Source organism: Miniopterus natalensis, chromosome 11 (genome assembly GCF_054644295.1).
Source record: "Miniopterus natalensis isolate mMinNat1 chromosome 11, mMinNat1.hap1, whole genome shotgun sequence".
Taxonomy (NCBI): domain Eukaryota; kingdom Metazoa; phylum Chordata; class Mammalia; order Chiroptera; family Miniopteridae; genus Miniopterus; species Miniopterus natalensis.
In genome coordinates this window covers 30,380,106-30,452,194 of record NC_142091.1, presented here as the reverse complement: position 1 = coordinate 30,452,194, position 72,089 = coordinate 30,380,106, and the positions used below count along the sequence as shown (strand labels likewise).

General features: G+C 41.7%; 1 protein-coding gene and 1 pseudogene across 1 annotated transcript; both read left to right on the top strand.

The window, feature by feature from the left end:
* The first annotated feature begins 24,197 nt into the window (after positions 1 to 24,197).
* CCDC83 (coiled-coil domain containing 83) lies at positions 24,198 to 67,080 on the top strand. The gene is made up of 10 exons (XM_016206733.2): positions 24,198 to 24,292; positions 29,632 to 29,716; positions 37,763 to 37,925; positions 41,238 to 41,405; positions 48,440 to 48,531; positions 51,137 to 51,205; positions 59,306 to 59,427; positions 63,145 to 63,212; positions 63,730 to 63,929; positions 66,919 to 67,080. The coding sequence occupies exons 1-10, from the start codon at positions 24,198 to 24,200 to the stop codon at positions 67,078 to 67,080; spliced, it is 1,224 nt and encodes a 407-aa protein (XP_016062219.2).
* On the top strand, positions 53,379 to 56,044 carry LOC107532337 (bromodomain testis-specific protein-like; annotated as a pseudogene).
* Positions 67,081 to 72,089: the final 5,009 nt, after the last annotated feature.

Sequence of the window (72,089 nt, the reverse complement as noted above, 5' to 3'; positions counted from 1 at the left end):
TGTCCTGGAGTAAGTGGAACAGATTACATCGAGTAACAGAAAACATTACAACTGTCAGAACTGGCAATGATACACTTCAATTCCTAATTCTTGTAAAACTCTGCCATTCTAATGAAATAAATTCTTTTCTTTAATTTAAAGTAGTTGAGGCAGTAGCAAATATTCCCCTGCCCTTCGCTGGGTAATTCAATGGGAATAGGTGGGCCAATAGGAAGCCAGCTCCTTGCTTACTAGGGAAATATGCTCTGCTGAGAGGGGCGAGGTGGGGAGGACTGTGAGACGTCAGAGCCAAGACCACAGGCCAGGGCTCCTGGGGTCTATGTACAGATGACTCGCCCAGACTCCATCCCACTCCCTCTGCTCTCCCAGAGCCTCGGCAGAAGCAGGATTTGCGACAAGTCACGTCATGAGCTCTACTCGCTGCTATATCCATCCTCAGGGAAAGGATGCCTGGACCATTAGGTATACTGTCCTGCGTTAAGAGGTCAGAGAATGAAGTCTGTATAAATTAGAGTCACTTCCTTCTTTGGTTACGATCCTATTACATAGCTTACTGTAGTTACTTTCTGAAGTGCTTGATGCTGAGCATGTAATGCCACAGAACCATGCAAGTAAATTGTCAAGGAAAGGGAAAGGGAATATTCCTCTTGCTGGCTCTTAGAAGCTCTTTTGCAATATGGAGCAATGCTTTGTGTTTTCAGGCAATTGAGTCTCTATAGCTAGTTTGGGGGATGGATGGGGAAGGAGAGAAGAGCTGGGCGCGTGATCTCTAGCCAGATTGTCTGGGATTTGGAGCAGGGCTCAAAGACTGACACTAAAATGTTTGGCTAGGAAACTGGGCAACACAAGAAGATTAAGGGAAAGGTGCTGAGATATCCTAGAAAGCCTGAAGGCTCAGAGCCAGAGAGCTGAGAACTGGAATTCAGGCTGTCACTTCCCATCAGTGTAACCTTTTCCAAGTGTCTTAACTTCTCTAAGGCTCCATTTCCTCATGTATAAAATGGAGATAATAATAATCTTATATGGATGTTGTGAGAATTAAGTTATATAAAGCATATAGGCTCAAAATAAACACTTTTATTCTACTAGACTGTGGATGAATCTTAGCAACACAGCAATGGCCACTGAGAAAAATGATTAACGAATTAAAAAAAAAAGACAATCTATTCCAACCTAGCCCCAGGTGAGGCGAGGTTGCTAGTCTATACATTCTCATTCTTACTCCTCAAAGTGAAGTTCATGAACCATTGACATCACTCGGGAACTTCTTGGAAACAAGGATGTCGGATCCCACCCCAGACCTAATGGATCAGAATATCCATTTTGGCCTGATCCCCAGAGGGTTTGTTTGCACATTAAACTGTGAGAAGCACTGCTTACTCAAGATTGACTGGAGGAATGAGTTTGGCATCTCATGGCTCCAGCTGGGAGGGGTTGGGGAAGGCAGGAGCTGTCAGGTAGGGTCCAGACTGATTCCTGAAATTGTGGCCGCTGTGTGCTGGGGCTTGGGCAGATGGCCAGGCTGCTCTGCATCAGAGGACGCAGAACCTCGCCAGGCTGGGCAGGGGCAGTCTGTAGATTGCATGGATGTGTGAGCAAAAGTTGAGTTTCAGAGCCTCACTCTGAACTCGAAGGCAGTGTCCCGAGATCAAGGAGGCCAGAAGTCAAGCCCAGGGTACCCAGGTAAGAGAGAAGCTAAAACAGGTTATGCTGGTATAGAGGGCCAGAGTCTAGAGAACAGGAGGGTGGAAGAAACAGAAAGCAGATGAATCTACCAATACTTATGGAGATGCTTATGGGTAAGACAGAGTGTGAGTTCTCATTTTAGGAGAGGTTGTTCCTTACACTGGGTCTCACTCCCTTCAGCATATAGGTGGATGTGTCTTTAGAGTGTGTCTGTGGTCAGAGGGGAACTCAGCATCACTACATGCTTGCTCCTTCTGAAGGCAGGTGTGAGGCTTGCTGGAAGGTTCCTCTGTCCTGCTGACATAAGGAGACAACTGTCAAGGTGGAAAGGTGAAAATTTCAGGGACTATTTTTGAAACTTCTGTGAACAAATATGAACAGGAAGTCCCAGGACACTTGTTCACACCGTACCCCTGTGTGTGTTAAGAGACTAAAGGGTTGCTCCCCAGGAGACCATGAGCCGATCCCCCAGTAACTCAGACGGCATTGTCTTGGGGGAACAGCGCAGAATCCTATTATCTGCGGATGTCAGCGCTGGAGAGGATCTGGTGGTCTTCAATCATTTTTTTAAATCCATGGAGCCCTGTCTTCCAACACTCTTACACAGATCCCCAACATTTGACATGGATATTAGCAAAGCTGTTCTTAGTGAAGTAGAAGTTGGAGCCCTGAGGCATTCTCCTCCACCCCTACTCCCCAGCACCCTCTGAGGCCCCTTGGTGGAGCCCCCTGGGTTCCATGGACCAGTTTGAGGAACAGTGCTTGGCATCAGTCCTATCATTGTACAAATGAGGGGCAGGAGGCCCATGCTGACAGGGTCATCCATGACCTGGCACTGGCTCACCTCACTACCCACGTGACTCCCTATACTTTGGCCATGTGGACTTTTTTCACGCGATGCCCCGGAACATGCCATGTCCTCGCTGCTGGGCCTTTCTATGTGCTATTCTTTCTATCCGAAATGTCCCCTGCTCCCCCCCCTACCTCCTTGTCTTCCCACCCCACTCCTGCCTGCCTGATTCCTGAGTAACCTGTGGATCTCAGCAGAGGCCCGTCCTGTTCACCGTCCCAGCAGTGCCTGGTCAATGGTAAGTGCCGTGTCTCTCTTTTCTGAATGAATGAACGAGCACTTTACAGGAGCCTTGCTCCAGGGCTGCCTAGCCAGCTCTGAGGTTCAGGAATGCAGGCAGCTTTCCACCAAATACGGGGTGGTCATGGGCAAAACCTTATCCAGCTTGTGTCGACTCCTTCCCAAGAGTTCTCGTCGGTGCAATTAGTCTTAGGTTGAAGATCCAGGGAATGGGCAAAATGTGCTTAGGAAATGCAAAGTGAGACAGGCTTAGAAAACGTTGGTAGGTCCGTCTGACAGCTGCCTTCACAGTGGCCACAGAGAGTTATTGGCACATATGCGTTTCCTATGAGGACAGATTTCAGATATCACTCTGACCTTCTGCCACCCTTAAATCTCACTATCTTCTAACACCAGTAACTATATTTGACATTCCCAGAAGATAATCTTCCAAAAGTTCCGCAAGGAATTATTCATGACTTCCCTAATGACAAAATACAGCCATAAAAATAGTGTGTGTTATTTTTCAGGCATCTCTGTAGTGGATAAATGAATCTCTTCAAGAACACCCATCTGACAGAGAAGAAGAGCTAAGTAAATATGAATTAATGTTGCACTAAAATTTTTCTGAGTATGCTGCAGCTACAAATGCTAAATCAACATATTCCAAAATTGTTTCTCCCTATTAACATGTGGGCAGCAAATTGTTAGGAAAACCTAATTATCTCTTTAGATAGTATTACCCCAAACATTATTTTTACAACCTTTGTACAATGACTCAACAGGTTAACTCAAGTCTCTGCTTAAGCATCATTTTATTTAAAGCGACACTTCCTGGTAAACAGGTTTTTAATTAAAAAGGAAAATGATATTTACATCCCTCGAAGATGAAGGAGAAACTACAGACTATTTTAACTATCAGTGTTCTCTGTCTATTTCTGCTTATCTTTGGCACGAGTTACAAAGCAAACGTACCTGAAAGGATAATTCCTCCCACAATCATCTCTTCCAATTACACAGGACTTAGCAATTTATAGAGTATGTTCACAAACAGGGTTTCACCTGACCCTCTTCACAGCCCTGTAAGGCAGGTACAACAAGAATTAGAGTCAACTTCATTTCATAAATGAGATGCTGAGGCCACGGAAACTACATGACTTGCTCACGGTCACCCTGCTAGGTGGGACTCAGCCAAACCTCTAGTCCAAGGTTTGTGATCCCAGGTCTGTCTCAGAGTTATCATCAGCAGGTAAATTATGGTCTTAGATCATATTGCAGAGGTACCTTGAAAGTTTTCTAATGTAGTGGTTCTCAAACTACACTTCACAGAACCCTCAGGCTCCATAGTGGTGCTTAGGAAGCCACTGCAGGAAAGGTGAGAGGACAGGGTGCTGGGCTCTGTTTTTTGTCTCATATACTGGTGTTTTAAGTAAAATTTCTCTGGAAGAAAGTATTCCATGGCTTAAAAAAATGTTTTAGCCCTGGCCTATGTGGCTCAGTTGGTTGAACATGGTCCCATGCACTAAGAAGTCACTGGTTTGATCCCAGGTTGCAGGCTCATTCCCCAGTAAGGGGGCGTGCAGTAGGCAGCTGATTGATGCTTCTCTCTCTCTCTCCTGCTCCCTTCCTCTCTCTCTAAAATCAATAAAAACACAGTTTTTTTAAAAGTTTGAAACTCCAGTATACTAGTTCAAACTTCTCATTTTACACATTAGAAAAGACCCCTAAAGATCCCATAATTTGTCCAAGTTCACATCCAACTAAGACTAGAAACCAGGCAGGTCTCTCCATTCCCAGTCCATTAACTTGTGATTGGGATAAAAGTTGAGTCTCTCCGTGCCCTGTTTTGTCTATATCCACAGTTCTCAAACGTTAGTGTACAGCAGGATCACCTGGAGGGCTTATTACAGACTTCTGGGTCCCACCTCCTGAGGTTCCGATTCAATAGGGCTGGAGTCGAGCTGAGAAATTTCCAGGTGACGCTGAGGCTGCTGAACTACTCGTCTACAGGAAGCAAAACAACTGACAAGTCAACTGAATTGACCAACTAATTGTGCATTTCATGAATTTTATTTCATTCTGGGAAAACGGTAAAGAGAAATTCCTCCTTCAGAATTTATAAGCCCATTACTTTAATTGTGCCACTACACATGCCTCGACACCTAACACTGATATCCTATCACATCCAAGATCCTGAACTCTTATGTAGCAGATGACAGTGATGTCCCCTCATCCAACCTCTGAGTTTACCTGCACCTGCTGTGGGCAGTTTCCATGCACACTGCCAGCTCATGACTCTTTGGTGTCTCTGTCTGAGGACATTAACCAGCAAGACCTTGCTCAGTCCACAAGTGGAGTGTGTGTGTGTGTGTGTGTGTGTGTGTGTGTGTGTGTGTGTGTAATTAATGCCCCCACTTTGCAGGGCATCCTTTAAACAATGAGGACATGAACCTGTGGATAAATACTCCAGCATCCCTATTCCTCAGTGGGATAAATTTGAAGCTTTTGCAATGACTCCTCAGAGGAGCCCTAGTGAGACTGTCCCTGGTTTCCCACAGCAGCAAGTCACTCCTGAATGCACCCTTTATTGGCAGCTCTCCCTTTCCTGTCCCCTTCCTCTACTTCCACACCTGAGCTTCCTGGGGTCATTTACTACATAAACTACCTGCATCCCAAGTTCTTGTCTCAGGGTCTGCTTTTTGGGGAACACAAACTAAGACACTCTCAAAGTTCTTCACCAAATTCATAGGAGCATCACCTTCCAGCTCCTGTTCACCTTTCAGTTCTTGCCCTGGGTTTTGTTCACAGATCCTTGGGCTGGCTAACCCAAGTTAGAGTGTACTTGATGGGTGTTGATAAATAAATAGTACAATTGATTGTTGATGTGTTAACAGTAGCAGAAATATAGGCTGTTGAATCATAGGCAGATACCCATGACTCATTAGTTGTATACTTAAGTGGTCACTCTTCAGAAAGAGGCCCAAGTTCAGATCTGTGAAGGATGCCAGCTTTAAAAAGCCTGTCATTATGCATATTTTTAGGGCATCACTATAAAAAGCATTTGTCAATTATGACATAGAGATACGTTTCCTTTTGTCCTGTTAAAGTAAGATTAACCTTCAGCAAATGTTTACATTTGAGGAGTGGAGTTTCAGCATCGATGGCATCAACATTTGTCAAACTGCAAATTGCAATATGAAAAGGAAAAACTATGTGAGAAACAATTAAACTGGTCTCAAATTGAAGCCAAATAATAGAGATAGATCCTTTTGGTTAAAAAGTAATTAAATCAATCAAGCTTCATCCTAAATTATAGAGCGATTTTATGTATTTCATTCCACTTATTGTATGTGGATTAATTTTTGTCTTTATTTAAACAAACAGTTTTATTGGGGGATAACTGACATATAATACACTGCACATATTTAAAGAGCACAACTTAATAAGTTTTGACATATGAACACACCCATGAAACCATAGTGATGGCATACTTTTAAAAGTAATATTATTGAGTTTTCAGTCTATATCAATTTAATATCCAATTTCAGGAATGATCCATTAATTATCATATTTATGCTATAATTCATTATTCACTAAAATCTCTTTACAGTGCTATTTGAAATGGCTATATGAGTATGCTCAAAATAATTGGTTGGCACAATTCCTCAGCACTTATGAGACATGTCTGGCAAATAATAATAAAATCTACCACTTGTTGCGTATCTTACATAGCCAAGATCCAATTTGTAGTTCTTTAGCTATGTCATTTGTAACACTCACAACAATAGTATGAGGTAGGTATTGTTATTCCTATTTTACAAGTGAGCAACTGAGACTCAGAGACTTTAGACAACGTAGAGATATTTACAAGGCTAGAACATGACACAGCTGGTAACTAGATTCATTCCATTATGGTAATGTTTCCCAAACTGTTAATTTATTCATTTTTATTTATTCAACAAATATACACCAGGCCCAGATTGGATGCTGGAGATACAGCAGTGAAGGTGATTGACGTGGTTCCAAGATCATTAAGTTTACAACCATCATTAAGTGTACAATTACACAAATAATTGATTTTAATTGTTATGAATGCTTTCAGGAGAAGTACAAGGTATTGGAAGAGCAGGCATTTGGGGGCCTAATCTAGATTCAGGGCCAGCAGCTGGAGACAGCATCCATGAGGAAGAAATGGTTAAGGTGAGACCTGACATATAAGTGGGTCAATAGTTTTTAAGTAGGGGAAGTGACAAAATCAGGTTTGCAAGACTGATTATGGGAAAATCACTTACATAGTAGGGGAGAGTGAAGGAGGGGGGGAAAGTGTTCCCTGAACCCTGACCAGCATGGCTCAGTGGTTAGAGCATTGGCCTGGGGATGGAAGGGTTTGATTCTGGTCAAGGGCATGTACCTGGGTTGTGGGTTTGTTCCCTGTCCCCTGGTTGGGGTGTGTGCGGGAGGCAACCAATCGATGTGTGTCTCTCTCACATCGATGTTTCTCTCTCTCCCCCTCCCTCCCTTCCACTCTCTCTAAAAGAAAAAAAAAAAGCAATGGAAAAAATATCCTTGGGTGAGGATTTAACTGTAAAGTGCTTCGTGAGAATTGCAAACTACCAGCTCAACCCTGATTTGTGGTGGTTCTTGTCACTCTTAAATTTTTTGCTCTTTCAAGATCAAATGCATCCATCAGCTTTCGGTGGCAAATACACAATGCAATATACAAATGATGTATCATAGAAGTATACACTTGAGAACTTTATAATTTTATTAACCAATGTCATCCCAATATATTTAATTTTTAAAAATCTGTCCATCATTTGCATTTATGGCTTTGGCAGTTTGTATCTTGCTTAGGAAGGCTTTCTCATTCCAAGGTTATTTTAAGAACCTTCATTTTAATACTTATTAATTCATTTAAATCTGGATTTTATATTAAGATAGGAGTGTAATGTTATTTTTAATAGATTGTATTTGGAAATTTCAACACAGTGTACTAAGTAGACCTTTCTTTCTCAATAATTCCAAATATCACTATTAATATAAACAAATTTCTTGTTATAGTAGATGAGAATTTAGTTCTCTTACAACTTATAACCTCGCTTACTCCCTGCTTTCTCGTTCCAATTTTTGGTTAAATCATTAGTCTCTATTTATATAAAGAAAAAACATGCAAGTATTATACATTGTTGAGGCAGGTAGCTACTATATTGTATTCCCTTTCCAGGAGTTAATAATTACTGTGTTATTTTCAGTTGCCCAGTTTCCTATGAATCTATTCAGATGCTTGATTGGACTCGTAAAACACCTATTATTATTATTTTCCAAATGCTAAAATATATCAATTAACCTTTCTGCTCCATTTTTCCCCGGCAGTGTCCCTCTCAGAACTCTAGTTCTCCTGCTCCAGTCGGGGCTGATTGCTCTCCAGGCCTACTGCACAGCAGCCACACTGGAATTTTCTTTCCTGCTTTCTTGCGCTGGATCCTTCAAATGTCAGTATGTGGGGAGTTTTCTCTTGAGAGAAGAAGCCTCCCTTATCGTGCCGGGGAGGCATGTACCTGACGCTGTTTGGAAGTACCGCCTTTCTGGGAGTAGACCTAGTGACTCACTGTGGAAAGCGTCTCAGCCCTAAAGTTTCTGCCTGCCGTGTTGGCTCAGGCCTCCTCTCCCCTCTTGCCTCCTAGCCTCCAGTCTCTCCCCATTCCATTCCAGCCTAAAATTCACTGTTCCCTTAATCTTTCTGAAGTCTTGCTTTGGGCGTGCTGGGAGGCCTTCCACCACTTCCAGTGCTCGCAGGATAAAGTCTGAGCCCCGTATCGCCACCTCCACCCTTGGGTGCTCCGCCTGTTTGTGTTCATGCTGACGGGCCGCCGGGAGCCATCTCAAGGCAGTCCTGGGCCTGAGCCTGCGGTTACTGTGCAGGGTGGGCTGTGTGTGTCTTGTCTTCCCTGTCCCTAACGCAGCGTGTGCAGTGGCCTGGTTCTAGAAAACAGGTGTTAGGGTTGCACTTGTTGCAAAGGGACAAAAATTTACACCCTAAGTTTTATGTAGAAAGCCTAGTAAGGCCCTTAACTGGTTAGCAAAGAAACAGCAGTGATTTGTATGAGTGTGGGGATTCGGATGTCGCAATAACCTAGAGGTTTTATGCTGCATGTGTTATTTATTTGTCAAATGCACAGCATAATTTGCTTGGGTTACTTTCTGAAAAGAATCACCATTTATTCATTTATCCAAACATTTACTAAATACCTGTTGAGCATCTATTACTGGTCAGGCTCTGTGCTAGGTACTGGGGGTGTATTGGCGAAGCAGAGAGAACTGTCTACACCCTTACAGAGCTAACAGATTAGCTGAGTGAGTCATTACAAGGGCAAAGAGAGCTGTAAATGGGAGGTGAAGCACATTCTGGCAGTCATGGTGACACTACCACCCTGCCCGTATCCCGTCTGCGCCCAGCAGGGAAGCCAAAGGCTCTTTGTGCAAAAGACTCTGCTGAGTGGGGACTTTGCTGGCCCGTAGAGAGCAGGAGCACGCTCAGCCCTGCACAGTGCAGGCCATAATGGCCAGAAAAATCAGTGCCCTAAGGAGTTGTCCTCAACCAATGGCAATGGGAATGGGGAACGAACTACCCAGCTTCCTCACCCTCTGGCTGGGACAGCTCTGAGGGCGCTGCCTGCTGCTTTGGCCTGGGCTGCCATAGCAACATGCCACACACGGGGAGGCTTAGCCAACAGAAATGTATTTGCTCACAGTTCTGAAGGCTGGGCGGCTGAGACCAGGCGGCCAGCATTGTCTGCTTCTGGTGGCGTCTCTCTGCCTGGTTTGTGGGCAGCAGCCACACTGTGTGCTCACATGACTTCTTCTTTATGTGTTCTCTCAAAAAGAGAGAAAGAGGAAAGCCAAGTGAGCTCTCAGGAGTCTCTTCTTACAAAGACACTAATCCTATCGTATGAAGCCCAGCCCTAAGATCTCATTATAGGCCCTCCTTAATTGTTAATTATCTCCTTGTAGGCCCTATCTCCAAATACAGTCACATTGAGGATTAGGGCTTCTACACATGAATTTTGGGGGGAGACAGTTCAGTCCATAGCATATACTGTCTCCCAGAGTTCCCCAGTGAGACTGAGCTCTGGGTGTCCATCTCCCAGTGTCCTGTTCATTAATGCAAACTGAACTGGCTCCTTCACCTTCCCTCCTCGCTCCCCCATCTTCTTACCAGAGCTTCCTGAGACTACTTCCCAAATAAACTACTTGCTCTCAAATCCCAGTCTCAGGGTGTGCTTCTAGGGGAACCCAACCAGTGACTGCAGCTCATAGCAGGGGACCTGACCTAGACCTGATGGATCTGAGTTTTAAACAACCTTACCAGCTAGGTCTTGAATAATTTCCTAAGGGCTCTGTGGGAAGCCATTGAAGGTCTTAAACAAAGGAACAAATCGGTAGAATGTGGAGAAAGAATTAGAGGAGGTAAAAAGTAGATATAGGGCAACTAGTTGGGAAGCTATTTCTTCAGTAAAATTGGGAGAAAACTGACCAGTACTAGGGAGGAGGCAGTGACGGTGGAGCCTGACATGGTGTCCAGCCTATAGTAGCTGCTCAACAAATATTTTTGGATGAATATTAATGGATGGGTTCAATCTACCCAATCTCTAGGTAGACTGACAACTTGAAGATTGATTAGATCTAGGGTTTGAGGCAAAGGAAAGAGTCTAGAATAACTCCCAGTCTTTGGACTTGAACAGCTAAGTAGATGCTGGTGCTATTTACTGAACGTGGAACACAGCCTGGGGGGTGAGTGAGGGGGTATGGGGGATAGTGAGTCTGGGCCATGATGTGCCTGGAAGACACCTCATTGATGCTGAGTGGGCAGCTGGGTGTGCAGGTTTGGAGCTGGGTCAAAGATGCACATTTGGGTCCCACCAGATATAGGTGAACAGAGTGCTCCAGCCACACGGGAAATGTGACCCAGAAGAGCTCCACATGTTCCTACTTTCAGGCATCCTCTCTAAAATGATATTTTAGAAGGAGTCCAGGGAAAACTAATATTTATTGAGAACCTACTGTGTGCCAGGAATTGTACCAGGTGTTTATTTCACCTTCAGAACCCCCCGGAGAGGTATGCAATGTGATCTCCACTTACAAAGGAGGAAATCGAGGGCTGGGAAGGTGAAGTTCCTTATGCAAGGCCACACCGCTGGTGAGCAGCTTCAGAGGAGCTCTGGACTTTCTCCAAATGTCATGTTCTTAAAGAAAACAAGCACCAACAAAGCACGATCCTGTATCTCCTATGTCTCTCAGCCTCACCAGGTTCTACGATGAGCAATTCCCAAAGTTGGGTACATTCCCTAGGAGGATCTCTCTATTTCAGGGTCCGAAACTATTCTCTCTGAAGCCCTGCTCAGCTCCTCATTCCTCATTTGGACAGCGCTCTCTGCAAGTCCCCCTGCTGGTGACCCTGGCATGTGAAGCCCTAACTAAAGTCTCTCAATTTCTGTCTGTAGATTTGCTTTTTCTGGACATATCACTTAAATGGAATCACAAAATGTGTTTTTTTGCAACAATTTTCTTAGCTAGTGTGCTGTATAAAAGATAACATACTTAGTATTCCCTCAGCACCATAGGGAGTACAGGGAACAACCCCAAACCTCGTTATTTCTTTTTATTTAACACATAGCACACTACCTTGGGTTTGCTGATATTGATATACTCCTGAGAATGCTCCAATTATTGTCCCTTCTCCAAACACATACTGTATACTTTAAACTTATACATGTATTTTGAAAGAACTGACATTGACATTATTCAGTGTTATTTATTTTCTATTCAGGTACATAGTATTTCCTTTCCAACCCAGTCTGTTGAATCAAAAGTTTTGAGAACTGAAAAAACGAAATTTAGGTTTTGAACATATAACATTAGTATTGTAATTAAACTCTTTCTTCTTTTTGTAATATTTTTATATGGCACATTTCCCCATAGCCTGTTCTAAATCATTGCCTCTGATTTACAGGAAAGCTACTGAATTGTGTATAACGATCTTGGAAAACAATATGGAGGTCCTTCAAAAAGTTAAAAATAGAGCTACCACATGAACCAGCAACCCCATTACCCAAAAGAACTGAAATCAGAGATATCTGCACCCCCACGTCCACTGCAGCATTATGCATAACCAAAATATGGAAACAACCTAAATGCCCATTGATGGATGGATGAGTGAAGAAAACATGGTTTTTTCATGCCCTGGAATATTATTTAGCCTAACAAAAAAAAGGAAATCCTGCCATTTGGGACAACATGGATGAACCTAGAGGACATTATGCTAAATGAAGTAAGCCAGTCACGAGGGCAAATACTGCATGACTCCCCTTACATGCGGCATCTCAAACAGTCAAACCCCTAGAAGCGGAGAGCAGAGTGGTGGTTGCCAGGGGCCCATGGAGGGGGAAAGGGGAGTTGCTGTTCAACAGACAGAAAGTTTCAGTTAGGCTAGCAGTATGAATTTTAGAGATTTGCTGTTAAATACAGTGCCTAGCCCAGCCAGTGTGGCTCAGTTGGTTGAGTGTTGTCCCATGCACCAGGTGGTTGCTGGTTTGATTCCTGGTCAAGGCACATGTGCGGGTGGTGGGCTCGATCCCCAGTAGGAAGCAGATGATCGATGCTTCTCTCTCATGGATGTTTCTGTCTCTTTCTCGCAGCCTCTCTCTGAAATCGATAAAAACATATTTTTTAAAATAGTGCCTGTAGTTAGCTATATTGTACTGTACACTTAAAATTTTGTTAAGAGGGTAGAGCTCATATCATGTCTTTACCACAGTAAAAAACAACAACACAATAAAATAAAAACAAAAACAAAAACACCAAAAACTGGAAAGCAATTGCACAAATACAGTTCTTAAAAGATGGAAGTTAGAATTTATAGTGTCTCATTCTCCAGATGTGAGGTAATGTTATTCCATATGTTCTAATTCTTTTAATATGTTTGTTAGAAGCAGAGTTTCGTAGACTGCTTCCTGGTGTGGGAGTGAGCATCTTATCTGAATCGTAGAAGGCTCCAGAGATAGGGCAAGCTGATAACTTGAGCCAGGGAGATGAGGTCATCCTTTCTGCCAGTGATTGCAGTCTTGCAAAAGGCAGAGACTGAGACATGTTTCTTGGACCAAAAACTGGACCAAAGTGAGAGCCCTTAGGCAGAAGAAAGACTGGAACGGTGGTCAGTGGAGTTCGTCCTGAAACCTGTCCCCATCTTGGCCTCTCCTCTCCCACCCTCCTCCACACTCTAGCCGGAGTGAACTTTTGTCATCATCAAAGAGCATGGTTCAGGGGACCCATCAGGACCTGTCCCTGCTTGCTTCTCCAGCCTCCTGTCTCACTCCTCTCCTCTCCTGAGACCCTATTGTCTAACCACTACTAAATTTCTTTCAGCTCCATGAGAAAGTCATTTTTGTTTTTACTTCTAGGCCTTTGTACATGCCCGTCCCTCTGTCCCAGCCCCTCTCATACCCAGCCCTCCAAACTGTCTAATTCCTGCTCATTGCCAACCCTCAAATGAGACCTCACTTCCTCTAGGGATCTTTCCCTGACCCTCAGGACTGGGTTAGGTTTTCCCTTAACACTCTGCTTTTACCTCAGTTCCAGGGGTTATCCAACTGTGTTGCAATTGCTTATTAACTTATCTGCCCCTCCCTCCCCTTGGACTGAAAGTGCCCTCAGGCAGAGATAGAATCTGCCTGATATCTGACCTCATGAGCTACTCCATTAGAACTGCCCAACCAGCTTGCTCCCGAATTCCCGAGCCATAGAAACTGAGAGATAACAAGTGATTACTGTTGTCTTGCATCACTAAGTCGTGGATAATTTGTTATATAGGGAATAGATAACTAATACACTATCAAAACTGAGTGGCTTAGCCTTGGCCCATGTGGCGCAGTGGTCAGAGCATCGTCCCATGCACCGAAGGGTGGCAGGCTCGATTCCCGGTCAGGGCACATACCCGGTCAGGGGTTTAATCCCGAGTCAGGGCACTTGCATGAAGCAGCCAATCGATGTTCCTCTCTCTCTCCCTCTCCCTCCTTTCTCTCTAGCTTCAATGAAAAACATATCCTTGGGTGACAAAAATATATATATATATAAAAAAACAAAACCAACTTAGAGGCTTAAAATAACCACCATATCTCAGATACTATAGGTTAGTCATTGGTGATCCCTTGCTCCTTGTGGCACTGACTGAGATTAACTCCGCAATATTCAGCTGATGGATGAAGTGGTTGGGAGGGCCCAAGACAGCTTCACTCGTACGTCTGGCACTGTGGGCGAGAAGGCAGTGCTCAGCTGGAGCGTTTGGCCATAGAGCTACACTTGGCCTCTTAACTCTAGAAGTTTTATACTTTATAGCTTTATGTTTAGATCTATGATTCATTTTGAGTTACTTTTTTTGTATGGTGTATGGTCAGATCAAGGCTCATCCTTTTTTCAAAACAGACAGCAGATATGCAATAGTTACAGTAGCATTTGTTGAAAATACTATCCTTTCCTCATTTAATGACCTTGGCACTTCTGTCTGAAGCAATCAGCTATATATATATATTTATGTATCTGTGTCTACTTCTGGATTTTTTTTTTTTTGGCATGTGCTACTGATTTGTATACATATCCTATGTGGTCATATTTTAAAACTGCCAAAAGCATGTAGCAATTCACTGTAGCTGAACTGTTCTCATGACATCACACGCTAGAGTCCTCAGGCACAATCCATATCACTTGGCTCAGGCTCCTGAGACAGGATTCTGGCTGTAGCTTACCATCCTGGGCTCTTCTCCCTCAGAGAGAACAAAGAACTCATAAAAGTAATTTCAAAAAATGAGTTCAGCAGAGGAGATAGGTGGGGGAAAATAAATGTAATCTCTTTTTTGCCAGAGTTACAGCTGTTCACGTTAAACTTGGTTTGAAGAGCTAAAGAGGATGGATGGCAGGGCTATGCCTCCGGCCTAAAGGAAGCTCCTGCGACACATAAATAAAGCAGGAAACAATCCCATTTTATAATATTGCAACATGCCAATGGGCGTTGCATCAGTTTGTATGAGTTTGTTACCAGGCCTCCTTAAAGGGAGCATAAACTTTTCCTCTCAAGAGAATATTTTACTTCATGACTTTTCTTTTGCAAAACACCAATTTAATTGTTTCAAATTTGTCAGGAAAAAATGTTTTTGGGCAAGAAGTTACAGCAGGGCTTTTCTATTTCTCAAAAGCAACTTTGTTGTCAGTAAACTTTTTTATTTACGAGAAGTTTGAACTGGTTTGCAAAGTTGATGGGTTAATCACTAGGCTCAGGTCTCTAAAATTATTGTGAGATTTACCATTAACACATTTGGTTGATTGCCTTAGGGTCTGTTTGCAGAGGTAGTGACCCTCAATGAAAACACATACAAAATGTAGAAGTATAAAATATTTAGCAATTGTGCATACCAAACAGGTTCTTTGTGTTTTTCCACAAGCCAGACAACAAACGTGGCTTTTTCTACCATAGAAACTCTCCTACCTCTATTCCTACACCACCCAACGAGGTAAGGCTAACAGAAAATCGAGGTCAAATGAGGAAACTTGGCAAATGGTTTCTATCTGGCCTCAGTGTTTGACCACCAACTGGCAAACACCGTAAGAAAAACTGCGCAGGAGATAAATGATAGGGTAAGAGTACATTTTTGACTATAGGCCCAGGCTCTTGTAAAAGAAGCGGGCCCAAGATTTATAGGAAATATTTGGGAATGAATTCAACGTGCTGAAGAATCACAAAATTGTTTTTCCCTTGAACCACCACCAAAAATCCGCATGCTTTAAAATTTGGGGGCGGTAGCTTTTTTCCCTCCTGCCTCCTTACTCTGTTGACTCATTTCCCCCCTAATCCCACCTGTTGCTGTTATTCTAGGGAAGATCCTGAAAAACCTTCCCAGGTATGTGAGTCACAGCAGATCCTGGCACTGAGCAAACATGTAACCCTGATAGGGTGCGGGGAGGTTCAGGTGAGGGGCCCACGGAATGTATCTCAAACTGCTTAACTCCTGGGTGACTTTTTACTCATGAGACAAGCTCCCTTAACTAAAATCTAATGAACACTTTATTAACTGCTTCAGTCCCCTTCCTTGAAGGAGTTCTTAGTGCGTGACTGATACAACACCGCATCAAGCATAAAACGCATGATAACCTATTTTTAAAAATGAAATTCAAGTATGTCAACCAGGCGATTTAGGAAGAGGGCGGAGGCCCCGGGGGGCGGCTCACTTCTGTCTCCCCCGGCCGGGTGGATACAGCGCGACGCGGGGTGTCCCTCGTGGGAGTGGGGGCGCCCAGGACGGAGAAGCTGCCTTCAGGCGGAGGGTGAGAAAGGCTGCGGGCAAAGAAAGGGGGAGCGGGGAAGGCTGTGGGTGCGATGTTCCCCCCCTCGAATTACGGGAAAGCTGCAAAAAGCGGGCACGGGGAAAGATGGAATCTACATTGTTGTTGTTGTTTGGGGGGGCGGTGTCTAGGAGGAAATAAAGCAAAGCAAGAAGGCAGACAGGCGGTCGGGATGTTTAGGGCCGGGAGTTACACCAGCGCGCGGTCCAGGGCTCGGCCCCTCCGCTTGGCGCTGAGCCCAGGGCTCTCACGCGAAACGAGAGCCCGCGGAAGACCCGCCGCGGCGGCTGCGGGCGGAGCGGGCGGAGGCGGGCGCACAACCCCTCCCCCAGCCCGCGGGTCGGTCCCGAGAGCTCGTTTCACAAGCGAAGAAACAGAGACGGAAAGCGACCAGCTCAGGGTCCCAGCGCGGGGCCCGGGCGTCGCGTCTCCGCGCAGCTCGTCCCTGCCCCGGCCGCCGCTAGAGGGCGGCGAGGAGGGGCCCGAGCGTGTCGCGGGGCCGGCGGGCTGAGCCGCGGCGGGGACACGCCCGTGGGGGGCAGACCCAGGGCGCCCCCGCTGCAGAGAAGGGGCGGTGCGGCCCCGACTCCTCCTCGTGCGTCCAGCAGGTGGCGCGCCCGGCCCGCGGCTGGCTCGGGGCTGCGCTGGGCGGTGGAACCTGGAGGCCTCGCGGGGCCGGTCGCCTTGGAAACGGAGGGCGCCCCGGCGACCGCAGGCCTGGCCCTGGCCCCCCCAGCGCTACCTGCGGCCCCCTGCGGTGTATCCACAGCTGGAGGCCCTGAGAAGGTGGGGAGGCCCGCAGGTCCCGTCTCCTTCCCGTCTGTTAAGACATCTCCGCCCAACCCTCGCTGCCGGGAGCTGGCTCTGCCCTAAAGTGGGCCTGGTGGGGGCCTCCTGGGTCCCCCGCTGGGAGCTGACCTGGGCCTTTAGGGGCCCCGGGGTGGGGGGCAGGGGTTCTTAGAAGCACAGGGCGCCTCCTCACCCAGGAAATAGGGAGGGAGATGTTTTGCTCTGACCAGAAAATTCACCCCTCTCTCTGTCTTGCAGCAGGTTGCTTATTTGCTCTTCTAGATGTTTCTCGCCGGGAGCACAGGATCCGAATTTCATTCAGGTGTGTCACCTTCCCGAGCTCTCACAGTGTCTAGCACACGGCAGATGCTCAGTAAACTAATAACGTCTTCATTTGTAGGGGGCTTTAGCATCTGGTAACATAAGAAACAGTCAAACCTGGGAAGAATTTTTGTGAGTTTATTTGAGCCAAACGGTTGACACCATGCCCAGAAGCAGAATCTCAACGCGCTGAGATAATGTGCCGGAGAATGGCAGTTTGGCACTTTGTTTTATACGTTAAATCAAAAGAGGAGATGTAAATGGGTTACATGAAATCCACTGGCGATAGATTAGGGAGATGGGAGAAAGCAACGCGGGGAAACCTTTGGGACTGGATGTAAAGTGAAATGATAGACGCACACTTCTTTTACTAGGTGGGTGCAGGATGGTTAACAGCCAACAACTCAGTAGCAGTGAGGGGATCTGTGGTCTGTGCAGAGTGGTGCCTGCGCTTTGAGGGGTCTGGGAAAAGGGAAATTACTTTGATATTCCAACGCTATGTTAACGTAGATGCAACAAGACAATAGACAGGCTCCGTTAAGGTAAAGATTGACCTTTGTCGGGAAACATACCGGCGTAGGACATGACTACCCACCATAAACTGCTTTTCAGTTGAAAAGTTTTAATTTCAGACCATCCTTTGTGGTCACTTTAGGCCTCGGAGTTTGCAAGGCTGCCCACAGGCCTTCCCTGAGCTAGTCAGGTCAGCATGTGGCCCCTTTTCGTCCACACACTTGACTGTTTTCCCAAAGCATTTGAGCTTCATTAATGACTCTGGGTGGAGGTAGGAAAGATGGAAGAGAAATGGAGGGTCAGAGAGGCTCAGAGACTTGCCCACTAGTGGAGGAGCTAGGACTAGCCCCAAGTCTTGCTTTTCTGAATGCTCTTCTCACCGAGTTCCCAGTGTGGCGAGTGCCTTTTGCGCGAGGACCTCACTCATCCTAGCATCCTGCTCAACATCAGCACAGAGCCCCTCCCACTGTGAGTGTGTTGCTGATGGCCTTTCACCCTCACCCTCCCAATCCATAGGTTTTGCTTTCTTTTAAAAAATTATTAACTTGTTAAAAGTGTATGGTACCTTATTTGTTTCCCCATAATTCTCTGTTTGGCAAAGAGAGATGAAATGGTTGGGAGGTTGGAGATGTCCCATGTAAGGTGGGGGAAAGATTTTTGTGAAGGCAGAGAAGGAAAATAATGACTGGATATTTATTAGTGTGTGTGCTAATTGCTCATGGATTTCCTTTCTGTCACCCAAAGACCCAACTTTAATAGATCCTTTTACGTTATCACTGCTCTTTGAAGATAGAAATCTTTGTGTTCTCCATCAGATTTTTAAAGTACTGCTTCTGTTTCCACTATCCTCACAATAATCTCTTCATGGTTATGTTTTGTTTCTTTTTTGATATTTCTAAAACTGAAGGAGAATAGGAGTTGGGCTGGGGTAGTTCAGATTGCTAGAAAAGTTAGTGTAACATACTTCATTTCAAACCATTTGTTACTAGCAATTCAGGAACAAAAGATAGACCAATTTTTAAGCTAAGAATCCAATATAATTTGGGAACTGTAATTTAAAAAATGTGCAACTGAGAGCATACAATGGGGTGAAGACAGTCTCTTCAATAAATGGTGCTGGGAAAATTGGACAGCTACATGCAAAAAAATGAAACTAGACCACTAACTTACACCATATACAAAAATAAAATGGATAAAAGACTTAAATGTAAGTCGTGAAACCATGAAAATCCTGGAAGAAAACGTAGGCAATAAAGTCACAGACATCTCACATAGTGGAATTTTCACTGATACATCTCCTAGGGCAAGAGAAACAAAAGAAAAAATAAACAAATGGGACTACATCAAACTAAAAAGCTTTTGCACAGCAAAAGAAAACAGCCTCAAACTACAAAGGAACCCCACGATGTGGGAGAACATATTTGCCAAGGATGAATCTGATAAGGGGCTAATTTCCAAACTGTACAAAGAACTCATACAAGTCAACAAGAGGAAGACAAACAATACAATTAAAAAATGGGCAAAGGACCTGAATAGACACTTCTCCAAAAAGGACATACAGGTGGCCAACAGACATATGAAAAAATGCTCAACGTCACTAATCATCAGAGAGATGCAAATACAAACCACAGTGAGGCATCACCTCACACCTGTCAGGATCGCACCATCAACACATCAACAAACGACATGTGCTGGCGAGGGTGTGGAGAAAGGGGAACACTGTACACTGCTGGTGGGAATGCAGACTGAGGCAGCCACTATGGAAACAGTATGGAGTTTCCTCAAAAGATTAAAAATGGAGCTGCCTTTTGACCCCGTGATCCCACTCCTAGGAATATATCCTAAGAATCCTGAAACACTAATCAGAAAGAATATATGCACCCCTATGTTCATAGCAGCACAATTTACAATAGCTAAGATCTGGAAACAGCCCAAGTGCCCCTCAGTAGATGAGTAGATAAAAAGCTGTGGGATACTACACAGCTGTGAAGAAGAAGGACCTCATACCCTTTGGGACAGTATGGATGGACCTGGAGAGTATTATACTAAGCAAAATAAGCCAGGCAAAGAAAGACAAACATCACATGAGCTCACTTATATGTGGAATCTAAAGAATTTAATAAACTGATGAACAGAATAGATTCAATGACATGGAAGCATGGATCAGACTGACAAGTCTCAGAGAGAAGGAGGGGAGTGGGGGAGGCAAGATTAACCAAAGAATTTTTATGCATATATGCACAACCCAAGGACACAGACAATGGTGTGGTGAGGGACTGGGGAGGGTGGGGGGGATGGAAGGGGTCAATGGGGAGAAAAAGGGACATCTGTAATATTTTGGGGGGGGGGGGGAAGTGCAACTGACCAAAGATTTGTATTGCTAAAGAAAATACATGCCGATGTAATGCATATCACAATCATGATAGTGAAAGTTGAAAATGTTATTCAGCCAGATATTTTTTAATAACTTGGTTTGAATATATGGTTATTTAGCATATCTTTAAGCTGGCTGTATTTTACATTTTAAAGCTGTTTTGGGCTACATATACATAATATATACAAATGAGGTCTGATATTTTTAAGCTAAATTTTAGGTAACATTATCACTACTGAGAGGCTTTAAATGAATTCAGGTTTTTCTAAAGCATTTAAAAGTTGCATTAAAAATGTGTTCTAGCATAAGTGAGAATTTGAGTGTCAAAGTGATTTTGCTTTCCAAATTTAGGGCGTATACAACATTAGGAGCACGTAAATAGGGCCATTAGTAAAGAAAGTGAGCACTCATTATTTACAAGTCAATCATTCAAATCAAACATTTATTGAACATCTAGTTTGTGCCCATGCCTATGTGCCAATATCTGTTTTGAATTCCCAAAGATAAGGGTTTGTTGAAGTAGTTAGTTGCTGTTCAGTGTTGAAGAAGTCATATTTTGTTGAAGATGAGGTTCCATGAATATTTTTTAAAATACAGTGCAATTAACACTGTAGTGAGATAAGAGCCTTTAAAGTTAGACTGCTCTTGAATGAAGACCTTTGGAAGTACCACATTATGGGTAGTAGTAGTAGTAGTAGTAATCTTATTAGACCTCACGCAAGTTTATAGCTAATCAATGCCAAAGCCAGGATTAGACTTCAAGACTCTAACACCCATACAGAGCTCTTCTAACTAAATCCTGCTCAACCACTAATGGAATCGTATTCAGACTTCTGTCATTACTAATGCTATGAATAAATACCTTTCATTTTAATCTACATTTATATAAGACATTGCTAACAAACGTCAGGATCCATTCTAAATTTCCAGAAAGGTATTCGGGCAGAGCTTCCATCCCTCCCAGCCTCCACGAAATTATGACACGAATCATTGGGAGGCTTCTGGATATTTATGGCCTCCACAAAGTCATGAAAAAAGTCTTTAGGAGCTTTCTGGATATTAAGCCAGGATCCTGAGACTGCACAGGAAAGAACATACTGGTTGTTTTTTTGGGCGATTTTGCGGTCAAGTAAAGCATTATGGAATAATAGTGCATTGAAGAAAATGGCTATCATATGTCCATTTTTACTAAACAAATGTCTTACTTTTCACTGAGAAGCAGTTAGGGAATATTTTATGAAACATTTTCTTATAGAAAGGAGTCATGGAATAGACTCTGAAAAGACTGGAGACCTGAGTCTTTCAAACCCAGCCTCCTCCCCTGCCCTCCCCTGGCCTGTTGTGGGATGCCCCAACAGAGGAAGCCCAGATGGCCCCAAAAGGTCACACTGTGAGCGAAGATCTCCATATCACTCATTACCTGCACAATTCTACTAGAGTCTTTTAAAGCTGTTCCTTATTTTTAAAAAGTTCTATGGGGGTGCACTTCTTTCTTCCTATCAGTCTGAGTAGAGATCTTGCCTCTTCTCTACTTTGTAACCAAAGGCGAGCCAGGTAAAGTGGCATGAACAGAGCGGGCACTGAACAAATGTTCACAGTTACTGACAAACAGATGAGGTGTCCATTTGTGAGGAAATATTCTAAGTGAAATCTTCCTGGAAGATAATTATGTTACTTGGTGAATGTTTTTCTAGGATTCTCACCCTTCACTGAGATGGAAATCATCTGGTGGTCAGGAACTGTAAACCCTTGTAAATATTTATAAAAATCCTCATTGTTTGTAGAACATTATCAAATACAAAAGTCCATGTTGAGATAATGTCATTAACTCACTTCAATAAAGCAACTATTAAGCAGACAATCCAATCAGGTTACTAATTTTCTGGAAAGGGTGTGAAACAATGAGTCTTAGTATAGTTTATGCATAAATCATTGGAACTTAATGGATCCACATTCTCACTCATATTTTATTAAAATCCTTTGCCACGAGCTGCAGTTAGGTAACTAATTATACATTAGTCAGAGAGTCAAAAACATTAGAGCCAGGTAACTGAGGTAATTTTGCAAGATGAGGTCATTTTTTCCTCTAGTACCAGATGGGTACTGCAGGTGGGAACCATAATACTTCGATCTCTTCCATATGACTCGGGAAGAAAATTGGAGGTTAATGCTGACACTTGTTTTAACTTTTAAACGAAATATTTTATAGTAAAAATCATTGTTAAATAGTAAGTTACTGTGAGATGAAACACTTGTCAGCATGCTCTCTTTTTGTGCAACTGTCAAGTTAAAACTTCTAATTCTAAATAGAAAATAACATAAACATTCAACTCTGCATCTGAAACAAAAGAAAGCAATTTTTTTCTTAGCTGGCAAGTTTCTGTGAGCTGTGATGGTATAACAACACACTTTGGTTTGTAGCTTATGGAATTATTCTCAGTACTTTCATATCGGAGAAGATGGCAGTTAATACATTGCCTTGTCTTCATGTATTAAATCTTTTCGTTATGACTCCCGCGTGATTTTCAGTTGGAAAGCATTGTAGTGCATTTGCATTCACTTGTACTCAAGTCGGTCAGAGTGTAGAGATGACCACACCTGGTCAGGAAAGCCCGGGCACAGACGGAGCCCTCGCTGGAGGCCTGGGTGCGGGCGCGGCCTGGAACGGGGAAGGCGCGTTCTCGCTTCAGAGAGTCTCCCCACTGTGGATATGAATAGTTTCTGTAGATTGCCAATTCAGCGATCCAAATCGATGATGACTGCCGACGGTAGCAAACCAGATAGATGAGCCTTTCCGCGCATCGTCACACTTGGCAGCAGGCAGGCATCGCTGCCTTACCTCTGAAGAAGCACGACCTGGAGATGTAGCTAAAGGGGGCATAATATTTACTCAGTTCTTTCTCTATGTCGGACACTATGCTAGGTGCCTTAGAAATATCAGCCTATTTAATCCTTACAACAGCTTTCAGAATAAGATTGTTGTTCTCACTTTACAGATAATGAAACTGAAGCTAAAAAACAATAAGTAACCTACTCAAAGTTACATAGGCACTGGGTAGTGGCTCTGGAACTGAAACACGCCCGCCCGTGTCATTCATCCTTCTTATTTATTTCTTCATTTGACGGGGATTTACTGTGCACGGGAATTACATCACCCCCAGTCTCACAGAGTTCCCAGCCATTTTAACAAATTATAAAGGTTATGTTCTTTCTACCCAACTACTAATACACTGACGGAAGGTTAGGCAGTAATTTTTTTTAGAGATTAATGGAAATTGAAAGATAAAAAAAATCCGTTAAAGACAATAATCTGAAAGGAAGTACTTTAGTACCCATATAAAATCCCTGAAGTTTACTATAAAACTATCTGAACAGTGGACCTGATTTTCCCTTTTAAAAAATATCATTTTTGATAATTTTTTATTATGAGATGCAAAAGCAATTAATAGCTGATGAACAGTTACTGTTAATAATAATACCCTATCATTACCTTGTATTTATAAACCTCTTAACATTTAAAAAATACTTTAATGTGTGCTCTTAGTAGCTCTTTATGACAACCCTGGCCAAACCTACTTCTTTTGGATCCAGATTTCTTGGCGCTCATAGAAAGCTGTGCTTTTGCTTTGTCTTAATTTTTCAAAATTAACAGACATTTACTGAGCTGTTGCTATGTGTAGTTTATTCTGCCAACCACCGTGGAGAAATAAAATGGTTGAAAAAGTTCAGTCTTTGCTCTTAAAGAAGTTTGAGGGGCAACAGACATAGATGGTAACATAAGGGAGTGAGTCTCACACAGTTTGGGTTGGGGCGACGCTGTACCTGGGCGACACACAGAATTCACCAGACTCAAGAATGCAGTTGGTTTATGACGCCCCAGAGCTGTGGTGGACGTTAGACGGAAAAGCAGTCTGCTTGGAAAAGCCGGCTTTAAATTATGTTTCAGCTGTGCCTTACCTCGAGAAAGCACCAGTAGAGGGGCAAAGACTAGAGTTTATTTACTTCTCTTATATCTCTTTTCGAAATAGGTATATTTCTTACTAGCTAAGCACCGCAATGGAAAGCACAGCGAAAGCAAATAAAAAGGATGCTCAAGATGCGCCGCCGAAAGACGCGAAGCTGCCTACCAGTGAAGCTCTTCTAGACTATCAGTAAGCTTGGACTGTTCAAAGGTTCCCGTGTGCAAATGGCACACACTGTTAAGACTCCTGTCGCTCCAAAGGGAAGGCGATGCCCTCAGAAGCTATAGGGGAGCTGGGGTGGGAGGGAGTGGAGGCATGCTTGCACTCTTGTGCTAAGTGCATCTTTTAAAAAGTTTTGAACTTTGACTATAACATAGTCCAGGCAGCAGCTATGAAACAGCATTCATCTATGTGCTTTTAGCTCCCTCCCTCCCTCCACTGTGTTATTCGTCACTCTCCTGTATACACACAACACCTTGCTGGCCTACCTTCTAAAGTACCACATAGAATAGTTAGCGTGCCTTCAGAGAAGAGTAAATGAGGAAATCTTTTTCATTTCCATACATTCCAATTTGCATTCTCTCCAAATAGCTACAGATCAAATACAAATGATTTAGAGTTATTTTTAGTAAGGATAACATCTCTTAATGTTTCATTCCCAGGAACTGGAAACAAAACTAGAGGTCATACCTATTCTCTGTTCATGTTTTATCCAACCAATGGAAACTGAGCCCCTTGAGAGCTTTTGAATCCCAGCTTTTGGCACAGGGTGGGTGTAATTCTTAGGGAGTGAATGGTCATATGTCAGTCTTGTTCCAAATAAGAATATACTTCATTCATGCATTTGTTGAACGAATGCTTGAATGTTTGCCAAGAATGAGGCCAGTGCTGGGTACTGGGGGCCAACAGCCAGCAGGACCACATGGTCCCTGCCCTGATGAAGCATGAGAGACACACGTCAGACAACTAACTCAAGTTCTTTTAAAAAAATTTTCGTAGCTATAATTAAGGTGCTGTGCAAAGGGGTCAGGAAAAGCTTACTTTAGGAAGCAATGTTTGAGCCGATTTCTGGAAGAGGAACAGGTGTATGGAGACATTGAGTGGGAGAGAGAAAGGTTTATGGAAGACCCTGGGTGAGGCAGTGCTTGTTACAGCCCAGGAAAGGAGAGGAGGCAGGGTGAGGGCCAGAGGGCGGGCGCAGGCTGCCGGCTTCAGCAGGGGCGGGCGAGCAGAGCCCTGCCGGGGCGGGAATGGCAAGCCATTTACTGGAGGGGACAGGCAGAAAGCAGGGAACCCATGATACTGATGACTAGGTTTCTGTTTAAGAGAATTATTTTTACCATTCAGGGAGAACTCATCTCCTTCTTGAGAGACTCTTCATGTTTTCTTTAGAAGGCAGTGAGTGAAATGGTCAGAACACTAAGAGAGACAGATCCGTGGAAAGGAAGTTTTAACAAAGTTCCCTTTTATTTTCTGCTTGAGATAACATTAAGTGATAACCACATACTACCTGCACTCATTTCTCAACCTAACTGAAAAGTTTCCTCATCGCATCCTGGGAGAGATGCACAAAGAGTCAGCCTCGGTGAATACAACCTGGTCTCCAACTCGCTGTCCCTGTTTACGGTGACAACATCCAGTTACAACTGTTTCTCTCTCTCCTGGGTCAGCCAGAGGCCAGTCTTTCCCCTATTTAACAGAGGTTTACGAAGAGGCAAACATTTAAAAATTCTCATGATCTAGTGCAAGATATAAATCAAACATCCCATGCTTTTGTTCCCTTTCCTTTGTAAAAACTGAATAAATAATCTCATGGCCTGGAACAGCCAAGGCCTTGCTGCTAGGGACACTTCACTCATTCCATGTGTTCCTAGGTGACAGAAAATTTGTCACATGGCAAATGAGGATATCCCCTCATTGTCTGAGGAAGGATTCTTCAAGGGCCCCTCAGCAGCAACTAATGTTTCCCTTATACGGTCTCAGCTCCTACAAAGAACTGAGAGCACATAGTAGGTAGTCAGTCAACAATTTCTGAACTTTTTAAAAAATATATCCCAAGAAAAAAAGGCATGAACTTCCATGCTTGCTTGTAAAGAGCTGAGACTGCCAATATTAAACCTATAAGGTGATCATCTCTGAGAAATGATGGTTTTCATTTTCTCCCTGTATTTGTCCCGTCCTTCTCCCCCCCCCCCCCCCCCAGTTTTCTACAAGGAGTATGGATATAGATATAGAAATAGGTGTGGACTGATTATGGGTTTAAAAAAAAAGGTAAAAGTATAGAATTTTTCGGAATCCAAATATATTTTCCTTAGAATCCTCAATGAAATTGCATGGAGGGAGAAAGATGACACTTCATTGACATTTTTTTTTCTTTTCTTTCAATTTATCTTTATTGTTGAAAGTATTACAGATGTCCCCCTTTTTTCCCATTGACCACCTCCACCTGCACCACCCCACTGTCCTCCCCTGTCCTTCACCAGACTATTATCTGTGTCCCTGGTTTATGCATACATGCAAATAATTATGTTCTTTAAGGTGGGAAGAGATTAACCAGAGCGACTTTCATGCATCTTGATTGCTCCATGAGTATATATATCATTAAGAACTCATCAAGTTGTGCTCTTTAAGTATATTGTACATAAATCATACCTCATTGAAGGTCATTCAAAATTTAGTTTTCCTTCATACTTTCTAGTAGACAGTTCCTGTCGTCTGTATGTTCCACTTTTCTCATACTTTTACCCAGTCTTGGAACTATAAAAACAAAATAAATTATACATAGAACATTCTCGCATTTGGCCTCAAATTATATACTAGCACAAGGTAGAAATTTGAATGTATCTTAGTCAAGTTATTTTCTCTCAAAACTTCTATTATGCTAAGAAATTCATTTCTGCAGCTTTCGATATGTGACACTAAGTTTAGCTTCCCCACTTTCTGGGGGAGAGGAGGGAGCAATATGCTAGTGATGGATGTTCATCGCCTACCTGTGGCTGCCCTTCAGAGGCGGGAGGGAAGAGGAAAGGTGATATATTGCATCACTAACGATTTCACATCATTGTGCTTTAGGATAGTGCTGTATCTTTTTCAAGCCTCCTTAATATGTCTTGCCTCTTGGTTTTTATCCCACTTGCTTCAGCATTTAGTGTGACATGTGGGTTACTAGGGCACTGAGCCGACAAGGGAGATATGAAAAGGAAAAAGCACAGAGAACAGTGAAGCCTGAATCCCCGCGATGGTTAATAGTGTGGAGCTGAGGTGAGGCTGCGTGAGGAGAGAAATCCATCTCCCCATGAGGCCTGAGGCTACGGGAGTGAATTCCCAGGACAGTCTGTGCTAAATCAGAACTGCAACTAACATGCTCCCGAAGGGGGGCGATGAAGCTGCCAAACCCTTTAGGGTATCTCAGAAGTATACCCCCCCCCCCCCAAGGCCACGCAGATCTTTCTAACTGCTCACTGCAGAAGGAACTCAAGACAAGGCCCTGGGTTGTCTGTCTGCTCCTCTCTTCTCTGAGGGGAGAGATGGTAGGTTTAAGTGTAGGCCAGATACAGCAAATGAAAATACAGATGCCCAATTTAATTCAAATTTCAGATAAACAGCAATTTTTTAGTACAAGTGTGTCCCGTGCGATATCTGGGATCAGGCTGTGTAACCTCCAGTCTGATCTTTGCCTGCTCAGTCATCATCAAGGTGGGCTCTCAGTCTCACACCAGTGGAGACCACATACTTGAGATTCATTTGCCTGCTCCACCCATGCAGAGAATTAAGATTACCCTTTTTATAATTGCAGAAATTTATAATTGCAGAAATTATGTGAGTAATTAGCACAGGCTCTTTTCAGAGCATTTTCATTTATAAACATTTTTAGTTTTCTCCTTAAAAATTGGAGGTGGAAAGGGAACTCTTTCAAAATTTTTGTGCCTCTAAGCTTTAGGTAAGAAGTGAAATATGGTTTATACTTGCTTATATAGCTTTATTTCTAAGTATTGTGTGGAGACCACCCTATCTATCTATAGGAGCTTTTCCAATTACTATTGTTCTCATATCCTGTTATTTCCCCCATAGCATTGATCCCAATGGGTGAATAATATGCTTGTGTGTTTACTACTTTATTGTCAAGCACAATGTAAGCTCTTTGAGGGGGAGGATCATAAAGACATTGTTTGTCAGTATCTGTATACAGCCTAAAACAATGCTGGGCACATGGAGGCTGCTCATTAAATTTCCATTGTATGCATGACTGCAGGAAAGAGAACACTGATAAATTTAAGTTGTAGAAGTTTGGAACTGAAAAGGAACGATGGAGCTTATCTCCTTCAATTCTCCTGTTCATGGAAGAACAAGCCAAGGCCTTACTGGCTAAGAGGCGGTTAGTGGAGAGCCAAGCTTAAAGTCCGAGTTTCGTAGTATCTAATCTGAGCTTTGGTGCCACTAAAAGAATTGCTTGTTTTGTTTTCATGTCCCATTTTTATCATTATCCGGAAAGAAGGAGACTTCTTTTCCTCTCTGCTAGGTCTACAGTGTCACCAACACAAATGATCATTCAGAGGAAGCACTGAGGAAGTAGGATTCAAATTCAACTGAAATTTACTAAGTACTTTATATCAGAAACATTCACATATGATTTCTTATTTTAATCCTTATAAAAATATGTAGAGCTGGGTATTGTTGTTTCCATTGGAAGTTGAGTCTCAGAGAACTGACTTGCCTGAGGTCAGATAGGTAAGAAGTGGTAGGGAGAAGATTGAAAACCAGAGTTCCTCATTCACTAACCACTCTCTCCTCTGTTCACTACACCACAGAACTGCTATATTTTTGTGCGTTTTTTAAATCGAGGTCAAGGGGGCTATACAGAGCTATTTCTGTGGCCTTATTTTGGTCTCAGATTTATTTGGTCTCAGATTTACTAGGTAGCAGAGATATTGAGATATACTTAACACTTCAAATAGCCATCAAATGGCCTATGCCAGTCTTTCTGCACTTTTCTGTCTCTCTTCCATACCTAGCAGATGCTCAGCAAATACTTGTGGGTGTTAAAGAAATGTATGTGTGTCAGGAAGGAAGCTTTTATTATTTATAGAAGAGATGACATACTAACGAACTTGAACCAATAGGTATGCCTAGTTCACCTTATTTTTTCAAGAAGATGGGCATACTTTATAAAGTCTTTGTTTTGTCATTTTTGTCTGAACATTTTTAGAATTCTAAAAATCACATTTTCAGCGTGCCCTTTCCTAGGTTTTCTTAAAGCTAAATTATTTATAGATCATTAGAAAGCATCAAAATTACTACTGTGAAATACAAATGGTTATTGATTTTAAAAAACTGAAGTTAGCTCTATATTTTACTGAGTAAAAGTATACCCAGAAACACAAAATACTTAAGAAAGGTTCTTATCCCTAAATGGGTTTTTATAATATATTTAATACTTTATTTCGACTCAAATAATTGAATTTTTAAATTTTGTCTCACTCATTTTTTCTAAGATAAATAATTGTAACAAATGTTATCCTTATTAACAGCTGTCAAATAAAGGAAAATACAGTAGAACGTCTCATGGTTCAGATAAAGAGTCTTAGAGAAAAGAACCAAAAGTATCATGAAAGAGTAAGTACAAGATTTAATGCCTATTTCAAGTCATTAAACATTTACACAAATGCTTTAAAAAATTGTGAATTATGATGAAATGTACCCTAGGAAATTATCTTATTTAGTAATTGTAATTGATTAATTTACAATCTATTTAAGTTTTTTTTGTACATGTAAGGCAAGAGGACACTGCTTTTCCTATTATATTAATTGCAATGTCAAAGGAAATCCGTTTGAATCATGAGGATGCTTGAGTCTTATGTTCAAAATTTTAAAGCTCTGAAACCACATTTAGATTTTAATTTCTTATTTAGCCAAACTATAAAACATTGGTTCTTTATTTTTAATTTCTGCATCTGTTTTCTTTTAGATTTTCGGAGTGTGACTATGTAAATATTATTTGAAAAATACAATCTTAGTTGCTAAAGTGACTAATTTAATGTTTAGGATGATGTGTTGTTTTTATAAAATCAGATTAAAATGAATATCCAAGGGGTGCTATATACGACTATGAGAAATAAAGACCAACAGAAATAAATGTTGAAAGCAGTTAATGATCATTAAACTTATCCCGTAAAGCATCTCATGAATGAGAAAATACTGAGGGTGTCCCCTATCAAAACATTAACTTTATATGGACCCTGAAACTTCCACACTTAAATGTTATTTGGGGAGAGGAGCTTTGTCTAAAGAGACTATCTATAAATTTTAACGAAAATCTAAGATCGGAGGCCTGAGTTTGCATCCTGACTGTACAACTTACTGCCGATGTCATTTTGGCCCAAACTGGGATGATCCCTGTTTCCCTCTTATAAAAAGGGGCTTCCTAGTCTTCCTCACAGGGCTAGTTTGTTCATTCAGCAGATATTTATTGGGCAAGACAGGCCCTGGTGGTGATATGACTGTGACCCTGACATTGTCATGATTCTCAAGGAACAGTCACTTGTAATACGGACAAAAACAGAAACTTGGGTCTGCGGATGAGCATGGGAAGCGGCAGTTTGGCCTACGTGCTCGGAGTGAGCTGCCATCAAGGGACCAGTGCACATCCTCCAGCGGTCAGCTTTGGGACTTCCATTTGGCTGTGGAAAGGACAACAGATCAGGGCCAAGGAGTCACTTTCCCATAGCCCATCAGATGGAGCCAGAAACAAAGTTCTTGTTTCCATGAGGATTAGCGCAAGAGTGGGAGAGGCCTAGCTCTGCTCCAGGGGTCACTAGTGGACCCAGCAGTGTGAAGCAATCTATTTTTTTCCATTTATGCTACTACTGCTCCAGGTTAAGCCACCGTCATCTCTTACCCATCCTTCTCTAGCCAGTACATTTTCCACAGTGCAACCAGATTGCCCTTTGAATACTGTAAACCTTTCAGTGCTTAAAACCCTGCAGTGGCTTCCTATTGCACAGAAAATAAAATCCATAGTCCTTCCTAAAGCTTTCAAGCCCTGCAAAATCTGACCTGCGCACACCTCTCCCACCTTGTCTCCAGCTGCTCCACCCTTTGCTTACCATTGCTTCTTTTAAATCTTGGGAAACCCAGGCTCTTTCTTGTGATTGCACCTTTACAATAAAGAGGCTGTTTTCTCTTCCCGGAACTCTCTTCTCTTGGCTGGATCCTTTTAATTCCCTCTGTCTAAACTGGAACATCGAGGTCACATGCATTTAAGTTGCTAAATTACATGTGACTCATTAGCAAGATATACTTTTCTCTTCAGTTGTCAAAATCAGGAATGGCCCTCTTCCTTCCTACCCGTCATCCCTTCCCATGTGTGTTTAGGCTGACACCTCATTTATAACCTTTCTCTCTCTCTGCAGTCATTGTTCCACTGAACCTCGTTAGCTTTTTCATGGTTCACGGTGTCCACTTCCTGACCTCCCGATTCATTCTTTCACTTCCGCTATTCCACCACTTGCGCTCTAGCAACAGTTATTAATCACCACTTAGCCAGGTCCCATGGACTCTCTTTAATCCTTACTTTACCCCACATCCCTTCGGCAGTCACTACTGTCATCTCGAAGCTCTTTACCCTTTGGGTTCCAGGACATCATTCTTCCTTAATTTTCCTCCTACAGTACTTCTCTGACCACTTCTTCACGTTTTTCATTCATTGTTTTTTTCCTGGACCTACACCTTAATTAGGGTATTTACCAGTGTTCTGATCTCAACCTTTTCTTTCCGTCTAACCTCTCTCGGGGAGATCTTATTTAACACCACAGCTTCAAATGCCATCTATGTGGTGATCATTCTTACATATGTGTGTGACAAATTTCATAATTCCACACATTTAAAAAAATTAGCACACGTGAAAACTGGTGAAATCCAAATAACATCTCTAGTTTAGTTAGAAACAGTGTACCAGTGCCAGCTCCCTGGTTTTGATAATGTGCTATGTAGGATGTTGTCATTGGCCCAGCCCAAGCGGCTCAGCTGGCTGAGGGTCGTCCATGCACTGAAAGGCTGCCGGTTTGAGTCCCAGTCAGGGCACATACCTGGGTTTTGGGTTTGACCCCCAGTGGGGGAGAGTACAGAAGGCAACCAATCCATGTTTCTCTCTCTTTTCTCTGCCTTCCTCTCTCTAAGCATGTCCTCGGGTAAGGATTTAAAAAAAAAGTTATCATTGGGGAAAACTGGGTGAATAGATGGGAACTCTGTGTGCTATTTTGGCAAATTCTGTTCTTGTTCTTATGAGTCATAAAAAGTTAAAAGGGTAAAAGCCCATGTAATGGCCTTATAACAAAACAAAATTAATCCCCTTTTTGTAGCTTATTTACTGAAGCTCCTTTCTTCTACTTTAAAATGTCATAATTATTTTTACCTCAAAGAACAATTATTTACTTCACTTTGCAAGATAAACATATTTTTAGCATATTGCTGGATATATCTAAATTTTATTTCAGTATGTAGCTCAAAATAATTTTTCAGACGCAGTGAATTTTGTAATATGTTGTCAGAAACATTTCCCTTCCATTTGAAATTTATATATGGGATTTGGTAAGTTTAATATAGATGTTATTAAACTTACATATCATGGGAAATATGATATAGTAATGTTTCTACAACATTAAATTATAGGACATGAGATGCTGTTTTAATTTACAAATAAAAATATCACATGTTTGAAAAGAATAGCTATTGTGTTAAAAATTTGATGTAACAGAATTGGATTCACTTTGAGAAGTATTGTGCTATGTATGGAAAGTAAAAGAAAATTTTCTTTATATATTACATATTTTTATTAGTTGTATGTAATGACTTTTAAATTAACAATATCTTTGTAAATGTTTTGCCTATATATCATGGTAAGTATTTTTTATCTGAAATTTAATTTAGAGGTCATTGTTGCTTTACTAAAATTAAGTAGCATAAGGAAAATCAGATAGAGATTTATTTAGTATTGAGGACATACTTGATAAAGGAATTTTCCACTTCTACAAAAATAAGTAGAAAAGCCCATATTTGGTAAAAGGATTAGCAGTTCAATAGTTTAGCAAGGGATATTTTCATTGGTATGATTCAAGTTTCTACAAATATTTCATTTTAAAATACCATGTAAAACCAAAGTAATTCAATTTATTTATAAGAAAACAAAACATGAATCTATTTAATGGAATATTTGAGAATTCCTTGAAGAGTAGCAAATGGTTTGTTTTTCAGTTTCTAATATTTATTGTCCTTCATTTTTAAATTTAACTTTTTATTTTGAGATAACTATAGATTATACAGAGAGATCCTGAGTACCCATTACCTTGTTTCCTATAACAGATTACAAAACTATTGTACAATACATATCACAAGTAGGATATTAATACTGACATTGATACAGTCAAAATACAGAACATTTCCATCAATACAAGCATCCCTCAAGTTGTCCCTTTAGAACCACTTACTCCCCTCCCAATTCTATCCATTCCTTAACCCCTGGAAACCATTAATCTGTTCTCCATTTTTGTAATTTTGTCATTTCAGGAATTTTTTATAAATGGAATCATACAGTAAGTAACCTTTGGGGACTGGCTCTTTTCATTCTGCATAGCTCCCTGGAGATTCATCAAGGTTGTGGTGTATATCATTAGTTGGTTCCTTTTTATTGCTGAGTAGTATTTCATGATGTGGAACTACCACATTTTATTTAAACATTCACCTATTGAAAGACATGTGAGTTACTTTCAGTACTTGGCTATGACAAATAAAGCTTTTATAAGCATTTGTGTATAAGTTTTCATAAGAATATAAGCTTTCACTTCTCTGAGATAAATTCCCAACAATGCAGTTGCTGGGTTGTATGGGAAGCAAATATTTAGTATCGTAAGAAATCGACATCCTTTTAACGGGTAGCTGTACCATTTTACAATCCCACCAGCAATATATAAGTGATCCAGTTTATCCGCATATCTGCCAGCATCTGGTAACATCACTATTTTATTTTAGACATTCTGATAGGTGGGTAGTGATATCTCATTGTATTTTTAAGTTACATTTCCCTTATGGCTAATGACATTGAACATGTTTTCATATGCTTATTTGCCATTTATATATTCTCTTTGGTGACATTTATTTTAGTGTCTTTTGCCTATTTTCTTTTTCTGTTGAGTTTTGAGAATTTTAAAAAGTTGTAGGTAGGTAGGTAGGAAGGTAGGTAGATAAATGGTCTTCTAGATATTAGTTCTTTGTTGAATATGTTACTTGCAAATATTTTCTTTTGGTCTGTACCATATCTTTGCATCTTCCTAACAGGCTCTTCCACAGAGTAGCTTTTAATTTTAATGAAGTTCAGTTTATCAACTTTTCCCTTATGGATCATGCTTTGGTGTCATATGTAAAAGCTCTTTGCCTAGCCCTAGATCACAAAGGTTTTATTCTAAGTTTTATTCTAAAATGTTTATAGTTTCACCTTTTCAACTTAAATCATGGTCCATTTTAATTTTTGTTTAAGATATAAGACTTAGATCAAGGTCTTTTTTTACATCATCCCCTCAAGCGGTGGAATGAGAGAGGGCTCTGATCTTGTCCTCCTCTCATAAAGGCAATAATCTCATCATGGGGTCTCTATCATGACGCCCTCATCTAAACCCCGGGCATGTGCCCTGACAGGGAATCGAACCTCTTTCTCCTGGATCCTACATCAATGCTCAACCGCTGAGCCACGCCCAGCTGGGCCCTATATTCTTTAGGCATGAATTCCTTCAACTCTTTGAATACATTTTAGATAGCTGATTTTAAATCTTTGTCTAGAAAGTCCAATGTCTAGGCTTCTTCAAGGACAGTTTCTATTGACTGGCCCTTTTTCCCTGTGTATAGTAAAAATCCCAGTAAGAATGTGGATGGACCATAGTTTCTTGGTTTGTTTTTTGCATTCCTCTTAATTTTTTGTTGAAAACCAGACATTTTGAATATTATAATGTGACAACTCTGGAGATTAGATTCTCTTTTCTCCCCAGAATTTTTCATTGCTGCTTATTGTAGTAGTTGTTTGCTTGCTTAGTGACTTTTCTGAATCAATTATGTGAAACCTATGTTTTTTGTTGGGTGGCCACTAAAGTCTTTGTTTGCTTAGCTTAGAGGTCAGCTAATGATTGGACAGAGATTTCTTTAAATGTCTCTAACCAATAAATGTGCCAGCCTTTGATGAGGGGCTCTATGTCCTTGCTGGAACATGACTTCTACACTCAGCCAGGAAATTTACAACTTCACCTTCACCTTTACTTCTTGCTTCTACGGAGCTTCAAGGTCAGCCAGAGGTGAGTGCTTAGGGGCTTCTTAGGTCTTTCCTGAGCATGCTCACAGCCTTATACATGCATGTGGCCTTTTAGATTCTTGTGACTATGTCAGAGCTTTTTTAATCTCCTATGGACATCCTATCTCCAGCTTTCTTTTAGAGTTTGTTTTTTTGTGGGATTTTTTTTTTTTTTTTTGGTCAGTTTGTTGTTTACCCCAGCTGTTATTACCACCTCAGGGAGCTTTAATGTTTCACAATTGCCTCTGATTGTTTTTGACAAACATCAATCTGGAAAAAAGCTGTTCACACACTGGGTGAGTTCTGAGTCAAGTTAAATAAAGACAGGTTTGCTGGTGGGATTTTCCAGGGAACTATCAGATATGTCAAGTAATGACCATTGTTTAGGGATTGTGTTTTGGAAGAGTTCTGCTCCCCTCTTCTCTTTTCTCCCTGACCCCATCCCCAAGCTGCTAGGCTGGTGTTTTTTATCATGATTGTGGGGCTATTGGCTTTTCAGGCAAGGTAAAATGCCACAAAGCTCACTGCCCTTACTCAGATTCAACTATTTTTCTTGAATAAACACTTCCTGGAAGTAATTGCAAGCCTTTCATTTCCAGACTTCTGAAAAGTTGATTTTGCCAATTTTTGCCAATTTTCTAATTGCTGTTATGAAGGAGAGGACTTTTGGAGGTCTTTACTCCAATATTCCTGCTTATGTCACTCCCAATAAGATTTTAAAGGGTGGGTTAGAAGGAGAGAAATTCAGTTTTCAGATTTATCACATTATGAATCTCTTGGTATTAAAAATTCTTCAGAGACAGAATTAATTATGATAGTTTAGAATATTGTAAACAAAAGATCAGAGAAGTTAAACCACTAATGTTTGAATACCATGCCCTTTAATCTTTGTTTCTATTTTTTGAAATTACTCAAAGCTTATCCATCTCAATCCACTACCACCCCTTTTTTTGGCTTGTATTTATCAATATTGAGCATCATAAAGTTAATTAATCATTGCTTTCGTTCAGTTCATCAAAGTTTTAAATTAAAATTCTAATGCACTGAAATGACAATCATATCATGCAACCTATGGAATAACTTAAAGGGCATTACAGTAACATTAAACCCTAGTTTATTAAACTAATGTCTATTTTGCTAAACAATTTTAAGATAGTAAGTCTTTCAGCCCTCAAGTTTAAAGTTTGTTGGATTAAGAAATAAAGAATGGAGTTTTAGTAGACTCTAATACTATCGATAAATCATAATTTACTTAGATTATCTGAAAACACTTTGCTATTCAAAGTATGGCTTGTGGGCCAGCAGGCTTGGCATCACCTGGAGCTTTTCAGAAATGTGCCAAATTTACTGAATTCCAGAATCTGCATTTTAGCAAGATCCCCTTGTGCTTGGTACACATGGTAAAGCCTGAGAAGAGCTGGTCTTAAAAATCAACTTTGGGAAAGAAAAATACTCTTAAAGTGTCCAAGTAAGAGGATAAAAAGACATGAATACCAGGAATCAAATATAATTTTGGAAAAAGTTATAGTAAGGAGTGTGTTAAAGTATGGGCAAGTAAGTAAATTTTAAAAGACATATTAACAGATTTTAAGAATATACATTTTATTAGGTTTTAAAAAAATTGGAGGAGAGACATCAAGGAAGTGAGTATTAGAACTTAAAGAGATCCTAAGAAAATTACAAGGAAAATGTACTGAGTTCACACACACTCAGATATCTCCGAATACACATGATAAGATAGCAAGGACAAGAATAAACTCTAAGTTGATTAAATAAGAAGCTTAGAAGCAGGATATCCAAGAGGAAACCCAGTCCACATTTCAAGTGTGAAGCATTGGAATGGTGAGTAGGCATCACCCTAAAATAAGAGAATTAGGGTCATTTGTAAAAAATGCAAAGAATAATGTAAATTCCACATGAACAGTACTCTTTGTCTAGTTTGTTCACTTTTATATTCCTAGTGTATAGAAGACTACTTGGCTCCATAAATACTGACTAAATGAATGATGATTGCTAAAGAAGAATGGTGTTAAGCTGGAGAAATTGACCTCCAAGATCTAATTTTAATATTCATTGGCCCTATTATGGGGTGAGAGACTGGTAGATTAATAACACAATTGTTAAAATGTAACTTTCTATCCTGTGGTTAATGTGTTGATGGGTTTAATTTTAAATCTTCCATGTTCCATAAACTTTTAGAGGTGTTATTGTCTAACTGATTTCATTAACTATTTCTCTCTCACTCTGCGAGCCTCCGCGTGCGACTGTTTGGAGGGAGGTGGGTGGGACGCTCCAGCTGACGTAGTTGACGCCTGTTGGTTTGCCGGCAGAACGGACGCTTGAAGGACGAGCAGGTCTGGCACATTCGGAACCTGCTAAAGGAGCTGACCGAGGAGAAGCCAGATGCCTTAAAAGTTGTAACAAGAGAGGAGGTCGAGGCGGCAATGAAGGAAAAGTGGAAGTTTGAAAGAGACCAGGAACAAAACTTAAGAGGTGATTTACAAACTCAGAAAATTATCACAAAGCTGAATCGAGTTATTTTTGAACGTATTAACGCTTCTGTTTCTAATATATGAAAAGCGCAGCGCACATACTTCAGATGGTGTCATTACCACCACAGCTACGAGCTCACAAGCGGACAGGAGGGAAGCGGCAAAGTGGAAAAAGGCACTGGGACCAAGGCAGGGGGGATGAGGGCAGTGACCGAGGCCAAGGACAGGTGACAGCCCCCTACTCTCAGGCCAGGCAGCGCCCTGGGAGACGCCGCTCTGGGCTCCTCACGACGGGGATTTGTTCTTTCTTGGGGGAATTACTCTTGTTTGGTGGCGTCCTTGGCTGCAGACTCAGCTCAGAGTTGGGAACGACAGGGGAATAACCACGAACTTCCCCACCCAATGTCTCCACAGAGCTAAGCCTCCCCGCATTTAGACCGCAAAGGGGGTTAGAGTCGGGAAGGAGGCGGCGTGGAGGCCACGGAGAGAAAGGCCGCTGGGTGCAGAAGGTGAGGGACCCAGGGCACACTCCTGCCATGGGCTGAGGAAATACCATTAGGTCACACACATAGTTTTGACACTTGTATTTTTATTAATTCCTATTCCTTTACCCTCAAACTTGCCGCTGAGATTTCTAAAACTGCTTTAGCCAGGGCCCCTCTAAATGCATCTCTGCCAGGAAGCTGGAGAACACGGGAAAGAGGCTTGAGCGCCACTAGACTGAAGCTGGGAGCCAAAAAGGGGACAGGAGTTCACTGAATTTCCCCAAATATTTCGGAGAGCCTCCTTACCCAAGACTTTGCACAGAGCAGGCATTCCATTCATGGATAATTTGTTCTTTTGAAAGAAATAGTTACTAAAAGCAAACATTAGTTAGCAAACTTCATTCTTTGGGGCCTCCAAAACTGTTCCCCTAAACCTCCTCCTACCCAAGTCTCTTCCTGGGCAGCAGTGATGTCGGGAGGTAGTAATCTGTACTGTTCAGGGCTCCTCTCCGGGAAAGCTCTGCTTACGTTTGGAAGGAATACTTTCGTAAGTCCCGCAAGATGGGACTGCGACCAAAGGGCCACTGGGATGTGCTCAGCGAGCTGCCTTCCAGGGAAGGGCCGGCTGGTTGGGGTGTGCCTGTTTGTGGTCTGGGCCGAGGGCCGGCCGAGTATGGCCTGTCCCCAGCTGGATGACAGCAGGCGGAGGAGCATGCAGGCGGCCCAAGGGCCGAGGCAGCCCACAGGGGCCGGGAGAAAGGGAAGGGGGGAGCGCCGGCGCCTGGGAGGATTTCTGAGGCAGTCCCGTTCGCCCCAGGTCGTCGCTTGCAACTGGACGGGTTTGTGGAGCGGCAGCCACACCTCGTGGCAGCTTGTTTCCGTGCAGAGCCGCAGAGCCGAACAGACCTCCTCAATGAGAACCTGCGTTTTGACAAGACCCTAGGGGATTCCCACGCACAGTGGGGTTTGAGAAGTACTGATACAACCCCTTTCTTCCAAACTTTCATTAGGATTCTTTCAGTTACACGGATAAAAATCTCACCCAAACTAGCTTAAGCGTAAACAGGATGTAATTCTTTTCATATAACCAAGCAGAAAAGACAGGTGACCCAGAGCCTCACATGCTGTCAGATCTCAGCTTTCTCAAAAAAAAAAGAAAAAAATCTCCCTCTCCCCTCCCTGCCCCCCTCCCCTCTCTCCTTCCCTCATCCTCCCACCTCCTTTAGCAATTGCCTCTCTGTCTTCCCCCGAAAGTTGGCTCCTTTTTCTGAGGCTGTTGTCCCCATGAGGCTGGAACTCTAGCCATAGGGTCCTCTGATCTTACATCTTTATAACCTCAAAATGGAGGCAAGAAACATGTTTTCCACCAGTTTCAGTAGAAATATTTATACGGAAGACTCAGCACGTGTCTAGCTTGGGACACATGCTCACGCCTGGACCGATCCCGGTGGCCAGGGAAGGGGCCACTGTGGCTGGCCTACACACTGGGTGGGGCAAAAGTCCATTTACAGTTGTGAGTATGCGAAACAGAGTCTATTTCTTGAACTATTACTTGTTAATTATTGTATTACTTTCCATACAAACAACTGTACCTGACAAGGAGTAGGAAAAGTGTGTTATTAGAAGTGAAGTGGACAGGGGTCCTGGGAAAGTAGAGCAACAGTCGCTACCTCCGCCTCTGTTTCAAAATCTTCAGTGATGTCAACCAGCACTCCCCCCAAAAGCTGAATGTGGCAGGCACAGGGCTGAGACAGCAATCGTCTGCTCAAATAAGAGGACGGCTGGTCATCTGGGTTATAGGAGTATTAATTATTTGATGAAATAGCAAGTGCCATTTATTAAGGGATTTAAAGATACATAATCTTACATATTTAGAAAAAGACATGTCTGGAGTCCTTCTGGACCTCTGGCCTGAAGAGCCTCCCTCCGGCCTGATTGGGACGCTTCCGTCATTCCATAAACATTTACTGGGCACCAACGAAGTGCCAGCCTCTTGCTGAGTGCTGAATTCGCAGAGATGAGGAGGAGGTGGCACTGCTCTCCAGGGGCCCTCAAACAGGACGCTGTGTGGTCATGAGCCAAGTAGCCATCATGTTCGCTGCACCTGGCTCTTTGTAATGGTTCCTTTTCCAAAATATTCAGCAGCATGATATTGAGCCTGAAGATTGCGTAGCACACCATGTTTAGCAAGTGTACCCGGGCACACTGAAAGTGTATATGGTCGAGATAGCTCAGTATTTGTACATGTTTAACTGGGGAACTTATCTTTTACTCTGAAGTCTTGCAGGTGGGTGTGGGGGAAAACATGTTGTTATGACTTATATACTATCATTTCACACAAATGAACTTCAGATGACAGACTAAACAAATTACGTACAGAAATGGTTGCCAAGGACCATGGAATGACATAAAGTGAAATCACTTTGCCCGGAGGCATATGGCCAGAAAAATGACAATGTTCTAATAAAAAGAATATGTGGCATAATACACTGTACAAATAGGACCCTTATCCAGCTATCAAAGGGGTAATTTAAACTTGCGGGTCCCTAGGCATATAGTTGAATTGTCTTCTATAGCTTTCCATCACAGCCCAAAGCCAAACACCTACTTTAGAGTTGGAATTTTAATTTTACTTAGATTTGGAATCATGAGGGATAGTTAAACAATGGTTTGAATAGTTTCAATTTCCTTAAATTGTTGGTATAAAATCAGATTTATGAGATAACAGCATCTTAATATCAGACCTTAACTTCATAAAACCAGATTGCAACACACCATGGTTGCAAGGACAGTAGAAATGACACGGTGTTTTGATTTTCTTTCAACAGATATGCGCTTGCAAATAAGCAACACTGAGAAACTATTTCTCGAGAAACTCAGCGAGAAGGAATATTGGGAAGAATACAAGAATGTAGGGAGTGAGCAGCATGCTAAACTCATTGTCTCCCTACAGAATGACATCAATAAAGTTAAAGAGAATGCAGAGAAAATGTCAGGTCAGTTGCAACAAAGCCAGTTCAGGTTCAATAAAACACTTTACAGGGCAGACATTCAATGGAAGGAAAAAACCCAGTTCTCCCTGAACCATTCATTCCTCTCCGCTGGGTCAGCACAAGCAGCTTGAGCCCAAGAGCGAAGGCGGAGGGAGGAAACAGAGAAACTATCCCAGGACCACCTAAGAAACCGCGAGGAGGGAGCAAAGGGAGGGGAGGCGGGTGGAGAAAGGCTGCCAGCAGCTGGCCCAAGGAGGGCGTTTCACTCGGGGTGGTGTCTGTGCGCTCCCCCTGGGTCTGGGGTAAGTCCACTGAGGCAGGAGGGCCCGGGACCCGGTTATATGAGAGAGGAAATTCAGCCGAGGCGAGCTACAGCCACCCCAAGCACATGCTGAGCTGGAGTCGCAAAACCCTGGAGAACAAATGTGAGCAAGACAGAGTGGGGAGGGTGTGGAACAGGGTGACACTGGACGGGATGATGCGCCAGGACTGGCTCTGGGAGCCATGAGCCACCTGTCTGTCACTGCAACTAGCAGAGTGGCTCAAAAGAACACCAGAGACCAGAGACAGGAAAGTCAGGGGAGAACGCGTGGGAGAAGGGTGGCCTGAAAGAACGCTGTGGGCGGGTGAGGGGACGGGCCCGAGCCCCCTGGTGCTGGTGGCAGCACTGCAGAGGGGCTCATGTGAGCTGGTTCCCTTCGTCCTCTGCTGGGGGCCTGTCCAGACCCTCCCTCCCCCGCCTCTAGATCACTTTCTATGTCGTTTTCCCGGCTCAGGGCATCTGCACCATAACGGTAGTGTAAATTTGGCCCCAGACAAGTCTGGGCTTGGAGTTACACTTTTTCAAGAGGTTCTCCTTCCCAAAAGAAAAGTACAGAATGAGAGAGAGTGTGGCACCTTCCCACTCCTGTCTGTTTCCCCAGCCACTCGGTCCTCTCTCTAGATAAAACCACTATTACCAGTTTCTCACGTAGCCTTTCAGAAATATTATATATACATAAACAAACAGCATGCTACGAATGCGATTTTCCCCATAACAATATTGACATTATTATAGGTCAGTACGTGTTAGTGCTTCCTCAGTCTCCCAATGGCTACTTTGGCTTGTCCTATAATTTTTTTAACCAGTCCCCTACTCATAAGCATTTAGGTTGTTTCCTGCCTTTTACTGTTACAAATAATGCTGCAGTGAATATCCTTATACATATCTCCTTTTACTGTGATGAATATCCTTGTGTTCATGTAATTTCATTTATGTATATCTCTAAAGGGAAATGGCTGGCCTAAGCAGCCCATTTATTTTTATTTTGATAGGCCTGGCCCTCCACAGAGGTTGTGCTAAGTTTTCCCACATCTTCAACAACGGGGGATATTATCCAACTCTTTGTTCTTTGTCATCCTTAAAAGTAGAACACTGTATCTCACTGTAGCTTTAATTTACATTTCTCTTATTATAAGTACCAGTGAATATCTTTTTATAAGTTCAGGACTCTTTCATGTGAACCATCTGTTTATACCCTTTGCCTGCTTTTCTATTGTGTTGTGGAATACTTTATATTTTTAAGGGTATTAGCTCTTTAACAGTGATACAAGGTACAAATATTTTCCCATTTGTCATTAGCCTTTTGTTTGTGGGGTGTATGTGTGAGAAAATTTTGTAGTCTTATATTTAAATATTTGATTTTTGTGTGTGTGTGAGATAGGAAACCAATTTTATTTTTTTTGCCAGATGGTTTTCCATTTGTCCCAATATCATTTATCAAGTAATCCATTTTACCCTACTGATCTGAGATGCTGACTTGATCGTGCTTTAACGCATGCCCCATGTATATTTGGAGAGCTTTCTAAACTTTCTATTATGTTCCATTGATCTATGTATTTGTGTGCCAGTGCCATACTTCTAAAACAGTTATTGTTCTGGCATGTTTAAAATGTTCTAAAATTTTATCCAGCATTTCATTTTATATTTTTAAAGTAGAAAGAGCGATCTCATATAAACTCAACCCATTATCTTGATTAGAAATCCGGACCCTGGTCAGTGTGGCTCAGTTGGTTGGGCATTGTCCTGTGCACCAAAAGGTTGCCAGTTTGATTCCTGGTCAGGGCACATGCCCGGGTTGTATGTTCGATCCCTGGTGGGGGGGGGCGTGCAGGAGGCAGCTGATCGAATCAATGTTTTTCTCTCTCTCCTTTCCTCTCTCTAAAAAAAAAAAATCAATTAACTATTCTTTAAAAAAAGAAAGAAATTTGGATGATTTGTTTCAGCTAAAAATTGTCATGCTGTTGTATCCGACTTTGTAGTGGTGGTAATAACATTTATTTATTGAACTCCTTGCTGGTTGAATCTTGATTTATACCAGTTTTTTGTGTCACTGGGAAATGGCTGTTCGAGGCTTATCTTATTTGTCATTAGTTTTAGGCACTTCTCCCAACCACGCAGCAGCAACTCTTCCTGGGGACTTTAAAACACTTGGGGGGCCACTAATTGGACACGATGAGCCTGGGTCTCCTAAGTCAATTATCTAAAACCTTCTTGCTATTCTCCCCTCCTCTTCTCCCACCTGCCCCATCCTTCCATGATTTCTCTGGAAATCTCCTCTCACACCCATGGTCGCGGGGTTTGTGTTAGACTGTTTTACTTGCGAGGAAGAAGTATTTTAGATAAAAAAAAGATTTATTGTAAGTAAAAAAAGATATTAAAATGAAACTTTTTTAGTCTCAGTTTGAACTGGGGTGGCCGTGTAATGGATACCACATTTCGAAGTACAGGAAGATACCACGTGCAAACTTGCAATACGACGAGGCAGAAAACTGGCTTCATACCTTCGACCACCAAATTCTGGTCCACGAAAGAAGTTGGAGAGGCCAAGAAAAGATCATTAGAAATTAGGGGATAGTTTTTGGAAAGGGCCCTTGGTGTGCTGTAAGTTCTACACCGTCCCCTAAAGGGCCAGGTGAAGGGTAATTCCCCTTTCACCTCAAATAAAGATGGAAAGTTTCTAAGAAAATTCCTCAGGTTGTTTGGTGTCCTCTCCAGTTTAGAGGCCATTCAGCTCCATTTTATGACTCACCCCTGAGACATCTAAGGGATACGTGGCTGACTAGTTAACAGTCCTGACAACAGAGCAAAGAAGAGGTGGCTGCTGCCCTGGGAGGGCCTGTGTCTCAGTCCGCTTGGCTGCTATAACAAAACACCGTAGGTCAATTTTTGCAGTGTTCTCCAGCCCAGGCTCTAAAGAGAGTGGGTGTGATCGCTGATCTAAACAAAGATGACCAAAGTCCTTTGTTCATGCCTCCCGGTGGGTCATCACTGGGACCCGGTACAAACCATTCCTTGGTCAGCCGTCCGACTCTCTCTTATTCAGTAGCCACAGGAGAAGAAGCACCTAGAGCTGCTTCCCTGAACTTTTAGCTGGAAGGAGGTGTTAAGATAAGATATTGGATACAGGAAACACAGTCCTGATTATTCAGGAAGTGGCTCTTTCTCTTAATAAGAGGAAATCTTAGATTAGACCCAGGAATAGAGAACGTGTGGGTTGTTACAAGCCATTAGATAGTAGAGTCACAGATCATTCTTACTTTTGTCCTTCCAGGCGCACAGGGCAGGGAGCCATAGAAGTTCTCTGTACACTAATAGTGAGTTAAAAGACTTGGGTTCAGGTCCACTTACAAAAACGTAATATTCCTCCTTTGAATGTCAATTTCCTCATCTGTAAAATGAAAGTCCCTTGGTGATCTCCAAGAGAACTCACAGCCCCAGCACCTGCTTTTCTACACTTTATCTCATCTACAGGTTCCTTTGGGTTAGATATCACTGTGCCAGTTTAAAGATGAGGAAACGGGCCAAGAGAAGTTAATTGTCTTACCAAACTCACAAGCTTATTAAGGAGTGAAAGTGGGACTTGAACCCATGTGTCTGACACCAAACCAATATGCTTCAGACAGTGCCCCCAGCGCTGTGATTCAGCGAGGTAGGGATGGCTCTGCGACACACACTGTGCCTGAGGAAGCTGCTGCCTGGCTGGCATCGCCGCCGGCCCTTGCTCAGTGTTCTCCTGCTGGGGCTGAAAGGGGGCCACCGCAGGAGGGGATCCGCACAGTAAAGCTCTATGACACCAGAAGTATGTGAAGAGTAGACTGCAGACTCCCAAAAGGCTGTGGAGGAGTCGACCAAAGCAGAGCTGGACATGACAGAGAAAGGAGGAAATGCAAAGCAAGCTTAGCCGGGGCAGTTCTGCAGTCAGCCTGCGACAAGTGACCACATTAACCTGGGCACCTGAGCAGCCAAGAGCCTAACTGCACAAGGTCATAGTCTCCCAAGCTCCCACTTGCAGTATCTCAAACTTTTATGAGGAAACTTTTACATGTTCCCAGGTTCTTTGGCTGTATTCACAAATGAATAGTTAATAGTTGTCACCTGAAACATGGTCTGAATCACAGAGGATGACAGTGAGATTTTCATGTGGTCCCTTGTGCCAGTTACTCTGTCTTTAAGAAGAAAAACAGTCCATACAACTTTATGTGGAATTTGAAACAGTTGGATGTTATTGCTACTTTTTCGGTAGGAATATAGCAATAGAGAGAGGTACAGCTTTAGTCAGAGCATATCTGGTTATCTATATTTCATGATTTACAGCAAAGAATTAATATTTCATGTTATCAAGCTCCAGGTTGTATGGTTTCTTTTAGATGCTAAGGATGTAAAATTTATTACAACTAAGCTCCTGACACACGGCAATTTTTAGACTAATTTTTGTGTTTTGTTGGGTAAAAGTTTCAAATAATACCCAGCATTAGTCTAGTGGACTGCATCCTGAATTGAAAAAGAGACCCATCAGAAATGAGGTCGAATGATTAATATATCATTCGATTATCATTAATATATCTAGCGATTACTTTGAATGAGTAAGAAATATAAAGGTTATAGAGATGAGCATATGTAGGATGGAATAATGAGGACTTCCATTTTCTTTTCCTTTTTTAAAATTTTATTTATTGATTATAGAGAGAGGAAGGGAGAGAGAGAGAGAAATATTAGTTTGTTGTTCCACTTATTTATATACTCATTGGTTGATTCTTTTAATGTGCTCTGACCAGGGACCGAACCTGCAACCTTGGCGTATCAGGACGATGTCTAACCAACTGAGCTCCCCGGCCAGGGCAAGACTTCCATTTTCTGACCCTCCAGATGCCAAGTTAGACTGGTCCCCAAACCCTCATGAACTCTCTTGTTTATAAGCCGCTGTCTCATCAGACACTTGTTCCAACTCCGTTAGAGGCAGAAGCTGACCGTTCCAGCCCCCTTTCTGGCCACTCTACAACTTGGAGAGCTCTTCCCTCCTCCCTTTGGACTCCCCCTCCTCCTGCCAACCAAAGTTGCCACTGAAAGTTGCCCTCATTGGCGGCGGCTGCCCTGTGCTGAAGCCTCAGGCCATTGCCTGCCAAAGACGTTTGGGCAGTTTGCCCAATTTAATTTTCTTCAAAATATTTTTAATATCTGTTGTGCCCCAGGGACTGCAGTAATAGAAAGATATGGAAGAGCAGTGTTTACACTCTGCTTTCAGAGTTTTCATCTATTAGGAGAAGCAATTATGCCAGTAATGAGTACAGATGAGGGCTGAGTAACTCCTGCCTAGCTCCTTGGCCCCCTTTCCAGAGCCTTAGTTTGGCTCCAAACTATGGAAAGACGAGACCAGCCGATCTCCTCCCCTGTAATCAAAGACCCCTGACAGTTCTGCTTTGGCTGACATGGTCTGTGGAGAAAACTGTCCCTTCAAAACAATGTCTTAAAGGGCAGTTAGATTCCACACTAGTTGGCACAATACTTTTGTTTAGTTACAGGATAGCTTAAATGGGTCTCTGTGGACCAGTTCAGAAATCTAGCAACCATAACCATCAACATCATTTGTATGGGAAAATACCTTCCGACTTCCAAATAATGATCCTTCAGGCGTTATAAATATAGCATAGATATTATCATATAACAAAACTAACTTGGATTGTTCTCAGGTTTGGAGTAGTCCAGTTCCCTCCTGTTGACTCCCTCACTTTATTCTATCTCTGCTCAGATGCCACCTCCTTGGAAAAGCTTTCTCTGATCACCCTGTGTAAACCAGAGAATTTTAGTTTTTCTTCATCACGCGCATCTCCACCTGAAATATTTATTTGCTTGCTTACCTATTTGTGGTCTGACTTCCCCACTAGGATGCACCTGTCGTAAAGGCAGGGGTTTTGTCTCTTACTTGGCTATACTATCAGTGCCTTAAACAGTGTCACGCACATCAAAAAAGCTTGGTGATGGTTTATTGTGTAAAACAGTGAACAGACTGGACTGATTCATCCGGCTTTACTTCTCTCCACTCTGTAAAGCAGCCTCAGTGTCGCTGAGCCTCACTTTCCTTAAACAGGGGTGTTGATTTACATGATCTCTAGCAACTTTCGAGGCCTCAAATTTTATGCTCCTCTGCGCCCTCAGTTCTGACATTTATGACCTAGGAAGGCAGAGGGAAGACAGGGGACCTGCCCTCCTTGGGCTCTGTCCTGTTGCTCCGAGCCTCGCTCAGGGCCAAGCCTGTCGCTGTCCCCGGCCCCCCGGCCTTGCTCTCCGCTTCTCCTTCCGTCTTCCCTGCCCCAGGCCACGCAGGCCAAGGACCCTGGAAACACTGTCAGAGGAAGTCAGAGGTTCAGGATCATCAGTCTTCCTTGTATTTCTGTTGTGGATCAGAAGCTGTGTGATATGAAGGATAGACGGCCACACAAGTACTAAAGTATTGGCAACTCTCCCTTCGGAGAGACAATCCTTTGAAAGGACAAACACTCTTGGGGGAGATGTCATCTTAAACTAGCTCACACTAAGGTGTTAGTGAATTACCGGAGCATTTCTGCTGGTTGAAGGTGCTGGATGCTTCAGTGGAAATGTACCCTGAAAATTTGGGGAGGGGGGAATGCACAGAAAGGAGAGGTACAGACCATGGAAGATAACATTTACTAACGTCATAGTTGTACCCGGGATAAGCCTTGTCATTTTCTTTTTAAAGAACAGTATAAAATTACTCTGGAAGACACTAGAAAGAGAATAGTCAGAGACATGTTGTTGCAACTGGACCAAAAGAAGGAATGGGCCACAGAGGTATATTTCAATTTTCTTATAATGAAACAACAACTTTTCCTGTTAATTTTTCTTGTAGTATATTACAATAGCTAAGAACTTGGGTTCTTGGGTTAGGCAGTTTAAATTTAAATTGTGGTTCTGCCACCTATTGGGTGTATAAACTAAATTTGTTACTTGATCTTTCTGGGGTTCAGTTTCCAAAGCAAAGGGGAAATAATATTTGCCTTTAGAGAATAATGAGGATTGAGTGAGATGACCTAAGTAGCCTAGTGCCTCACAAGGGGCAAGAACTCAGTAAATTATTACTCATTTATTTTTAAGTATAATAATAATGGCTACAATATGTTATTAAATAAAGTGGATGAATTATAGAATGAAATGTAACTTGCCTAAAAAGTGCTTTCTTACATATCCAAACCTAAGAGAGTATACTTTACATTGCTGGAGCATTAAAAATTTGGAATATAAAAAAAATTTGAGATATAATTTCTAATCTTATGTGTTTTCTAATTTCTTTGTTTTGCAAAAAAATATCTCTTCTCTACTTTTTTTTTTTTACTGTCCTTCCCTTGTCCCCAGAATATCTCCTAAATCAGTGAGTCCCCACTGGGATTGTCTCTTCACCTGGAACATTCCTTCTTCAGAATCATAAATGTCTGGTGTTTTCTAAAGTTCTTCACTGAGTTTCAGTAGCAACTGTTTGTTGCCTCCCTGTTGGTTCAGTCGTTCCTTTACTGTTGTTATCCTACTGTATGCTTTTTACTGATTTACACAAATGCAGAGGATTATGGAAAGCTGACAACAGCTTGTCTGCCTACGCAACTGGGCCACTTTGAATATGACGAAACGGTGGAATCAACAATTAAGTGACCTGGCCATAGTTAAGATGATTAAAAATGTATATGTAGATCAAATATGTTTTCAGTATCCATGTTCAATATATAACGAGGACTGTTTTACTGTTCCTAGCATTTTATATCTAAGTCTCTCAACAATTCTGTAAAGTAGGGACTTGCTAATGAGAAGGCTGAGGCACAGAGAAATTCTGTGACTTGCCCAGAGCAAGTGGCAGACTCGAGGTTCAATTCAAGGTGTCTCCTTTGGATCATCTCTCTTAATCATTACACTACACATTTTCTTCTCTCTGCATAACCAAACACCCACACACGTGAATGAAGGTTCCTCATTTAATCTGCCTATTTTAGCACACAGTTTAATTTCCTATAGTCCACTGTTGCACATCCTTGGCTGCATATTGGAATCACCTGAGAAATTTGTTTAACCCAGGTGATGCCCGAATCCTACTCATACTGCTGCTCATGTCATTGGCCTGGGATGTTGCCAGGGTTTCTGAATTTTTCAAAGTGTTTGGGAGAGCCTAATGTGTGGTCAAAGTTGAAAACCACTGCTCCATTGTTAGTGAATTAAGCCATTAGCCAAATCAATTCAGTTATGAGCTACTTCCTACTTTTGTCCAAATGAAATTAAATTCTGTTTGAGGAAACTTGAGAAGTGTCCATTGTAGCTGGAGTATATGAGTTCCTGGTCCCTAGGAAATGTAGGCCCACTCTTAGTTTTACTAGCCTGGTTTAAAGAAAAAATTATTATTGCAAATCTTCGGACTCTAAGGAATAAATTTACCCTTAACATATTTTTAAATTATGTTTATGAACTATGTAGAAGATTTTTCCTAATTTTTCTTCTTTCGTTGTGCCCTTTAGTTGCTGAATATTGAATTGGTAACATGGTATCCATTTAAAAGTACCTTACAGATAAATATGATCTGTCATCCACTACAATATTCCTTTGGGTGAAACTATAAATATCCAAGTAATTAAAAATGAATTTACATTTTATGAACCTATTAAGTAAGGCTTTTCCCATTTTGCTTATCTGAAATGCCTTTCTCGCCCGGCCAGCATGGCTCAGCGGTTGAGTGTTGACCTATGATCCATGAAATCGGGGTTCAATTCCACATGCCTGAATTGTGGGCTCGATCCCCATTGGGGGGGCGTACGGGAGGCAGCCGATCAATGACTCTCTCATCATTGATGTTTCTATCTCTCCCTCTCCCTTTCTCTCTCTGAAATCCATAAAGACATATTAAAAAAATTAAAATGAAAAATAAAAAGCCTTTTTCTGGGAAACTGTCTAGCTATTGCCTACCAATCTGAAACTATTTGCTGTTAGGTTTGTAAATATATAGTATTATTATTACTAACATGCAGAAATCTTTCAAATTGGAAAGGTAGTCATGTAGTTATTCGTGCTTTTGCTATATGTTGGAGTATGTCTTTGACCATAAACTTGAAGAATGCTCGGTCACTGCAGGTTAGCCGTCTCAGCTGTGGAGCAGACCACTTAGTGATCTGATTTCACCATGGCAGTCGGACTCGGTCACAATAGAGGCTACTCTGAATGGACAGCCATTGTCCAGTTCTCTGAGTTGCCCGTATCAGGCAGTGCAAATCAGTAACCACTATACAGTAGGATAGTAAAGAACAACTGAACAGATGTTCTTTGGTATGTTTCCAAAGTATCTGCAAAACATAATTTAAAAGGAACGACCAGATAAGTTGACTGTGCTTCAGCATTGCTAAAGCTGAGTGGGGCTTTCTTCCAGAATGCAGTGAGGCTCATCGACAAGGGCAGCTGCCGAGAGATCTGGGAGAACGACTGGCTGAAAAAGGAGGTGAGTGGGCTGTTTCGAAACAATTTCTTTTTTTTTTTAATTGGAAATGACTTTTATTTATGAGCTGAAGTCATGGGGAAAGCATGGAACTGTCACTAAATGAGGTAAAATAAAATTCAAGTGGAGTCTTAATCTTATTACACACAGTTACTCAACGGATACCATAAATAATTTCAATAATAACCAGAAATCACTTTTGGCGTCACAATTTACAAAATATACTCAAACGTACAAAGCTTCTTTATGCCCTACAATTGATCTGGTCTTCCCCGGGACCCCACTTCCTCCTGGGTGATGAGAGCCAGGCTAAAGGATCACTCTGACCTCATTGTCTGCTGTTGTAAATTGCCCCTTGGGGATAACATGGCCTCCTTCAGATAAATGTTCAGTCCTTTAGATTTTCTTTCTTCCCCCTGCCCTTCTCAAAGGTGGACCCTGGACGTATAGAGAGGTGGGGCTCACATGCCCTCTTGTGGGAAGCGTTAGTAAAAAGGGCTCAGACCTATGGGGTTCCCTTCGGATCCCTGCTCCCTCTGCCTTTCTGCTGCACCGGGAGTGCTTTAGACTGCTCTGGCCTTTTGGACATTGTGTGGCAGCCAACACCAAGCCCACGGTTACAGCTGTTTGCCAATGGCCAAGATGTCCCTGCCCACTGCTTTCTATGCATCCCGTCCCAGCTTGGTCCTCAGGCTCTCGTCACACCTCCTTCTGGAGAGCCTGCGGGAACCAGTGGGCCCAGCTGTCCATCTGTCTCCCTATAACGGGGCCACACTACTGCTCGTGCTGGAAGTGATCCTGAGAGGACCTCTAGACCTTTTTTATGGGGCCCTTCCCTGTTCTCCTCGCCCTGCACATGTGAGTCCCTCTGCGGTTAGCTCCTTGCCCTCATCTGCCCGGAAAACAATTCTTCCTTTAGGCGTTTGATTGTCCATTTCTTTGTGAATCATTTTGTAAGTCCCCCAGGAAATCTTAAGTGCTTTCGCCCCAGTGCTCTCTTGTTTCACTGTAACTCTTGCTTTTACAAAATATGTTGAAATTATCTGTTTATGCATCTGTCTCTTCACTGCACAGAACAGGCTATGACTTTTCAACTGTATATCCTTGAAACCTAATAAATAATATGTGCTCATTAAAGGGTTATTGAATGAAAGAATGTCCATGGGTACAGATATATGTATTGGTGGAATGAATCAAATATATGGCTTAAGTCTTGAGTGAAGATGTGAGAGCATGTTGTTGGATGAAAAGGGCACATAATCTTTGGTTTAGGCGCTACAAGAGTGCTACAGAGGTTGTGCAAAACTCACTACCATACTTTGAAATTCCCTTTATACCCAGACAAGTAGCCCCTAAATCTATGCTTAGATGCTATCTGTGAAAGAAAATTCACTATCTTTTGAGAGAATTCACTTCAACTACACACAGCTCTTGGTAGCAAGTTATTTGTATGTGATTCTCAAATGTGCATCTTGAGCACTAACGTGTGTCCTTAGCTCTGGACCTGCATTTTAATTTGCCTGCCAAATAGTTCCACTTGGATGTCCCAAAGGCACTTCAAACTCAACATAGCTAAAGCAGAACTCAGTAAATTTCTCCTTAAATTTTCTCTTCTTGTATTTCTTTTTGCACCATCTGCTCAGATACCTGAAGTAAAAATGTCACTGTCATCTTCTCTCCTTTTCTCTTTTCCTTGCTCCCTATTTGACCAAATAGAGTTAGTGAGTCTAGAAAGCAAGGAATTTAAAAATTAATATGCTTTCTATGATGTTGACAATTATTTTTAAATTGCCTTTATAAAGTCATGGTCCATACTATTTCCAAAACCGAATCAAGATGAATCCCCAGTTTTTAAAAATAAGCATTAATTTGAGCCGCCCTTCATGTGAGAGCCAGCGGGGATGACAGTGGAGAATCTCGGCCCTGCACCACTTGGTCTTGGGCAAGCTAAAGGGGACGGCCACACAAGGTCCTTTTCACAAGAGAAACTTACAGGCTTTTTTCTGCCGGGACCTCTATTTGTGTTTTAGAAAGGCAGAAAGAAATACTATGAAAGATTGAAATAACAAATCATTGAAAACTAAGGCATACATAATGAAACAATTTTAGCACTTGTATAGAAAAAGGACATGTACTTATAGACAACGTTAGAATATAGGATTTGAAACATTTAAGACCATCTCTGCCAAGTAGACAAACAGCTATTGTTAACCCTCGGCCACCGGAGTATATAAAAACTAAGAGAAACAGGCGATTGACAAATCAACTGCAGTATCTACAAAAAGGTTTATGAAAGCATAGTTTTTATTGGCCTTTTCAGCAGCCTGTGGATGCTGTGACACTAAAGTTGCCTGATTATTAGACCATTATAAAGAACCCAATGGATCTAAGTACAACTAAGAAGCACTTAGAACATAAATGATACGCGCAGGCTGCAGAATGTAGAGAAGACTTCAACATGGTGTTCTCAAACTGTTATTTATACAACAGGCCTGGAGATGACACTGTTCTTACGACACAAGCTCTAGAGAGGTTGTTGAGCGGAGATAATTTCAGATGCCACAAGAAGAGCAAGTCGTGGGTGGTAAGGAAAGAATAAAGAAAGGCACTCAACAGGATATTAGCAGTTTCTCCTGTTACAGAAAAGTCCCCCTAAAGCATCGGGAAAAGGTATTTAAGCAGCAAGTTTGTCCCCTTGTATTTTCTGAAACATCTATTTCTCCTTCAAATGTGTCACAAGGTGATGCACCCAACTTTACCTCACAAACAGTGGCTCAGGTTACAAGGGCTGTGAAGAGGAAAGCAGATGCACCTCCTACAGCTTCAGTAGTTAAAGCAAGAGGTGAATGTCCCCCAGCACTTACAGGGGGGGAAAATCAGCAAAATCACCCATAAAAGAAGCTGTGCTGAAGAATGATTTGCCAGATTCTCAGCAACAATATAAAGGCACTATAGTGAGATTCTTAAAGAAATCTTGCCAAGAAGCACTTTTCACATGCATGGCTCTTCTATCATCCTGTTGACGTTAATGTGTTGGGCCTCCCTAACTACAATGATACTGCAAAAAATCCAATGGATCTTGTAACTACCGAGAGAAAAATGGACAATGGAGAATAGAAAGATGCATATGAATTTGCTGCAGATGTTAATGTTCATGAATTGCTACGAATACAGTCCTCCAGATCATGAAGTAGCGGCAATGGCAAGAATGCTCCAGGATGTTTTTGAAATGCATTGTGCAAAGATCCCAGATGAACCTGTTGAGAACATGTCTGTATATAACATCAAAAGAAATACCACAAAAGTCGCTTGGTCGAGAAAGCGGTAGTAAGGCTTCCTCTGAAGATGACTCTTCTAGTGATTCTGCAGATGCATGAGTTCAGCGCCTTGCAAAGCTTCAGGAGCAGCTTAAGGCTGTTCAACAAGTACAGGTTCCGACCCAAGTACCGTTAGGTGTTTTAAGTACCCTTCCATACGCTAAAACAAAAGAATTCTAAAAGGGAAAAGAAAAGAGAAAAGGTTAAATAACAGAGACGAAAATCCAAGGAAAAAGTTTAAGCAAATGAAATTAAAGGAAAAGTCCAAGAGCAATCAGCCAAAGAGGAAACAGCAGGTTTTGGTTCTGAAACCTGAGGATGAAGATAATGCTAAACCTATGAGCTATCATAGAAAAGGCAGTTAAGTCTGGATATAAACAAACTCCTCCCTGGAGATAAACTTGGGAGAGTTGTTCATGTAATACAACCAAGAGAGCCTTCACTGAGAAATTCCAACCCTGATGAGGTAGATAGGCCTTGAAAACAACAACACTGAGAGAGCTAGAAAATATGTTGCTGCATGTCTAAGAAAAAGGTCACTAAAACCTCACAGTAAGAAAATAATGAAAACCAAAGAAGAACTTCCTTCACAGAAAAAAACAGGAGTTGGAAAAGCAGTTACTGGAATGTCAACAATCAGCTAAATTCCAGAAAATGTAAAACAAAATCTGAGAACACTCAGTCATCCAAGGCTGTTGGAAGTGGTTCCCATGGAGAGAAAGCAGCAGCAGCAGCTCATCTGAGTCTGAAAGCAGTAGCAGATTCAAGCTCTTCAGACAGCAGTGATTCCAAATCAGAAATGTCACTTGAATTTACTGGAGTAAAACAGAATGATTCTTTTAGAAAGAAAGGAAAGAGACAATCGTCTATGCAAGATGCAATCTCTTGTTTTACTCCTTCAAGTGGAACAAGGCCAAAATCACCACCAGTTAGCAGTTAAGCATCAAGAACTGAAACATTTGCAGAGTGTGAAAAACATTTCACCTTTACAAATCCTGCCTCCTCGGGCTATTCTGAACAAGGCTTGAATGGCCTCACTGGTGATGACACAATGGTGTTAGAACCTGAAGGTCAAGTTCCTGTGCAGAAGGATATAAGGATCAAGAATGCAGACTCTTGGAAAAGCTTAGGCAAACCAGTCAAAATTTCAGGTGTGCTGAAATCCTCACGAGACCTCTTCCACCAGTTTAGAAAAGCAGCAATAGAAGAGAAAGTAAAAGCTCGAACACAAGAAGCACCTGGAACAGAATAGAAAGTATTGGGAGCTATTTCAAGAAAATCAGAGGGATGCTGGCTTCACACTAGAATCTCTTTCAAATAAGATGCAAAACAAGTGCCTTGGAGGAGAAGAGAAAGGACATCAGCAGTCACTGGAAACAAGATAAAATGCAAACTCTGGCTCCTCAAAGACCTTCATTTAGCAGGGGAGACAGAGCAAGAGTGGAGGAGAGAAGCAATGCCTGGCACCATTGATATGACCCTTCAAAGCAGTATTATGACAATGTTTGAAAACAGCTTTGATTAAAATTCAGTTTTTAAATTAACCATCAACTTAAAATGAGTGATATGAAAGATTAAAATGCATATAGTAAAATTATTGCTTTTGGACACCAAGATACCAATCTTATTTGTGTTTTGACCACTCTAAAATGGTTAAACAATTTCAATTTCTTAAAAGTATTCATTTAAAAAACTTAAGATCTCAATAGTTACAAAAAATATTAGGGAGAAATTTAGTACTTTTATTAAATCAACAGTAGGATCCTAATAATAATAATTTAACAGTTCAAATCTTTTGTAAGATATCATAGATATTAGGTTTAGAGAAAATAATTATAAAAATTATATTTGACTACTAAGAAGGGCCATTTGGTGCCATGACCCTCCCAACCAAAGCCACAAGTGGCATTCCATTTTCTTTTCTTTTTCACTTCTCGTAACTCAGTGGAAATAAAAGACAGAAAAAAATGTCAAGTTTAATTGAATCATGAACAAAAAGAGCTTAGTAATAAAGGACAAATCATTTAAAGGAAATTTAATAGATTTAATTTATCTTTATTTCAATAAATATTAATTTTAGTGTTATTAAATTTACTTATGAGATTAATTTAAACCATTTCTGGTTATAAGTACTATCACAAGAATTGAAAACTGCCTGGATATAGAACAATGCATGTGTTCTAATTAATTAATTCATGAGAGAAATTCATTTCTTTGAGGAAGATTTTGAATGAGTAACAGAGCTGTTTAACCTCCTGAAAATACTTCTCCATTTAACGCTCTCTCAACAGTAACCAAACACTTAGATTTCTGGGAAGGATATGAAACATCCTGTTGCATGACTTTCATTATCTGGTTTTATTTAGCCTGATTTTTAGGAAAATGGAGAAAATTGAAATTTCTAAATGACTTAGACTAACTTAAATGGAAAGCCAGGAAAACTAGACAAAGCTATTCAAACACGTCAGCAATCAGAGTTATAAATCTAACTTGGATCTTGCAGCGGAAAATTGCAAGAGCATACATTTTATTCAAAATCCTAGGTCCCTGACTAAATTATTAACTATTAAGTTTTAACCAACTTATCTATCTCAATTTCTTAGGTACATTTCTTGGGTACTTGGGGAAGAGCAGGGTTGGGAAAGGTGGCCTACTTCCTCCTTTCACTTCCTTACCCCAGAAAATCTAAAAGTATTTACTTGGCTATAAAAGGAACTAGTTTTCGTTTTCCTAACATTTCAAAAGGCTGGGAAGGAGATAACAGCTTACGAGAACCTTACTTAGTACTCTAAAGGGGTAGGTGATGTCACAGGATATCCTTAGTTTGAAAGACTGGACTTAACTCCCCGAAAGGGCCCTCATTCCCAGCTTTGGAAAGAACCCAAGAACTGTGTGTGCTGCCTCCCAAGCATGCCAAGCCCTTGGGTCAAACATTTCCAAATGTTCTATTAATTCCTTCTGTTTATAACTTCATATTTTTTCTCATCCTTTGACATTTAAAAATTGTAAACTTTTCTTTAAGGCATTCAAGCTTGTAATCAAGCCGATTCTCTCTCAACATACCAGATCCTGAAGCACTAACCCCCAGCTTTGTAATTGAGTATTATGGACTTAATGGTTCTGCTAAATTGTTTAAGGCAGGTGGATAATACGTGCTCTTCTTTCTAACCCCAAGCCACCAGCAATATTTGAGCCTTTACGATGCCAAGGCATTGTTGTATATTATCATTAGTTGCATATTTGTTCCCTGGACTGTAGACTCTTTAGAGAGAAGGAGCCACGCCTGATTCACTTTTGTATCCTTCTGCATCTAGCACAGAGCCTTGCCATAGTGAGAATCCAAGCATTTAATGAATGACTAATGGCATAGAGGTATGCATGTGGTAATGCACTGACTGCCTCCAGATTCTAAAATACAATAATTAAATCTCAATTACAAACCAAAAATGTTAGCCATCTCTTTCTAAGCGCTCATGTCAGTTACACTCTTGGCAACTCCTAACAGATGCTGAATCTAAACCCCTGAGCCTTTCCTGTCTCCTGCTTCCTCAATACACATTAGTCTTTCCAGCTTGGGGAGGGAGAGAGGTGAGTTGAGGATTCTATCTGGTAACATTTTTCTGTATATTCTTTCCACCAACAAGCCTCCTTTAGACAGAAGTTATCAACATACACTTATTAAAAACTGATAGCTATATCAAGGTAACTGGCAAATTTTGTGGGTAGAGTCAGCCATACTTCTTACTGTTAATTAAACCTGCTACATCTATCAATGACCCTCCATCACCTGCAATACAAAAGCCAGACTCTTCAGCATGATTCGCCTCTTCTCTCATTGTACAGTTCCTCTCCTACTTCTCCCAACTCCCACTCTGTATTGTCCACGCTGAAATAACTGTGCCTTCACATGTGTGGTTCCTTCTGCCTAGAATGTGCACTCTCCTCTCTGCCTAGGGAATCCCTCCATGGCCTTCAAGATACGGATTAGATGTCATCTCTTCTGCTAATTCTCCCTCAGGACCCCACACCCCCATCACTGACACCCAGCTGACATAGGCTGAACCTCTGTCTCCTCCCACAGCACCTGGGCAGCTTCCCATGGTTTTATCACACTCTTTTCTGTTTTTATTACCATCTTCCCCACAAAGCTAAGGGATATTTGAAGGCTATTTTATCTCGCTGATCCTTTTTCCCAAAGTGTACTGTAGTTTCTGGCACATAGTAGGCACACAACACAACTGAATGAACAAACGAATGAACACTATCCATCTACCTGATGTTTCTCAGAACAACCCCAGCAATAAAAGAAAATTGTATTATAGAGGCTGATAGAAAGGGCTTTAGGACTGTACTTCTCTTTTTAAAAATGCTGTAATTTACTATTGTTTTCCAGTGTTTTTAGTTTTCTGTGTTGTTTGAAATTAACCTTATATAGATCCTCATTTAGCTATTAATATACCACACTGATAAATTAATTAGTCTTATGTTCTTATTTATCTCTGCCTCTAGCCTCATCTGTGAGTCTTATGATGTTTTGAGAGAGTAGGAAAGGCCAACTCTTGCCATTCAGTAATAAATGCCTAGCCCTACAAACATGTTCTGCAAATGACCTGGAAAAGAGTCCCACCCGTTCCCTTTAGAGAGGAAGGGCAAAGCAAACCCAGTAATAACAATACAGGATAGATTGTCCTCTCAGGCAAAAGCACTCTTAGGAGTGGAATTTCTTATAGAAGGCTAAGTAGAACTAAGTAAGTACCAACCATCCATTCTCTTCCCCTGAGAACAGATTGCAAATCACAGGAAGGAAGTTGAAGTATTGGAAAAAGCTATTCACGAACTGGAAGAAGAAAATTTGGTGCTCATTGATCAACTATTCAACTGTAGACTTGTGGATCTCAAAATACCCAGGTGAAATGTATTAACATATCTAAAAAGTATTTTATAAACCTTTGCGTCTATAAAAGCTATTTTTAAAGATGCCTTAATTCTTCAGTGCTCCAGCCAGATTGCAATAGTTGAAAAGGAAGGGACTCGCAGAATGGCTGTGGTAAAGGTATACGATTGTGACAAGTGACCATTGGTACAGTGCAAAGCTTGACTTGCTTTTCCTGGCAGTACACTGCAGTCATAATAGCAAGCACTTACTGTGACTGTCACAGCTGCAGACCTTCAGAAGCCTCCAGGCCAGCCGGGAATATGAGCATGAAAATCAATGCAAAGCAGTGCAGGGGAAGGTGTGTGAGGTACGGGGTTAGCCCAAAGGAGGGCGTGGCCAGTTTCGTGGCAGCTTCCTGGAAGTGTTCTGCGCTTCTCCCTGCCTTGTAGAGTATAGAATTGTTTCCTTTGATAGTTGGTGAAAGGGTAAATAGCCTGGCATTCAAAGTCACATCGATTCCTGTACAAGAGAAACCACACATGTACATGGCTTTGTATTTTAGGTTATCGCTTTCTTACCTGACAAAGAAGTCTTTGTATAACAACCTTGATGGAAAATCGGGGCCCTGGAATTAAAACTCAAAGAGGCATTCATAATTTGAACGAGTAGTCAGAAACAAGAAATCATCTAAATAGTAGCATGTTTAGGGAGAGAGGGGAAATGAATTACACAATGTAAGGTGTACATGTGCAAGATGGGAGGGACACGTCCGGGTCTAGGAATGAAAGCAGAGAAGTTCAACAGAGTGGAAGAGCCAGGAAGCCATTTCCACTCAAGTCGTTCCTGTGGCTTGTGTGGCACGGAAAAATACTAGTTGAGTCATAACAAAGTATTTGTTGCTTACAAACTTCCTCATGTATCCCAAAAAGGGTGGATGCAGGTAAGTTGTGGGGTTTGTGTTTGCTGGGTTAAGTGACAGGTGTCAGGATACAAGGTTGGAGAAACTGGGAGACAGTGCAGCTCCTTCACGGGGTGAAAGCCGGGTGGGGCAGGACGGAGCAAGAGCCGCCTGCCTCCTCCCCACAGCTGGCCTGTGCTGCCCTGGAGAGGTACGTGCCGTTGGGGGTGAGGCAGGCAGTCAAGCTGAACGGATTAGTTGATTGGTGAGCTCCCGTATCTCCAGACTCTTAAGCTGATGCCCCTGAGGCCCCTAGGAGGTGGGGGCCTTCCTGTCCCCCACCAGGCAATGCTCTCTTTTGCCTGCCCTCCTCTCTAGGCTCAGTCTCCAGCCCCACACGCCTGCCCCGCCTCTAATCGTTGCTATCTGCTCTTACTGACCTTTTAAAAAATATATCTTTATTGATTTCAGAGAGAGGAAGGGAGAGGGAAAAGGGAAAGAGAAAGAAACATTAATGATGATGCATCGATCGGCTGCCTCCTGCATGCCCCCCGCTGGGGATCGAGCGCAGCCCAGGCCTGTGCCCTGACCCCGGATTGGACCTTGACCTTCTTGCTCACAGGCCAGTGCTCAACCGCCGGGCCAGCTCTACCTGCTGTTCACTGTCCTCTTTTCTGAACCAGCCAAACCTGAGAAAAGAGCTCCCCGTGCACTGCCAGCCCGTGTCCTGCTTCGCCGGCTCGGCGGCTGTATCTGCCGGTGCCGACAGGACTGTGACGCGCTGACTCTAACAGAGGGGAATTCTTTCATTGGCCAGAGGAAACTTGGCAAGGAGAGGAAAGGAGATGAGAAGCTTTTTAATGAGGATTTGCAAGTTGTTTGCTGTGTCATATGCAGTTTCTCCCTCCCCTCTGTCTTCCCCACAACCATCTTCAGTAGAATCCACATTGTTCATCAGTGCCCTGTGGGTTGGTTTTCTTCAGTGGGAGACATGAGTCTTGCTTCAGAGTTGGGAGAGATTAAATTAAAATCCCCCCAAGGAAAAAGAAACAGTAGGGAGGCATCTGTAAGAGCTGGGTCAGGTGCCCCAGTGTACGCGGCTGCACGCTGAGCTTTTCCTTTGTAACCGGCATCTACCACACTGGCGACTCCTTCTTTAATGTCTGCTTCCTTGCTGGACTTTAAGCCCCTCGAGACAACTTTTTAGGGCATTTTAGAAAAACCTCCATAAAGAAACAGAGGAACATGTAAACCGTCAATTATCTGTTACACTTCTTATCCAGAGGAAAGCTTTCCATATACTCAGGAGCTGTTACTGTACCCATTTTCAAGTCAAAGAAATAAAATACATACTGTATATTTTATAGTAACCACCTTTCCACCTCTTCTGTTGAGAATTCAGTCCTGTGTAATGATACTAGTAAGGGCGCTGAGAAGTAGACATCAACTGTCCTCAGTGGACATATAAAAAGTTCTGTTTTCTCATGTGGATGAAGAATGGGCTGTGCCAGCTAATAGAGTTGGTACATTTCCCAGCCTGAGCTCCCTCAACTCCTTCCCTTCACAACTCACATAGAAGGTCATAGTGTCTGCTCATTAGATGAGGTGAATGTCAGCCAGAGGTGACTACCCAGGAACTGAAGTGCCACAGGGTTGAAGCAAAGTGGACTAATGCCTACAAATCTATCCAACCTGACTTCGTACAATAACATTCTTTAAAGTATTTTCTATATCATTAAATATCAAGTGCCTCTGGCCTATGGCCATACAAAAGTGACAATAAACTAATGATTAAGAGAGAAACCAGATGTATGAAGGCTATGGCATTTAGTAAAATCTTAGTTATTCTAAATGGTAAAACTAGAAAAGAAGAGAATTCTATGGCCTCGGACTCCTCTACTTGAAGACCAAAGCTACATATGAAGCTAACCTTCACTAGGTAGGCCTTAAGAAGGTTTTACAGATACAAATATTGTATGTAGTTGCATTATTTTCTGGAGGCTTCAGCATTTTGAGTAATACTTTATTCGTGCTCTTTAAATAACTGGCAGGGTGTAAACCAGGGGATTCACTCTGGTTGCCAAGCTGCTAAGCGCGAGGGGCTGTTCGCATATCTTAAGGGTCCAATTGCTTCCTGCCGTCTTCAGGCAAACCTGATGGAAATGCCATCCGGAGCTGTCAAGGCATATCTTTTCTGATTGAAAATTCCGTGGGAATCTGAAAAGGGGAGCGGAGTTAAGCACATGCGCAGAAAGCTGCAACAGCAGAGCGACTCGCAGGCCGCAGCTGAAACGTGCCACTCGGCGGACGCCAGAGCCCCCACGTCAGCTGGGGTTCCTCCTGCTCGCTCTTTCTCTCCTCCTCTTCATTTGCAAGCCGCCCCACTCAGGCCACTGGCATTTGTCACCTGGATTCCTCCGGCAGCCACCTGACTGGTGTCTTGCTCACTCTCATTTCTGGGACTTTCAGTGTGCTATTCCCTGATCATGAAATGCCCTCCCTTCGCCCCAAGTTCTCCCTGGCAAACAGCCCTTGGCTCTTCAAGACACAGCTCAGGTTTTATATTCTCCGGGAAACCAGCCCCGCTTCCTAAAGCTGAACCAGGTGCTGCTTCTCTCCGCCCGCAGCACTTCTCACACTACGCTCACTACCCAGCATGGTGCAGACTGTCACCCTAAAATACCGCAAGCCTGCCTGCCACCCCGCTGGGCCCTATACCCTCCTCAAGGGCAGAAACTGTGTCTCATTTTCATCTATGTGTCTCCAGCACCCAGAAGAAACGCAGACACTAGTGAGCACGTGGCACAGTACTTGCTGACTGACAGACTGCTTTTCTTATTTGTTCCTTCAGGCGCCTGTATCTTACCCAAGCCGCTGGGCAGGAAGAGCCACCTGAAAAAATGCCAGAAATACATACAGGTATTATTTTATTGTAATGGCAAGTTAAGAAAAAACAACATTATTGAGCATCTATTATGGACAGGCACCTCATGCCCAAGGAACAGATGCATATTCAGGGAAGAGATACCTGCCAGCCCCTCCACACTCTTCCTCTCACAGCACTGGTCCTGTTTCCAAGTCAAAGCCACCATGTTTCACAGGGAATTAAATAGATACTGTTGGAAAGAGACGGACTGTTTTCTACTCTGGTGTGGTTTCCACTTTGGCCAACCAACTAAAATACCAACACACACAAATCTTCCCATGATTACTGTAACTTAACAGCCAACAGAAGGAAATGCAGCTCAAATAGTGTCTGAAAATGGGGCTTGTCCTCACTTTAATACACAGATTCTACATTTCTAATTCTCAAATTCATCTCCTCCAAGAGATTCTCAGTGGTCTTTCAAATTAAAAATGTGACAAAGTATGTATTGTAGTTTAATTTTATCTGTCTAAAATACATACATAATTAATTTCTTTTCACTCATCCTAGAAAAGTCAAAATCAGAACCCGTAGAAGTAGAAACTAGAGACACAGAGAGCTCATCAATTGAGATCGGTGCTTTACCCCTTAGTCAAGAGGACAGCATCATATCTGACCAGCAGCTAAACACAGACAGAGAGAGCTCATTTACAAAGTTTGTGGCTTCTGACATGAAATATTTACTCTATGAGGATGAGCAGGATTTCAAGGTAAGATTAATAAACAATTTTGACTACTAAGATAATGCTGTTTTATTATTGGAGAAAATTAACCTACAATACGGATATTGAAAAATTCTATTTGCAATTACGGGTAAAATGTGCCCACCATTAACATCTCATTGGATACTATTTTTACCCCTAGCCTTGCCCAGTTTGCTACCTATATTCATTTATACACCTCCATTGCTAGTGTACCATATATTTTATCTAATAATACATAACAAATTACCCCCAGACTCAATGGCTTATAACAATAATCATTTATTTTCTTTCAGAGCTTCTGTTGGTTAGGAAATTCAGGAAGGGCTCCAATGGACAGTTCTCATTTGAACACTCAGGCAGTTGCAGTCCTATGTTGGCTGGAGCTGCAGTCATCTGAAGGCTTGATGGGGGCAGGAGGACCCCTTTCCAAGGTGGCTCACTCACATGGCTGGCAGGTTGATGCTGACTACGCTGGGGGCCTCAGTTCCTCTTCACAGGCCTCTCCACAAGGCACTTTTATTGGCCCTTTGTTATGGCGTCTGGCTTCTCCAAGAGCAAGCAATTCCAGAGACTAAGACAAAAGCTGCAATGTTCTGCATGGCTTAGCCTTAGAAATCATACACCATCCCTTCCCTCATAATCTATTGGTTGATGTAGTTACAAAGTTCCACCCAAGTGGAGGCAATGTAGTTCATACATCTTGAAAGAGGAAGGTTGGCATCACATTGTCAGAAAAGCATATATATTAAGGATATATATATATAAAAGGATATATATTAGCTTGGACATCTTTGGAAAGTACAAGCTGCCATATATATACCATTGAATGAAACCTGAAATATTCAAGCCTTTTGTTGTTGTTGTTAATCCTTGCCGGAGGGTATTTTTTCCATTGATTCTAGAGAGAGTAGAAGAGAGAGAGGAGAGTGGGGGAGCTAGAGAGAGAGAGGAGAGAGAGAAACATCGATGTGAGAGAGCCACACCAACTGGTTAGCTCCCACACGCGCCTCGATCAGGGGTGGGGAACCTGCAACCCAGGTATGTGCCCTTGATGGGGAATCAAACCTGTGACTGTTCAGTGCATGGGCTGATGCTCTAACCACTGAGCATGCCAGTCAGGGCCAAGCTTTTTTATTTAAAACCTTTTGGTACATTATAGTTACCCCCACATTGACCCCTTGCTCTTTTCCTTCTTGGTATTACCAATAACTTAAAAAGTTCTCCTAGAACTTAGTTTTTTATGAAAAAAAGTGATATAGGAAAGCAGAAGAAACTGATTAAATCAACAAAGATCATTTTAACTAACTACAACTCAGTCCTGCCACCATCGAGTAACAGTTTAAAGACTAAAGATCTAGTCCCTATAGCATTCAAACACCCCCATGAGTGCCTTGGAATCATGACACTTAGTATGTTTCGATGACCTCAAGTGGACAATTGTCTACAAAATTCTAAAATTGGATACCACTTGGTTGAATGAAAAACCTTTTTACTTAGAAGTTTTTGATGTGGTAAAAATGGCATTGTGTAGGCTATGGATTGAATGACATCTTCCTGCCCCACCATTTCCTATGTTGAAGCCCAAACACCCAATGTGACTATATCTGGAGATAGGGTCTTTAGGAGTTAATTAAGGTTAAGTGAGGTCATAAAGATAGGGTCCTAATCTGATAAGATTGTGGCCTTATGAGAATAGGCTCCACTTTGTGAGGACACAGCAAGAAGGGAGTCATCTGCAAGCCGGGAAGAGAGCTCTCACCAGAACCCAATCATGCTGGCACCCTGATCTTGAACTTCCCAGCCTCCAAAACTGTGAGAGAAGAATTTCTGTTGTTTAAGCCCCTTAGTCTATGGTATTTTGTTATGACACCCTGAGCAGACTAACACAGTGTATGAAGATTCTGAACTATGTGGTAGATGTCTATCAATTTGCTTTTCTCCTCTCTTACATTTAGTATAGTTCTATAACTATATACTTTCAAAACTGAATACAGTTATATGCATTTTTGAGTAACAAAACATCGATTTCCTTTTTCATTTTTTGATATTCCTAAATTTGAATCAATGTTTATTGAGACTCCCGCAACACTCCAGGTACGTGTTAGATGCTTGGGAATTTCAGGGGGAGAACAGGATGAAATGAAGTCTCAAAGATGCCTAGATGGCAGGCACCATCCTCAGATCCCTTACAAGCTAATAGAAGAGAGATAAGAAAATCATTAATTACTGTGCTAGAGGAATGTATCACCGGTGGCTGCCTCTCTGACCAGTCTGTGAGCCTATCATTGCGCCCAGCACTTGATACACAGCCTGGAACATGGTGGGAACTCAGGAAAGGTTTGTTGAAGGAATTCAAAAGAAGTGTTGAAGGAATTCAAAAGAAAACATGACTTGGGAAAGCTCCCAAGAGGAAAGCACGTTAGGTAGGGCCTGAGCTGTTTGGGGGTGGCTGTGGGATTTCACATAAATTAGAGTTCTAATTCTGTTTGTTGAGATCTTAAACTATAGTTAGTTTGGCAGAATATGATAAGTTCTATTTATACAGCAGCCAAAGGTCCTGTGAAAAGGGCAAAATTCATAAAGAATTTGCTCAATGTTAGAATATTAATAGTCAAAGTGATGTTTGCACGTCTTTCCCTTTGTTCTTGAATAATATAGAAAACTGTGCTGTGGTTACATCCTATATATAGCCCACATTTTCTTTTACCAGTTAAGGACCTTGCAGAGAATATATCTCCCTGCTCTGGCTGGGGCCCCTCCTCCACCCAACCCCCTGAAAGACAGGCCTTGCCAGACTGGCTGCCTGATCTTTGGGAGACCATGCCCCCCTGGGTATCTAAGTTTACAGAGTGGCTTTTATTTTTAGTGGCTCTCATATTTCATGTTATACAGCACTCAGGCAATGAAGAGGGCCATGAAACCTGTCAGATAAAGGGAGCCTTATCTATTGAAGCTGGTAACCTCTCCTATTCTCTTCTGTATCTGTTCTCCATAGGATTATGTAAACTTGGGCCCCCTAAAAGTGAAGCTCATGCGTGTGGAGAGCAAGAAAATGCCAATTCATTTTCAAGAGAAGGAAGTGCCCGTCAAATTCTATGAAGATGCCAGCAGCCCAGAAAGCCACATCACATATAAAATGATGAAGCCTTTTCTCTAAGACTAAAAGCTGCAAAGTAAAAACTACTTTTCCTTATAAATTTTCTTTAGGAACTGCAATATGTCAGCTGCCCATTTTGTTTATACTTTGGTCCATTTTTAAACAAGCTGCATTTCTAAGGGTCATAATTATATTTAAAATCGAAGTTCCCAGTATTCAGCTATCCACTTACCTGCATGGCATGAACAACAAAAACAAAAGTATAAGTTATATTTCTATATTCAAGTAATCAGAAGCATGACATTGGGCCCAAGATGGTCTCTGAGGTTCTTTACAACTTAAAAATCCACTGGTTAATCTATGATTCCAATATGAAATAGTTCAATTAGAAATTTTTCTAAGAAAAATTTAGAGGTTTACATAGCACCAACTACACATCTTTCCCTCTGAGAATGCTAAATGGCAGTTAACCATTCCACATTCCACAGTTCAAGCCTACTCTTCTTTAACCTTACAATATTTATAATGAATATAAAACATTTCACAAACAAATACATTTGAGGGTGGTCATTTCCATCAGCTCTGTCAAATCTAAACTGCTGTGTTCTTACCCAAGGCATTACCATTTCCCTCTTATGGGTGCCACAAACCCAGGCAACTGTGAGTGGGCCTGAGTTTGATTTACATCAGCATTTCATTTAAAGGCAAGATCTACTTAGAAAGCTTTCTACAAGGAACACCTTACAAACATGAGGCCCAGATAGATTGAAAGTTAATCCACCATGCAAACATTAACAAAAAATAAGGTGGTGAGATTAACTATCAGACAAAGTAGACTTTAAAGTAAGAATTGTTAAGAGAAATAAAGAGAAAGTGACGAGGAAACATTTCTTAGAATAATTTCCTAATAAATAATTTATTTCCTAAATAAACCCATCATGATGATATAACAATCCTAAATTTATATGTACTGATAAAGATGACCTCAAAATATATAAAGCAAACTGAAAAACATATTTTTATATACATATATACTTATACATATATTTACCAAACTGAAAAACACTGTGGCAAACCTTATGTTGTGTACATTTTATCACAATAAACAAAAGAAAAAAGACAGAAAAATTCACAATCAGACTTGAAGATCTTAAGATACCTCTTTCAATAACTGATAGATCAATCAGATTTAAAAATCATTAAAGACATAAAAAGTTGAACAACTTTAGACTACACATTCTTTACAAGTACACATGAAGCATTTATAAAAATGTACCATATCCTGAGCCATAAAGCAAATCACAACAAATATTAAAAAATTTGAAATGCATAGAACACAGATCTCCAACCTGAGTACAAAAAAAATGAAAGTAAGCAAGACACTTCTAAAAAACCCATGGGGAGCTTGGTTAGCGTGGTTCAGCTGTTGAGCATCGACCTATGATCCAGGAGATTTTGGTTCGATTCCCGGTCAGGGCACATGCCCGGGTTGTGGGCTCGATCCCCAGTAGGAGGCGTGCAGGAGGCAGCCGATCAATGACTCTCGTCACTGATGTTTCTACCTCTCTCTTTTCCTCTCCCTTCCTCTCTCTGAAATCAATAAAAAAATTAAAAACCCATGGGTGAAAGAAAAAATTATAAAGAAATAATATTTTAAATTGATAATAAAAAATATGACATGTCAAAACTTGTGGGATCCAGCTAAAGTGGTGCTTAAAGAAAAATTTATAACTAAGCTCATGTATTAAAAACAAGAAAGGTTGAAGATTCCACCTAAAATTTCATCTCAAAAATCTAGAGAAAATAGCAAAAATAAACTTAAATAAAGTAGGATAAAGGAAGAATAAGGAAAAATCTATTAAATAGAATGCTGACCTATGAAAAAGAAAATCAACAAAGCCACAAGGTAGTTCTTGAAGGGTTAATTAAAACTGTTAACCCCTAGTAAGACTAACAAAAAATGAGAAAACAAATGAAAAAGAAAACCACTAATTTTTATGGACACTGTTAAAAGATAGTAAGAAGAAATTATAGGAAAAAATTTCCCAATAAATTTAGCAACTTAGATGAAATGGAAACATTTCTTGAAAAACATTTCTGAAAAACAGGAAAAATAAAAATTCTAAATAGTCCTAGATCTGTTTTAAAAAATCAAATCTGTATTTAAAATTTTTCCCACAAGGAAAAATTTCAAACCCAGATGGTTTGCCTCACTGATAAATTTTTGCAAACATTTAAAAAAGATATAATTCCAAACATACATAAACTCTTTCAAACAATATAGAGAAAAGAAACAATCCAAATTGGTCTATTAAGTAAATAAAATTATAATACAAAAACCTGGCAAGTCATTACAGGAAAAAATTACAGGCAAAGCTCAGTCAAGATGGTGGTGCGCAATCAGAAAGAACTTATGCACCCCTATGTTCATAGCAGTGCTATTTGCAATAGCTAAGATCTGGAAAGAGCCCAAGTGCCCATCAGTAGATGAGTGGATAAAAAAACTCTGGGGCATTTACACCATGGAATACTATGCAGCTATAAAAAAGAAGGATCTCTTACCCTTTAAGACAGCATGGATGGACCTGGAGAATATTATGCTAAGAGAAATAAGCCTGTCAGAGAAAGACACGTATCACATGATCTCACTCATATATGGAATCTAATAAACAAAATAAACTGATGAACAACATAGAACCAGAGTCATGGATACATGGTAAAGACTGACAGATGTCAAAGGAGAGGTGGGTGGAGCTGATGGGATGAAAGAAGGTGAAGAGAATAGCCAAAGAACATATATGCATGGCCCATGGACACAGACAACTATGTGGTTAGGGCCAGAGAGAGGAGAGGGTGGGGTCTAGAGGAGAGGGGCAAAGGTGAGGGCTGGGGGGTTATAAAAACTAAAAACTACATCTGGTATATGGGTAAATGTGGATTTGGCAGTGTTCTACTCAGCTCCCTAAGCCTGTTGTTCCCTATGTAACTCACTTCCCTGGAAAAAATGCCATAAAATCACTAACCATATAAAAAGATTGATAAATTAGATTCTATTAAAATTAAGGTCTCTTGCTGTGGCTGAGTAGGGATCAGTTGGTTGGAGCGTTGTCCTGTATACCAAAAAGATTTTGGGTTTGATTCCAGGTCAGGGCACATAACTACAGAGTGTATATGGGAGGCAACCAATCCACGTTTCTCTCACATCCATGTTTCTCTCTCTTTCTCCTCCTTCCTCTCTCTCTAAAATCAATAAACATACTCTTTGGGTGAAGATAAAAAGTTAACATCTTTTTATTTAAAGATACCATTAAGAGAGTCAAAAAGCAAGCCACATACTGGCAAACTATATTTCCTATGCATGTATCTAACAAAAAAAATCATATAAAGAACTTTTACAAATCAGTAGGAAAAAACACAAATGACTAGTAAATACAAAAAAGAGATTAACATTATTACTCATCAGGGAAAAGCAAATTAAAACCAGGAGATACTAGTTTACACCCAATATAATGGCCAGAATTAAAAAGTTGCAAATAGTAAATGTGGACAAAGATGCAGAACTGCTTGAATTCTCATACAATTGTTGATGGGAGCACAAATTGGCACGAACACTTTGGAGTATGTATGCAGTATTTATTAACGCTGGACATACATATACAAATATATATGTATTTATATATATCATAATCAGCAATTGCACTCAACTTATTATGGAACAGAAATGAGTGCTTATGTTTACCAGAAGACATGGATAAAAATATTCCTAACAACTTTACTGATAATAGCCCAAAACTGGAAACTACCCAAATGACTATGAGCAGTAGAATATGTAAATAAATTGTGCTATATTCGTGCAATGGCATACTATACAGCAATAGGAAAGAATAAACTGCAAAATGTGGCTACCTAGGTCAATCTTATGGACATAATATTGACTGACAAAAGACAGAAACAGGCCCTAGCCGGTTGGGCCCAGTGGTTAGAGCCTTGGCCCCTGGACTGAAGTGTGTCATGTTTGATTCTGGTCAAGGGCAAGTCCCTTGGTTGCAGGCTCCATCCAGGGCCCTGTGGGGGAGGCAACCAATGGATGTGTGTCTCTCACATTGATGTTTCTCTCTCTCTCTCTCCCTCCCACTCTCTCGGAAAAGCAATGGAAAAAATATCCTCAGGTGAGGATTAAAAAAATAAAATAATGTTAAAAAAAGATACAGAAAAGCATATATAGTATGATTCCATTTACACAACATTCAAAAACAGGACAGCATCTTGATAATAGAAGTCAGAATAATGGCTATCTTTGTGGTAGAGAATGACTGAGATGGTATATAAAGGAGTTTCCTGGTCATCTTTATCAACGAAGGGTCACCACCACCAATCTCATGCCAATCCAGGGTGCAGAAACCGATAAACTTGATTCAGGTAAACGCTTTGCAAACCCCTGAAACAGCCCCCCACCAAAAACCAAAAGTGCAAAAGGTAGGCAGCCTTTTACAGAGAAAGTTCACGCTCTAGTTCCTGATTGGCCCATTTTTATGCAAATGAGGACTCCAAATATGCACAGTCTGATTGGTCCAAATAGCATTGGCCTGATTGGTTGGCTTCTTGAGTTCTGATTGATTGTTATGGAGCCACTCTGATTGGTCAGTATACATGCAAATGAGGATATAGGTAGCAGTTCCACCTGGACAAAACAGGTGTCAGTCCTACAGGTCAAAAGACAATAGGAGGAGCTCCCTCGTAAGGGCTGACCCAGCAGGGCGCAGCCCGGGAGGCCGACAGCTCGGTGGGTAGCTTCTCCCTGAGATGCAGCGTGTGCGGGAGGCCTCTGTCGGCAAAGGCTGCGAGACTCTAGTTATAAATTTGTGCCCACGAGAAGCCCTTCTTAGCAGGTATATTCCCTCTGGAGTTCCACATGTTGCTCTGAATGGCAGTTAATATGGATGAGCTCACTTTGTAAACATTCATCAAGCCAGACACTTAAGATCTGTGCATTTGACTGATGTATAGGTCAAAGAAGTTTTTCCCCAAAACTGTCCTCCAAACACCGATATCCCAGTTCATTCCGTGAA

Bases quoted from the DNA above. Each gene is read 5' to 3' on its own strand.
- CCDC83 (XM_016206733.2), top strand. From the start codon at position 24,198: ATGGAAAGCACAGCGAAAGCAAATAAAAAGGATGCTCAAGATGCGCCG. The intron at 59,428-63,144 runs GTGAAATGTATT...TTGTTCCTTCAG, and splicing joins GTGGATCTCAAAATACCCAG to GCGCCTGTATCTTACCCAAG. The intron at 63,213-63,729 runs GTATTATTTTAT...CACTCATCCTAG, and splicing joins AATGCCAGAAATACATACAG to AAAAGTCAAAATCAGAACCC.